Genomic DNA, 72,089 nt, shown 5'->3' on the forward strand with positions numbered 1-72,089 from the left:
GCAACAGGCCTGGTTCAACATTTGCAAATCAATCAATGTGATACATCACATTAATAAAAGAAAAGAACATATGATCCTGTCAATCGATGCAGAAAAAGCATTTGACAAAATTCAGCATCCTTTTTAAAATAAAAGCCCTCAAAAAAGTCGGGATAGAAGGAACATACTTAAACATCATAAAAGCCATTTATGAAAAGCCCACAGCTAACATCATCCTCAATGGGGAAAAACTGAGAGCTTTTTCCCTGAGATCAGGAACACGACAGGTCACTGCTGTTGTTTAACATAGTGTTGGAAGTGCTAACAACAGCAGACAACAAAAGGAAATCAAAGGCATCAAAATTGGCAAAGATGAAGTCAAGCTTTCACTTTTTTCATATAATGTGATATTATACATGGAAAACCCGACAGACTCCACCAAAAGTCTGCTAGAACTGATACATGAATTCAGCAAAGTCGCAGTATACAAAATTAATGTATAGAAATCAGTTGCGTTCTTTTACACTAACAATGAAGCAAAAGAAAGACAAATAAAGAAACTGATCCCACTCAAAATTGCACCAAGAATCATGAAATACCTAGGAATAAACCTAACCAAAGATGTAAAAGACCTGTATGCTGAAAACTATAGCACTTATATTTGCTTGTGACTGTAGGGGCTGTTATCTAGTGTGTTTGCTATTGGGTGGAGCTAGAGTCATTTCAGAACCCCGCAGCCAGCCTGGTTATACAAAATGGATTCCAAGTCAGCAGTATCAAGAAATTATTCATCTACACTCTCAATAATCCTTCTTTGTCATCCTTCTTAATAACACCATAATGTCCCAGCAGTTACAAAAAGAAAGAAAAGATGTAATATATAAACTTTGGGAAAATTAAACTCAAATAATTTGTAGCTTAAGGCCACTGGGAAAAGAGATTATTAGTGATATCATCCCTTTGTTTTAACAAGTACAAGTGATCGTTGAATATTCTAAGAGTTCAGTGTATGCACCACCCATGCAGTTGAAAATCTGTACAAATTTGACTCCCCAATACTTCATTTTAATAGTCTACTGTTGACAAGAAAACTTATCAAATGTAGTCAATTAATATATATTTGATATATATAGGTGTTCGATATGTATTCTTACCAGAAAGGGCACTCAAGAATAGAAACTATTAAGAAAATCAAAAGGAAGAGAAAATACATTTAAAGTACTGTACTAAAAATAAATCTGACTAGAAGTTGGACCTACACCACAGTTCAAACCCATGTTATACAAGGGTCAAGTGTACTTTGGGTTACTGTCTGTTTACCTGCAACCTTGATGAAGATGGGGCAGGCTAAGGTTGGTGTAGGATAACACATCTTTCATTAAAAGTCAGTGTTAAGACATTAAAATCCATTCAGGGTTATTAATGAAAATATATGAATTTAAAATACACACTAAACAAACCACTGCAAAATCACTATATGATCTTTGATCAAAATACCCATCACAATCTTTCAAGAACCATTCTTGTTCCTCTGATATAAGGATCTGTGAGTTATGCTTTCCGTGCTACTCAAACTGAGACTAATTATTGAGTAAAAGTAGATTTCTAAATTTTTATATACTTTTACAGAACAGTTATCTATACTTTCCTCAAATGTCTTTGAAAATATCTTTATTTCAACAGTATAACTAATATTCTTGACTTGTAACAATTGCTATTATGAAGATATACTCAGATTTTTATGAACTGCCACCATATTCTTTCTATAGAGCAACTGCCAAAACTATTTAAATTCAGAATGTTTCTCTCTCTTACTTTAATGGAAAGAATAGTGGCCTAAACACTTACTTCTTGGTGACTGATATTACTCTCATATGTCAATTACAAATAACATCTCCATGTAGACTTTCTTCATACATTATACATGACAGTGTCCTTAATCTTCCATGGAAAAGTAGGGAAGCATGAATTCCCCATAATCTAATAGCCCGTTATGTCTGTGAAACAGCAACAATCAAATCATTCTGCATGCACAGAAGCTATAAAACCATAGCATGAGCTAATTTAAGAGTAAAATGAGTAATATATGTCATGCAAAAATAAAAAAAAAACTTGAATGTGGTCAAAAGAAAAAGAGAGACACACTGAGAATAATTATACCTCTCTAGACATCCATTATCCCCTTGATCTTTTCAGACATATTTAAAAAAGTTGACTATTTAATAACATGTGTCTAAACAGGACTGGTCACTTTATTTTTTTTTTAATTTTTTTTTCAACGTTTATTTATTTTTGGGACAGAGAGAGACAGAGCATGAACGGGGGAGGGGCAGAGAGAGAGGGAGACACAGAATCGGAAACAGGCTCCAGGCTCTGAGCCATCAGCCCAGAGCCCGACGTGGGGCTCGAACTCACAGACCGTGAGATCGTGACCTGGCTGAAGCCGGACGCTTAACCGACTGCGCCACCCAGGCGCCCCAGGACTGGTCACTTTATACACATTATTTTTTTATGAATATGATGTACTACTGGAAATGTGTTTTCATCATAGGTTAGTTAATGGTTTCTTTTTTCAAGCTTACTAAATTATAACAGTACTATGTATAACACAGACAACATACTAAGAATGGAATGATTGACTGTTAATGTTTTATGTAAGGCTTCAGGCCAAGAATAGGCTATGTCCACGGAAAAGTAGGTATGGTTTTAAATTCTGGGGACTCAAAAGATACACAGATTTTCAATTGTGGAGGGGTTAGTGCCCCAATGTTTATAGCAGGACTATCAACAATAGCCAAATTATGGAAAGAGCTCAAATGTCTATCAACCAGTGAATGGATTATATATAGATGTGGTATATATACACAATGTAACACTAACTACTAGGAGATGAAAAAGAATGAAATCTTGCCATTTACAACAACATGGTTGGAACTGGAGGGTATTATGCTAAGCAAAATAAGTTAGTCAGAGAAAGATATTACATGATTTCACTCATGTGTGGTATTTGAGAAACTTAACAGATGATCGTAGGGGGAGGATAAGAACAATAAGATAAAAACAGAGAGGGAGGCAAACTCTGAGAGACTCTTAAATAAAGAGAAGAAACTGAGGGTTGATGGGGATGGAGGTGATGGTGGTGGGGGGGAATGGGTGATGGGAATTAAGACGGGCATTTGTTCAATGAGCACTGGGTGTTATATGTAAGTGATGGATCACTGGATTTTACTCCTGAAACCAAGACTACACTGTATGTTAACTAAGTTGAGAAAAAAATAAAATAAATAAAATAAAATAAAATAATAAAATAAATAAAATATAAAATAAAATAACCAGCTAAAGAACTGAGAATGGGAGAAGAAAAAAGTTTTCCTCTCCTACACATCCATTCTGTTGCTGAAAATGAACCTCAGTGCTTCAGAGCAATACAAGGAGAAGACAGAGTTTGGGGATAAAGAACAGTAGGAGGGGAGGTTTCCTAAAAGAGAAAAAAGGTTACTTGGTTTAGTATCAAGCCTCACTGATGTTTTAATGTCACCCTTTTGATTTTTGTTCAACTTTGTGCTTTTAAGCAATTAAAAAAAATTTTACATTTATTTATTTTTAAGAGACAGAGTGAGACAGAGCACAAGTCAGGGAGGGGCAGAGGGAGAAGGAGACACAGAATCCGAAGCAGGCTCCAGGCTCTGAGCTGTCAGCACAGAGCCTGATGTGGGGCTCAAACCCACAAACCACGAGATCATGACCTGAGCCGAAGTCGGATGCTTAACTGACTGACTTACCCAGGCGCCCTGCTTTTAAGCAATTTTAATTTGAGTCGCCAGGAAAACTGTAGTAAGACCACTTCATATTTACAGTAATAAAACAGTATTTTCTGGAATAACTGAAATAAAAAAAGAGAAGAACACCAAATATTGATGAAAATGTTGAAGGATTAGAATTTTTAAACATTTATTTATTTTGGTGTGTATGTGTGGAGGAGAGGCAGAGAGAAAATCTCAAGCAGCCTATAATTAAGTCTTAATTTTTTTTGCTTTATTATTATTATTATTTAATTTTTAATTAAATTATAGCTCATTAACATACAGCGAAATGTTGGTTTCAGTAGAATTCAGTGACTGATCACTTATTTGCAACATCTAGTGCTCATCATAATAACTGCCCTTCTTAATAGCCATCACCCATCTAGCCTATGCCCCTCCCACATCCCTCCATCACCCGTAAGTTTATTCTCTATTGCTAAGAGTCTCTTATGGTTTGTTTCCCATCTCTTTCCCCTCCCCCATATGTTCATCTGTTATGTTTCTTAATTTCCACATATAAGTGAAATCATATGGTATCTGTCTTTCTCTGACTGACTTATTTAACTTAGCATTGTACACTCTAGCTCCATCCACATCATTGCAAATGACAAGATTTAGTTCTTATGGTGACTGAGTACTATTTCATTGTACACACACACACCCCACATCTTCCTTATCCATTCATCAGTCAGTGGACATTTGGGCTCTTTTCTAGTTTGGCTATTGTTGATAATGCTGCTATAAACATCATGGTGCATGTACCCCTTGAATCTGTAATTTTGTATCCTTTGGGTAAATACCTAGAAGTGCAATTGCTGGATAGTTGGGTAGTTCTATACTTAACTTTTTGAAGAACCTCCATACTGTTTTCCAGAGTGGCTGCACCAGTTTGCATTCCTAACAGCAGTATGAGGGTTCCTTTTTCTCCAGATCCTTATCAACGCATGTTGTTTCTTATGTTTTTTATTTTGATAGGTGTCACATGATATTTCAACATAGTTTTGATATGGATTTCTTCAGTGGTAAGTGATGTTGAGCATCTTTGTTGTTTTCGTTACTATTTCCTGTTACTATGGAGTTTGGGCATTAACCTTTAGATAATCTTTTTTTTTTTTCAAAGTCTATAGTTATTTATTGTGCCTATTTGTTCAGTTGTGATATCCTTTTCTTCAGGCTTTGTACTTCTGTATATATGCTAAGAATGAGGGCTTTGTCTCCTCTCTCACTCTACTTCTATTTCTATCTCTTCACACATATAGTTTTCTTAAACTATAAAAAATAAAACATTTTTTTAAAAAGACTAGTCTAGTCTAGTCTCAGACCATGAAGGCTATTCCACGTGAAGGCTTCTGGATGAAGCATTGATGGCCAAACAGAGGAGAGAATCCAAGAACAGTTGTTTTTCTGGAAGGGCATGTGAATTCCTGCTGTTGCTGTCAGTACCCAGGTTCAAATGTTGATTCTACCAGTAATTAGGTGATCACTAAACATTTTTTTAAACTAAATTGTTTTGGTCAGTTGTAAAGAAAAAAAAAACCCTATTTTTTCTATCCTATGAAGGAAAAAGGCCAGTTCTTCTCTACTGTGTTTCTCTCCTGTATGTCACTCTTACTATACACACAAAGCACTTACGACACTTCTAGTCACAAATATGAGGAATGTGCTTTCCATTCAACAACTAGCAAGTCTCCAACACCACCTGTATGTCTTGCAATTAAATTCAATTTGAACACTATTTACCCAGACATATTGTTAGGTCTCACACATAAGGGTTCAATCTCACAAGACTGCCCCCTCCCCAACAATACACATACTCTCAGACACTATTCACAAGGTCAGGCTATTACTCATACTTGTGAATGACTGGGTATGGATTTTAGGTTCCAATAATCTCCTATTTGGGTTCAATTAATTTGCTAGTGTGGCTCGCAAACCTCAGGGAGATATTTATGTTTACCAGCTTATCAAAGGATATGATAAAAGGTACAGATGAGCAGCCAGATGAAGAGATACATAGTGTGAGGTCTGGAAGGGTCCTACACACAGGATCTTTTGTCCCTATGGAGTTAGGACGTGCCACCCTCCCTGTGTGGATGTGTTCACCAGCCTGGAAGCTGTCCAACTCCATACTATTGAGCTCTTATAGACCCCTTTTCATGCAGGCATGACCAGTCATTAACTCCATTTCCAGCCCTTTTTTCTTTTCTAGAGTAAAGGGATTGGGGAGATGAAGCTGAATGTCCCAAGTTTCTGATCATGACTTGGTCTTTCTGGTGGTCAGCTCCCATCCAGAAGCCCACCCAGAGTCACTTCATTAGAACATGAAATGCTCCAAGTACTATCTATTATCACTTTGAAATTATTAGAGTTTTAGGAGACTTGTGCCAAAACCAGGAAGAGAGAAAAATATGTATGTATTTATTATTTGACATCAGTGGAAAAAAAAATTAGTCCAGAAGCATAAAGTCATCAATGTTAAAATGATTGGAAGATAGCATTAGTAACAGTGGGTCATATACTATGTAATTACTTTAAATGTTAATGAATAGTAACAGTGGGCCATATACTATATAATTACTTTAGATGTTAATGAATATTGTAGATTTCATTTTTCATGGAAAAGGTGGTCCACAAATTATGTTTCCATGCTGGTTTCTCTGTTTGTGAACATAAATTTTGAACCCTGAAAAATGGCAACTGAGAATCAGACACTGGGAATGAACTTTCTGTTCAGATTTTCCATGGAAACCTGCAGGATTTCTACCTTTTATGTCATTATTTTCCTTTACTGAAGTGGAACCAGCACAAATCTGACAAATTTTTCACAGTCATCTGAATGTAGCCAAGTGTTGCTCATTCCTTCTAGGGCATCCTAGATATCTTGGCAGCTTTTGGTTTGAAACGTTTTCTCCATGATTTTGGACACAGACTTATATTCTAGTTTCAGACAGTGTTCAGAGGTGAGTCCATTGGCAACTCTGGTCCTTGAGTGTTTTCCAGGCCATCACCATCAGTCCCAGGAATTCCAGGTGGGCAAAGCATTAAGTAATTAAGTAACAGCCCCAGACTCCATAGGCCCCTCCAATGTCATCTGCAGGATCCTATCTGAACTGGTAAATATCACAGTTGCTATGGATGTGTGTGCCAAGAACAACAAATGCATCACAAACACTGTAAGTATTGGAAACTGCTCTGCTATACTTTGTGGCAATCACGTAGACTTACTCAATGCAGCGTTCAGATGTACCCCCAGATACTGTGTGTTTAGGACTCATTATGGTTTTCATTCTGTGCATGCACAAGCAGAGGAGCCAATATATTCACAGGAACAAGCACACCTGGATCCTCCCATGAGATAACGGCTACACCAAGCATTCTTGTCCCGAGGAGCACTTTTGTAACTTTTCATACCATCTCTTCCACCATTGTAATTTTTTCTTCTTTTTCATTAGACTATGTGGAGGGAAGTGAACACCCAGGCCTTTATCAATGCATGTTTCTCAACTGCCAGTCCCTTTATTCTCTTGAGTGATGACCTCCCAGACAAACAAAAACTAAAGAAGTTTGTGACCACTAAACCAGTCCTGCAAAAAATTTTAAGGGGGATTCTTTGAGTAGAGAAAAGACAAAACAAAACAAAAAAGGCCAACAACGACTAGAAAGGACCAGAGAATATCACCAGAAACACCAACTCTTTAGGCAACACAATGACACTAAATTCATAGCTTTCAGTACTCACTCTAAATGTCAATGGACTAAGTGCTCCAATCAAAAGTCATAGGGTATCAGAATGGATGAGAAAACAAGACCATATATTCTGCCTAAAAGAGACTCATTTTAGACCTAAAGACACCTGCAGATTGAAAGTAAGGGGGTGGAGAACCATCTATAATGCTAATGGTCATCAAAAGAAAGCTGGAGTAGCCAAACTTATATCAGACCAATTAGATGTTAAAATAAAGACTGTAACAAGAGATGAAGAAGGGCATTATATCATAATTATGGGGTCTATCCACCAAGAAGATCTAACAATTATAAATATTTACACCCCCAAATGTGAAACACCCAAATATAGAAATCAATTAATCACAAGTAATACCATAATAGTAGGGGACTTCAACACCCCACTTACATCAGTGGGCAGATCATCTAAGCAGAAAATCAGCAAGGTAACAATGGCTTTGAATGACACACTGGACTGGATGTGCTTAACAGATATATTTAGAACATTTCATTCTAAAGCAGCAGAATACACATTCTTCTTGAGTGCACATGGAACATTCTCCAGAAGAGATCACATACTGGGTCACAAATCAACCCTCAACAAGTACAAAAATATCAAGATCATACCATGCATATTTTCAGACCACAACCCTATGAAACTCAAAATCAACACAAGAAAAAAATGTGGAAGAACCATGAATACTTGGAGATTAAAGAACATCCTACTAAAGAATGAATGGGTTAACCAAGAAATTAAAGAGGAAATTTAAAAGTACATAGAAGCCAATGAAAATGAAAACACAACAGTCCATTCCCAAAACTCTGGGATTCAGCACAGGTGGTCATAAGAGGGAAGTACATAGCAATCCAGGACTTACTAAAGAAGGAAGAAAGGTTTCAAGTACACAATATAACTTTACACCTGAAGGAGCTAAAAAAAAAAAAAAAAAAAAAAAGCATATAAAGCCCAAAAACAGCAGAAGAAGTGAAATACTAAAGATTAGAGAACAAATCAATGATATCAAAATTAAAAAATAGTAAAATGGATCAATGAAACCGGGAGCTGGTTCTTTGAACAAATTAACAAAATCGATAACCCCTAGCCAGATTGATCAGTAAGAAAAAGGAAAGGATCCACATAAATAAAATAACGAATGAAAGAGGAGAGATCACAACCAACACCACAGAGATACAAATAATAATAAGAGAATATTATACTCAATTATATGCCAACAAATTGGGCAATCTGCAAGAAACAGACAAATTCCTAGAAACATATAAACTACCAAAACTGAAACAGGAAGAAATAGAAAATTTGAACAGACCCATAACCAGTAGAAAAAATTGAATCAGTGATCAAAACTTTCCCAATAAACAAGAGTCCTGGACCAGATGGATTTCCAGAGGATATACCAAACATTTAAAGAAGAGTTAACACCTATTATTTTGAAGTTGTTAAAAAAAAAAAAAAAAGGATGGAAGGGAGGAAGGAAAGCTTCCAAACTCATTGTACAAGGCCAGCATTACCTTGATTCCAAAACCGGACTAAAATCTCACTAAAAAGGAGAACCACAGACCAATTTCTCTTGAATGATGACCACTGTGTGTATCTAGGTTCTTCTCTATATACTGGGGGAATTATAAAACTTCCTCATCTTATGAAAAAACTTATGTCAGTTTTTCTCCATGTCAGTCATTTATATATTCATGTCTCAGAGTGTATGTAGAATTATAAGGCATTCACATTGAAGGTAAAATTGTGACCAACATAGAGAATCTATTCTAGTAATAACTAATGAATTATAGCCATACAATGAATTATTTTATAATTATTCATAAAATTATGTTGTATTAATTTCCCAGTAGATAAGGTCAAAGTTCAATCAGGAATGAAATAGTTTTTCCTGAAAAAATGCAGGGATATTCAAATTATCTTTGAATGTGTATCTTTCACTATAAGATATTATATTTGATTAAAATTTACCTGGGTGTGAGGTTTTGAAGACAGTTCCACAAAGATGGTTACCATGTTTGATGGTCATTCAAGTAACTGGCACTCCTAACGGTCACTACAGAATCTCTAAGTGGCATCAAGCATAGGCATTAAAACCTGTCACAAGGTCCAACCTTAATGCAACCTGAGAAGGAGAGATCTTTAACACTGCAAGGTTAAGACGACAAAATATCTAGAATTATGACCACAACTACAGCTATCTGTAACCTGTGTTAACTGAAGTAGAAGCTTCTTACTCCAGAGAGTCCTTTTCAGGGACAGGAAACATCACACCTGCATCAGGGATACTGCTCCATCAGGACAGGTCTCTGTCTACCTGATGGCCCAGACTCAGCCTAAGGTTCTGGACCTGGATCCCTAAGGGGTCATCAGGTTAGTCTCACTAGGGACACTATCTTCAGGACCAGGGACTCTTTGGAATATTTGGGAATGTCCTACATAGACTGCAGTTAGACTGACAACAGAATATGAATCCGCTTTCATCTCAGAGAAAAAGGAGTCATCCACGGTCTTCTTTCTCCATAGGAGGAATCTCCTTTGTGGTACCCATGTGGGACTCATTCCAATTCCTTTTGCTATGTTAAAGGACACTGAGCAAGTATAGAGATGCAAATAGATAGAAAGTGATCGTTTCCATGGATTCTGGCCATTAGACAAACAGATGAAGAGTCATGATCCCTACCACACAGGAATTTTTAGACTACAGCAAATGCATAAATTGTTGAATTCGGGATTGTGGAGAGAATGAGAGGAAGAGGTTACATACAGAGGACTCCAAACAGCATTTGGAGAAATAATTTTCTATATCCTTCTGTAATGTCATCTCTTCTCTACTTACCATAGTGCTGGATTTGAAATAAAAGATTCTCCAGCAAGAGTCTCTTTCTTTTGCTTATAAACAGGTCTTGCTGTCTCTAGACTTGATCTGGTCACCTTCTGTGGGGAAGTTAAGAGCCCTGGCACATGAAAAGAAAGAAGACAGTACCACACACCCAGGTAGGTGGGAATGAATGAAGCAGGTGGCACAGGTGAGGGCCAAAAGTCAAAGGAGAAAACCCAACCTTAAAATGTACTTTGGGAAGCTCTGCTTGAATGGACTGATATTGGAAGCCTAGGTTTATTTCTCTGGTGGTCACAGAAGGACATCTCTCTGTCTCACTCTTCCCATGCTCCTACATCCTATGTTCTGTTCCAGTGGCTTCCCTGGCATCCACAGTAAAATTCAAAAGCCACCCCATGGCCAGTGAGGGTGTGTGATCTGTTTGCTATGGGGACATGTGAAAAACTTGACATATAGGGAGTTTCTAAGTGGGGGTACCAATATGATTTAGTCCTCTCCCATTTTGGGGTGCACTTATCTTTGGGAGACACACACAAGTTCTAGTACCATATCAGGGATGTGGGGTAGACTGACCCTCCCCTATCAAATGTAACACAGAGAAGGCCTCTCCATGGAGCCTTCCCCATTGACCAGACCTTGTACTTCATCTTCAGAAGTGAACCTGGGACCCGCTGTGTTTACATTGGCCTCACAGTGGAATAAGTTGAGCCATTTCATTAAGACCTACTTGATGCAAGACTCTATCAACAAGTGACAGAATCTCTGGGGTTGAGACACTGGAGATGGTAGTTCTAAAAACTATACAGGGGATCCCAATATGAAGCCAAGGCTAAAAACAGCTTTTCTAAACGTTGCTTGTAAAGCTTTCATGTACACAGAAATCACTGTAGTTTCCTATTAAGAACGGATTCTAGGGCCCTCCTCTCAGATATCATGACTCCCTAGGTCTGGATGAAGCTCATTAATTTGTATTTTTAACAACCAGTAAGATTGCTCTCCCCAGACTTCATCTCCAGTAGCACAAAGCAAGAGAAAACAGAAGAGCACACTTGACTGTCTTATGCCCAACCATCATCCTATCTCAACACAAATACTGCTGTTGCCAGTGGAAATTACTAACAGCTTCTGGAAAGATGACATTCTCTGCTCATCTCCTGCAAGCTGAGAAGGGACTAGATAAGGCTGTGGTGTCTGAGCAAGGCTGTATGGACTAAATAATATGCACACATTTATGAAAGGAATGTTTATTGAGTATCTACTATAGGCTCCAAGTGTATGAGAATTCACTGTGTCCAGGATGCTGGGCTGGGATTGTCACATTATGCAATTTAATCTTTCTAAAACCCTGGGAATTAGATACCATATGTTTATTTTTTTCTAGGAGGATTAAAAATTTTTTTTTCAACATTTATTTATTTTTGGGACAGAGAGAGACAGAGCATGAACGGGGGAGGGGCAGAGAGAGAGGGAGACACAGAATCGGAAACAGGCTCCAGGCTCTGAGCCATCAGCCCAGAGCCTGACGCGGGGCTCGAACTCCCGGACCGCGAGATCGTGACCTGGCTGAAGTCGGACGCTTAACCGACTGAGCCACCCAGGCGCCCCTCTAGGAGGATTTAAATATTGGGTGAGCCTTGCTGGGAGCAAACATTCCTTCTCTTGTTTTTCATTATCAGTAATTTAAAAAATGATGTTGGATGTGGAAGCACAAATATAGAGAGCAGAATGGGAGACAGAAAGAAGGTGGATTAGAAGCTCTGAGGGAAATTTAATGAGTCAATCATCTGCACTTATGTATTTGGTTAATTTTAATGGGTGGAAAGTCAACGGACATCCCAGGAATGGAAGGTGGGATGCTATGTGTTACCTTGGAGGCACTGTTTGAACCAGAAAGGTGAAAGTGACTTCCCAAATTATAAGTCCTTTGCTCTCCTTTATCTGAGTCTGAGTGTCAGCGAAGTATGAATGCCAACTTGGGTCACCCAGGAGGTGAAGCTGCTAGGAACTCTGTTCTCTGAGCTGCTGAGAAGGGAGGATCAGGGACTGGCAGTGGAGCTGTGGAGGGCAATTTGTGGTCTAAGAGGTCATTTGCAACAAAATCTGAAGGGATAATTCTCTGTTAGGCTCTGCAGGCCCCATTTAGGCAAAGGGACTATTCCTGATGCAAATTCTGGGATAGCTGAGCTCTGTGCCCAGAATGTTAGCCCCGAAGTATGAAACAGGAACTGGGGTTGGGGGCAGGAGCATCAAAAGGTCTGCTGGAGGTGGGATTGATGGGTATCTTATGTGTTTATATTACACAGGGTGATCCTGAATGACTAGTTCCTGTTCCCTGTCTGCTCAGGGTCCCCTGCATTGTGGACGGTGTCAGACTCAGGTCCCTAGTTGGGGTGTAGGGCAGTGGGTTCACTTGCATTCTGCTTGTGTGCATGTCTGAAGTTTTGGTACTAGGAAAGGTAGAAATGGGAGAGAGCATTAAAAACTCTAGGTATGAATGAAAAGATGCTCAACGTCGCTCCTCATCAGGGAAATACAAATCAAAACCACACTCAGGTATCACCTCACACCAGAGTGACTAAAATGAACAAATCAGGAGACTATAAATGCTGGAGAGGATGTGGAGAAACGGGAACCCTCTTGCACTGTTGGTGGGAATGCAAACTGGTTCAGCTCTCTGGAAAACTGTGTAGTTTCCTCAAAAAATTAAAAATAGACCTACCCTATGACCCAGCAATAGCACTGCTAGGAATTTACCCAAGGGATACAGGAGTGCTGATGCATAGGGGCACTTGTACCCCAATGTTTATAGCAGCACTCTCAACAATAGCCAAATTACGGAAAGAGCTTAAATGTTCATCAACTGATGAATGGATAAATTGTGGTTTATATACTCAATGGAATACTACGTGGCAATGAGAAAGAATGAAATATGGCCTTTTGTAGCAATGTGGATGGAACTGGAGTGTTATGCTAAGTGAAATAAGTCATACAGAGAAAGACAGATACCATATGTTTTCACTCTTATGTGGATGCTGAGAAACTTAACAGAAGTCCATGGGGGAGGGGAAGAGAAAAAAAAAAAGAGGTTAGAGGGAAGAAGCCAAAACATAAGAAACTCTTAAAAACTGAGAACAGGGGCGCCTGGGTGGCGCAGTCGGTTAAGCGTCCGACTTCAGCCAGGTCACGATCTCGCGGTCCGGGAGTTCGAGCCCCGCGTCAGGCTCTGGGCTGATGGCTCAGAGCCTGGAGCCTGTTTCCGATTCTGTGTCTCCCTCTCTCTCTGCCCCTCCCCCGTTCATGCTCTGTCTCTCTCTGTCCCAAAAATAAATAAACGTTGAAAAAAAAATTAAAAAAAAAAAAACTGAGAACAAACTGAGGGTTAGGGGGGGTAGGAGGAAGGGGAGGGTGGGTGATGGGTATTGAGGAGGGCACATTTTGGGATGAGCACTGGATGTTGTATGGAAACCAATTTGACAATAAATTTCATATTAAAAAATAATAATAAAAAACAAAACAAAAAACTCTGGGTGTGATAACATTGGTCTGAGAGAGGCCTGGTTCCAACTTGCCTGAACTGTGAACTCAGGTGTGTGGGTGGTTGAGCTAAGATTCAGGGCTGGTACTCTGAAAATCTGGGCAGGTTAAGGTAGGAGCACATGACTGAAGGCTTTGGCCCTGAGATGTGTGGTGTCCTCTGTGGGCATGTGCAGCACTTGAGGAGAAAACTCTTATCTGCGCATGTGCTCGGGGGAGCCACTACTAACCATGAAGTCTTATGCCCACAATGCAAGTGGGCAAGATATTCATACCATGTGAGAAAAGTGATCAAAATAAAAGGTGATACTGTGTGGTGTTAAACGATGAACTGATGTACATTCAAATTTTCAAGAATTCATTGGACCAGTAAATTTGTCCATTCAAATGGTTAGGCATGTTCCTTCTGTAGGAGACAGTGATAAGGTTTGCCTAGAGATAATGTGGAAGCAAAGGAAGGACATTGATTGGATAAACCTTCAGTAGGTATCTTATTTTTAGAATGCAATTTTACACAAGGAAAAACTGCCCCAAAATTAATATAATAAATCTTAGGACTTTGGGGGTATTATGGCAACATGCCTGAAAGGACAAGTAACTTATGGAGATTAGAATACCAGATAAACTGTAAATTAAATAACATGAGTGAAAAAAATACAGTGTATAATAAAAAGAGGTTAGAAAACAGAGTACTGTAGAAAAGATTTATTAGCCTGTACAAGTTGGTTTTGATAAACTCTTGGCTACTTGTTACAGTAAATTAAAACTTTTATTCAACAGTATTTCCCACACACATCAAATTCTGGAAACATTATTTTCATTGTTTTTTGGCTGTTTTAGAATTCTCTGCCCTTTCTTATTCATTTGCTCTTTACATTTGTGATTTGATGATTTCTATCGTGGTGTACATCCATCCTTTTATCTTTTGTGTATCTACTACAGGTTTTCATTTTATGGTTACCATGAGGCTTAAAGAAAACATAATAGTCTACTTTCAGTTGTTAACAGCTTAATTTTGCATACTAAACCTCTTCCAAACCTGAAGTTATTCTTTAAAAATGTGAATGTACAATCCTATGCCACTTTAGGGAAGAGTTAGCTATCCTCTTTGTGATATCTGTGAAGATTTCATTCCAACCACATTGACTCATATTCTCTATTTCTATTGTTTTATGACATTTCATCAGTACTTTACTAGACTGCCACCTCTTTTTCCTTAGAGACCAATTAGTAAAATATTTTATTTCTAACACTGAGAACCATGGTTAGTTTTAATAAATGGAGAAGGATGATGCTTTGAACACCTCTTTCACAAAATTCCTTCAATGTTATAACCACAAATAGCATCTCCATTTAGATTTTCTACACATATTGCACATCATATTGTCCTTCATCTTCCATGGAAAATTAGATATGCGTGAGTCCCACCTAAGGAAGGGCATCTCATATCTTTGATGCAGCAACAATCAGCCACATACTTTTACACCTCCCTAAGAATAAATGAATTTTCTAGAGTGATATGAAACTAGAAATACACTAATATTTGCTAGTCACAAATCTTAAAGAAGGTCAATGTAAAACAAAAACATATTGAAATTATACCTATGCAAAAATCTATCTCTTCTATCTTTTGAAACAAAATAGCATATACATTTTCTAAGTGTTGAACTTTGCATTATTCCTTATGAATCTTTTGATGTAATGTCTGAATAGAGTGACTGATGTGCTGCTTTCTGTGAATTTGTGACATTTGATATTCAATTAAATATATTTCTAAATATTTATATCTTCCAAGTTACTTTATTTTTTTTTGATGTTTTCTAAAGTTTATATTTAAAATGAAGGTCTTTGCTAATTCACTACATTTGTAGGGATTGAATCAAGCGTTCATTTTGGGGTACTCATGAATAACGATCGAATGGCAATTAAAGGCTAGGCTACTCTCTTTACATTTTACAGTTTTTTCTTGTATCATAACTATGATGTTAAGTACATTGTGAGTTTCAGCTAGAGGTTTGCCACATTCTTTGCATTTTGTGATGCTTCTCCTCAGAATGAACTCTGTGATGCTAAGTAAGACTGAAGCAGTCCGAAAAATGTTACCACATTTTTCCCATTTATAGAGTTCCCCTCTAGTATGAATTCTCTGGTGTCAATTGAGACTTAAACATGGACTAAAGGGTGTGCCAAATATTTTATATTGTAAAATCATCTCTAGGACACATTCTGTGGTCAGGAATCAGGGTTTATACAGCTTAAGCATCTTATAATAGTCTTTACATGTGTATCATTAATCTCTAATATTAATTCTCTGATGTGGAGTAAGTGTTGAACATCCTTACAAATTCTCACAGTTTTAAAATCTGTAAGGTTTGCTCCAGTATGAATTCTGATAATGACTAAAGGTGGAACAGTGATTAAAGGCCTTCCCACATTTTTTTACATTGGTAAAGATTTTCCCCACTTTGAATTCTGCGATAGTTGAGTAAGGCTTGAGTCCTGGGTAAAGGCCTTGCCAGGTTCTTTCATTTTAAAGGTCTCTATATAGTGTGAATTCTCTGATGTCGAATAAGGTTTGAGTGCTGGTTAAAAGCCTTGCCACATTCTTTACAGTCGTAGGGTTTCTCTCCAGTATGGATTCTGTGATGTTGAGTAAGGTTTGATTGGTGTTTAAAGGCCTTGCCACATTTTTTACAGTCATAAGGTTTCTCTCCAGTATGGATTCTGTGATGTATAGTAAGTTGTGAATAACCATTAAAGACTTTGCCACATTCTTTACATTTGTAAGGTTTCTCTCCAGTATGGATTCTGTGATGTTGAATAAGATTTGAGTGCCTCTTAAAAGCCTTGCCACATTCTATACATTTGTAAGGTTTCTCTCCAGTATGAATTCTGTGATGTTGAGTAAGGTGTGAGTGCTGGTTAAAGGCCTTGCCACATTCTTTACATTGGTAAGGTTTCTCTCCAGTATGAATTCTGTGATGTTGAGTAAGGTTTGAATGCAGGTTAAAGGCCTTGCCACATTTTTTACATTTGTAAGGTTTTTCTCCAGTGTGAATTCTGTGATGTTGAATAACTTTTGAGTACTGGTTAAAGGCCTTACCACATTCTTTACATCTATATGGTTTCTCTCCAGTATGAATTCTGTGATGTTGAGTAAGGCTTGAGCGATGGGTAAAGGCCTTGCCACATTCTTTACATTTGTAATGTTTCTCTCCAGTATGGATTCGCCTATGTCCATTTAGTGATGAGCCGTCCTTAAAGGCTTTACCACATTCTTCACATTTGTAAGGTTTCTCCCCAGTATGTATTTGCTGATGTTGAGTTGGTTTTGAGTGTGAGTCAAAGGTTTTGCCACATTCCTTACAAATGTACCTATTCTCTCCAGTTTCAATTGTCTTATGTATAGTTAGTCTTGATGACTGACTAAACATGTTCCCAGGTTTATGACATCTGTATGTGTTTTTCCCCACATGAGTCCTCTGATGATCACCAACATTGGAGAACTGGTTAAGAGCTTTCTCATATTCATTATATTTATGAGGATTCTCTCTTATATACTTATTTTTATTATGTATAAGTTTTGAGCTTTGATAAAAATTTTCCCCACATTTATTATATTCAAAATGCTTCTCTAGAAAATGACTCCTCAGATGTTTGTTAACATTTGAGGTGTGGTTAAATTTTTTCTCATATTGACTGCATTGAACAATTGTGTCTTCATTATAAGTGCTCTGGTAAGTTTGTGGGGTCAACTGCTCGGTAAAGGACCTCCCAAATTTATGCCACTTAGCACTTTTTTCTTCATCTTGAAATCTCTGACTTTCAGAAATATTGGACTGAAAGGTCAATATAATTCTATTTTCAAAATAGTTCAAATAATTATTTTCAGCATTCACTAGGTAGGTTTCCACATTTTCCAAATTTTCATTCCATAAATATGTATGTTTCAATACTTGATTTGAGCTTTTGCTTACAGAAACACATGGCGCTGCTGAAGTGCTGGACTTAAAAAGGTTTTTCCAAAATGCTTTATATTCTTCACCATTTTGGGCACTGAGATTCTTATTATGGGCACTTGTCTCAGTTTGGATATGTCCTTCATGATATCCTTGATGCCCTTCACTTTCACCATCATTGTCCCAGTCTATCATTAAGTGTAAATTCTCAAGGGTGCTGTGTTTGTATCTCCCCATTGACTTGTTTTGAAAAGAAGCTTCTATGCAAGACTTTGGCAGGAAGCTCAGGGTGCCATGTGAAGATACAGCTGAAAGAGATTAAATAACAGAAAAGTAAAATCTTTCCACTTCCTACTTGCAGATGAATGGGCTGATGACTTCTATTATACAACCTTATTATCAGTCAGAGAAGGTCAGCAAGATGGCTGAGAAGTAATCATAAGGACTTCATTCCTCTGTGGACACATAAATTTGCACACAATGTACTGAGCACATGGCCTGATAGATAATTCTGTAGTATTGTCACGGTGTAGCACAAATTACTTTCCTATGCCTCATATGAGGCCAAAATTATCAGAAGGAAGACATTTAAATACAAAACACAAATGAACAGACTAGAATATAACAAACATAGGAGAAAATCAATAGTAGGAATATTTGTTTTTCAGAACAAATCAACAAAATTGACAGACTTTTAACTAAATCAAGAAGGAATGAAAGAGAGAAGACCAACTACAATCAGAAGTGAAGAAGTGAAGGCAGACACAGTATAACTAATAGCATGGAAATAAAAATAATTTTAAGAGGTGACAATGGATAATTATATGAGATTTTAAAAATCTCAACTGATCTACAACTACAATAAATTGAAAAAGTTATTAAAACAAAAAACAAAACAAAAACTCTAAATAAAGACAAGTCCTGTACCAGATGAATTCTCTAAATAATTCATACAAACATTTAATGAGAAAGTACTTCATTCTCCTCAAACATTTCCAAGGAGTAAAGACAAGGGAGATTATGGAAAAACTCTCTGTAACATGAGCATTAAGAGGTTATCAACGCGGGGCGCCTGGGTGGCGCAGTCGGTTAAGCATCCGACTTCAGCCAGGTCACGATCTCGTGGTCCGTGAGTTCGAGCTCTGCGTCAGGCTCTGGGCTGATGGCTCAGAGCCTGGAGCCTGTTTCCGATTCTGTGTCTCCCTCTCTCTCTGCCCCTCCCCCGTTCATGCTCTGTCTCTCTCTGTCCCAAAAATAAATAAACGTTGAAAAAAAAATTAAAAAAAAAAAAAGAGGTTATCAACGCTAAAGGAAGATGCTACAAGTGAAGAAGACTACAAACTACTACCTGTGGGGAATAGTCATGCAAAGCCCACCAAAAAATAAAGCAAACTGGATCAAAAGTTCATTTTACCATTTTATAGCATAGTCAACTGTGAATTCTTTCTGGAATTCAAGGGTGTTTCAACATATGAAAAACTATCAGTTTAAGACTTCAAATTAACAGAATGAAGATCAAAAATGCTATGATCATATTAGTTACAGAACAGGAAGTGAGCATATTGAACACCATTTCATGATTAAAAACACTTAGTAAAGCAGGAATACAATGCAACAGTTGCAACCTACTAAAGGCCATGTATGAAAAGCTGATATCTCACATATTATTCAGTAGTATAAGACTGGGAGCTTCTCCTATATGATCAGAAACAAGGTAATTAAGTGACTTCACCACTTCCATTCAAAATAGTACTGTATGTTTTAGTCAGAACAATTAGGAAAGAAAAAATAAAGAACTCTAAATTAGATGAGAAAAAATAAAATTATCTCTGTTCACAGATGATAATCTACAGAAATCCTAGAGAATCCTTATTTTTATATTTTAGTTGTGTTATTCTTTTGGTCATCACTTGCATTGTTTATTTCTAATAATTTTATCTACTGAACACTCCAATTTCAAATTTTGTATGCTATAAATGTTTAAATTGTTTGTTTCGACTTCAATAAATAAATTATTTCAATAAATAAATAAATGTTTATTTATTCTTGAGAGACAGAACCCAAAGCAGGCTATGCACTGTCAGAGTGGAACCTGACATGTGGCTTGAACTCATGAACTCTGAGATGATGACCTGAGTCAAAAATCAACAGTAGGACACTTAACCAACTGAGTCACCCAGGTGTCCCTCAACTTTATTTTCTTAACCTTACACCACAAGGAACTAGAAAAAAAGAACAAATATAGGTGAAATTTAGTAGAGGAAGAAAATAACAAGGAAAAATCAGAAATAAATAAAATAGGGGCGCCTGGGTGGCTCAGTCAGTTAAGCCTCCGACTTCAGCTCAGGTCATGATCTCGCGGTCCGTGAGTTCGAGCCCCGCGTCGGGCTCTGTGCTGACCGCTCAGAGCCTGGAGCCTGTTTCGGATTCTGTGTCTCCCTCTCTCTCTGACCCTCCCCCATTCATGCTCTGTCTCTCTCTGTCTCAAAAATAAATAAACTTTAAAAAAAATTTAAAAAAAGAAATAAAATAGAGAACAGAATAAACAATATAACATTGAAAGTGATACCCAGTATTTCCAAAAAATAAACATAATTGGCAATTTCTAACTACATTAACCAAGGAAAAAAGGAGAGAAGACTCAAAAACCAAATGAGAAGTTGAAGAGAAAATAACACAACAAAGAATCCAATTAGTATATAGTATGATAACAGATTACAATAAATAATTATATATTAAAAAATCAGATAACTTAGGGGGAAAACACAGATAATTCCTAAAAATGCACACAAGTTAGCAAGATTAAAATATGAATCTTAATCCCAAGGAATATGAAATCTTCTGAGATGAATAACGATTAAAACTGAATTTGAAATTAAAAAAAAACCAACAAAACCTCCCAGCACAGGAAAGTCCAAGACCACATACCTTCATTGGTTAATTCTAACAAACATTAAAAAACAACAACAACAACATTAATGACAATCTTCTTCCAAATCTTACAAATTATGGAATAGAGGGAACCTGTTCAAAGTCATTCTATGAGGCCAGGATTACACTGGTCCTAGGAAGGATAAATCAATACTAGAACAAAAATGTTTGGTTTATCATTCATAAGTATTGCTACTCTGACTTTCTTTTGACATCCATTTGCATGACAAATGTTTCTACACCCCTTCACTTTTAATCTGCAGATGTCTTCAGTACTCGATTGAGTCTCTCGTAGGCAGCATATAGATGGGTCTGGGTTCTTTTTTGTTTGTCTTTTGTTTGTTTGTTTGTTAATCTATTCAGACACCGTAAGTGTTCTGATGGGAGTGTATAAGTATCTTTTCATTCAAAGTAATTATTGATAGATATGTATTTATTGTTGCCTTATTACTTGTTTTATCATTGTTTCTGGACATTTTCTCTGATCCTTTCTTGTCTTTTCATATTTGGTGTCTTCTGTGACCTCAAAGATTCCTTTTTAACATTTCTTTCAGGACTGGTTCAGTGGTCCCAAGTTCCTTTACTTTTCACTTATCTGGGAAACTCTATCTCTCCTTCTATTCTGAATGATAGCCTTGGTGGATAGAGTATTCTTGGTTACAGACATTTCCAATTCAGCACATTAAATACATCATGCCACTCCCTTCTGACTTTCCAAGTTCCTATTGAGAAATCTCCAGCTAGCATTATGGGTTTTCCCCTGCAAGTGAAGGACTGCTTTTGTCTTTAAGACAAATTTAAGATTTTTTTCTTTATCACCATATTTGAAATTTTAAATCCAATGTCTTGGTGTGGGTCCGCTTTTGGTTATTTTATGCAAGTACTCTGTGCCTCCTGAATGTGGATGTCTGTTTCCAGATTAGGGAAGTTTTCTGCTATTTCTTGAAGAAATTTTTCTACCCTTATTCTGGAGCTCCTATATTAAGAATATCATTCCTTTTTTTTTTTTTGGTAACATTTATTTATTTTTGAGAGACAGAGAGAGGCAGATCATGAGCAGGGGAGGGGGAGAGAGAGACGCACACACACACAGAATCTGAAGCAGACTCCAGCCCCTGAGCTGTCAGCACAGAACCTGAGGCAGGGCTCGAACTCATGAACTGCGAGACCACAACCTGAGCTGAAGTCCAATGCTCAACTGACTGAGCCTCTTAGGCTCCCCAAGAATGTCATTACTTTTGATGGAGACACTGAATGCCCTAAATCTATTCTGATACTGGATCATTCTTTTCTCTTTCTTTTGTTCAACTTGATTAATTTCCATTATCTTGTCTTCTAGGTCACTAATTCATTCCTCTGTTTCATCCAGCCTGCTGCTCATTGCAACAAGCCAATTTCCAACCTCATTTATTTACATTCTTTATCTTTGTTTGATTCTTCTTTAACTCTTTTTCCTCTGTGGTAAAGTTCTCAAAGGGCATCTGGGTGGCTCAGTCGATTAAGTGCCCAACTTCGGCTCAGGTCATGATCTGACCCCATCAGTCTGTGGGTTCGAGCCCTGCCTGAGGCTCTGTGCTGACAGCTCACAGTCTGAGCCTGCTTTGGATTCTGTCTCTCTCTCTCTCTGCCCCTCCCCTGCTCAAGCTCTCTTTCTCTCTCAAAAATAAAGGTTCATGTGATTCTTTCCTCAACCCAGTGAATGTCCTTATGATTAATGTCTTATATTCTCCATTTGGTTTGTTACTGATAAATGTTTTGCTTAGATCTCTGGCTGAAGCCACATCTTGTTCTTTCATTTGGGAAACATTCTTCCATCTTGGCACTTTGTCTAAATCTCTGCCTTCCTCTGGAAGTTAGAAAAGGCAGTTCTATCTTCTGTTATATCCTCCAGGCCAGTGATCCGCAGATGCTCTCCTTGCCTGCTGTGAACAGTATTTGGTCCCTCGCCTGAACATGGCGACTGTTCACTAGGTGTGGTCTGGTCTCTTTGTGAAATCAGACCTGATACCAACTCCACCAGAACTGAGGCCCTGCAGAACTATCTGGTCAGGAAATGTGGTGTGGGCAGCAGCTTGTGTATGTCTCCTGGAGAGGAGCTGACCTTTTTGAGCCTGAGGCAAGCTTGAATCAGGATGGTACTCCCACCACAGCATGGGGGTGGGGGTGGGGGTGGGGGGAGGTTGGTGTAACCAACTTAGACAACCAGTGTCCCCACTAAGCTGCTTCACTCAAGTGACTCTATGTTTATTCTGAGGAGTGGGGAGGGAAATGGTGTCACCCATCTCCTTTGCTCTCAAGCAGGCATCTCAGTGAATGTTGCCTCTGAGGGTAATGCTCCTAGAATAGTGAATAATCTCACCCCTGTGTGCTCCTAGTGTTCTTCAGATCATTGTTTCCAAGCTGTCTGCCCCCGGGTAGTGTACCTGCCTTCTCTCCAGGTACAATGCAGTGGCTATTTGTCTCCACCTGACTGTTAAAACTCTAGGCTTTAAGCCATAAAAGTTTTAAGAACTTATGAAGTATAGCCCCTCTCATTTGCCAAGCCATTGGCTTTGGAGAAGCATTCTCCTGAATTCCCCTGTGTGGTCTTCTTTCTCTCACCCTTCTCCACAGCCACAGCTCCCTGCCCTCCACAGCACTGCGATCCATTTCCCTTAACTCTCCTGATGGAAACAAATGAGTGACCTGTATGTTCACAACTTCTTTGCAGCTGTGTAAGGGACTTTTTTCTGTCATGGATTACATGGAAAATAGAGGGAATGACAGCATCCTCTGGACACAGTGTGGTGGCCACTCAGATAAAAGGTCAGCATTTGTTCAAACAACAGAAACTACAGAGCTGAAGACAAAGAGAGGAATAATTGTAACTACAACTTCTTAAACTGGGAAATAACAAAAACTCAGACATTACAAATGCCCAGATCATGTGTGAGAGGCACCAGAAATACCATTATTTGTGTTATTTTCTACAAAGCAAGTCCATAAGCCTGTGCCCAGAGGGTTTTTTTTTAATTCCCAAATCTCATGAAAAGATCACAAAATATACCAAGAAATGGAAAAATGCATTTAAATCAGAACAAAATAAACCTACAAAACTGGCCCTAAATTAATAAAGAACTAATAATTGCCCAACAAAGATTTTAAAAAATGATCATAAATGGGGCACCTGGCTGGCTCAGTTGGTGGAGCGTGTGACTCTTGATCTTGGGGTTGTGAGTTCTTGCCTCACATGGGTGCAGAGATCACTTAAATATAAAATCTTAAAAAAAAAAAGGAAAAAAAAAAACATCATAAAGGTGCTCATGGAGGAAGAATGGAAAACAACTAGATAACTAAATGACATCAGAAAACTATGCATGATATTTTCAGACCACAATGCTATAAAATTCAAAATCAACCACAAGAAAAAATTTGGAATGACCATGGATACTTGGAGATTAAAGACTATCCTACTAAAGAATTAATGTGTTAACCAAGAAATTAGAGAGGAAATTAAAAAGTACACGGAAGCCAATGAAAATGAAAATAGTCCATCCAAAAACCTCTGGGATGCAGTAAAGGCAGTAATAGGAAGTATATAGGGAACATAATACAGAACATAACCTTACACCCAAAGGAGCAGGGAAAAGAACAGCAAATAAAGCCCCAAACCAGAAAAAAGATTAGAGCAGAAATCAATGATATTGGGGAAAAAAACAACAAACAAAAAAAAGCAGTAGAACAGATCAATAGCAAACAAACCATGAGCTGGTTCTTTGAAAGAATTAACAAAATTGATAAATACCTAGCCAGATTGATCACAAAGAAAGAGCAAAGGACCCAAATAAATAAAATCACAAATCAAAGAGGAGAAATCACAACCAACACAGCAGAAACACAAACAATGAGAGAATATTATGAGCAATTACATGCCAACATATTGGGTAATCTGGAAGAAATACACAAAGTCTTAGAAACATGTAAACTACCAAAACTAAAACAGGAAGAAATAGAAAATTTGAGCAGACCAGTAAAGAAACTGAATTGGTAATCAAAAATCCCCCAACAAACAAGACTCCAGGGCCAGATGGCTCCCTAGGGGAACTCTACCAAAAATTCAAAGATTTAACACCTATTCTTTTGAAGCTGTTCCAAAAAATCGTAATGGAAGGGAAACTTCCAAACTAATTCTAGAAGGCCAGCATTACCTTGATTCCCAAATCAGACAAAAACCCCACTAAAATGGAGAACTACAAACCAATTTCCCTGATGAACATGGATACAAAATTTCTCAACAAGATACTAGCCAACCAGATCCAACAATACATTAGAAGAATTATTCACCAAAATCAAGTGAGGTTTATTCCTGGGACGCAGGGCTGGTTCAATATCCCTAATCAATCACCATAGTACATCACATTAATAAAAGAAAAGATAAGAACCATATGATCCTCTCAATAGATGCATAAAAAGCATTTGACAAAGTACAGCATCCTTTCTTGATGAAAAACCTCAAGAAAGTAGGGATAGAAGGAACATACCTCAACATCATAAAGGCCATATATGAAAAATCCACAGCTAATATCATCCTCAATGGGGAAAACTGAGAGCTTTCCTCCTAAGGTCAGGAACATGACAAGGATGTCCACTGTCACCACTGTTATTCAACATAGTGTTGAAAAGTCCTACCCTCATCAATCAGACAACAAAACGAAATAAAAGGCATCCAAACTGGCAAGGAGGAAGTCAAACTCTCACTCTTCACTGACAACATGAAAAACCCAAAAGACTCCACAAAAAAAAAAAAAAAACTGTTAGAAGTGAATCCATGAATTCAGCAAAGTCGCAAGATAGAAAATCAATGTACAGAAATCAGTTGCATTTCTATACACCAATAATGAAGCAGCAGAAAAATAAATCAAGGAATCAATCCCATTTACAATTGCAACAAAAACCATAAAATATCTAGGGATAAACCTAACCAAAGAGGTGAAAAATCTATACACTGAAAATTATAGAAAGCTTATGAAAGGAATTGAAGAAGACACAAAGAAATGGAAAAACGTTCCATGCTCATGGATTGGAAGAACAAATATTGTTAAAATGTTGATACTACCCAAAGCAATCTACATATTCAGTGTAATCCCTATCAAAGTAACACCAGCATTCTTCATAGAGCTAGAACAAACAATTCTAAAATTTGTGTGGAACCACAAAAGACCCAGAATAGCCAAAGTAATGTTGAAAAAGAAAACCAAAGCTGGAGGCATCACAATTCCAGACTTCAAGCTGCGTTAACAAAGCTTTAATCATCAAGACAGTATGGTACTGGCACAAAGACAGACACATGCATCACTTGAACAGAATAGAGAACCCAGAATTGGGTTCCCACGAATGTACAGCCAACTAATCTTTGACAAAGCAGGAAAGAATATCCAATGGAATAAAGACAGTCTCTTCAGCAAATTGTGTTGGGAAAACTGGACAGCGACATGCAGAAGAATTAACCTGGACGATTCTCTTACACCATACACAATAATAAAATAGATCAAAGACCTAACTGTAAGACAGGGGCCACCAAAATCCTAGAGGAGAAAACAGGCAACAACCTCTTTGAACTCAGCCGCATGAAATTCTTACTTGTCATGTCTCCAGAGGCAAGAGAAACAAAACCAAAAATGGGACTTCATCCAGATAAAAATCTTCTGCACAGGGAAGGAAACAAACAGCAAAACTAAAAAACAAACAGCAAAACAGACAGAATGGGAGAAGATATTTGCAAATTACATATCAGATAAAGGGTTAGTATCCAAAATCTAGTAAGAACTTATTAACCTCAACACCCAAAAAAAGCCAAATAATCCAGTGAAGAAATGGGCAAAAGACACAAATAGAAACTTTTCCAAAGAAGACATCCAGATGGCTAATAGACACATGAAAAAATGTTCAACATCATTCATCATCAGGAAAATACAAATCAAAACCACAATGAGATACCACCTCACACCAGTCGGAATTGCTAAAATTAACAACTCAGACAATGACAGATGCTGGCAAGGATGCATAGAAAGAGAAACTCTTTTGCACTGCTGGTGGGAATGCAAACTGGTGCAGCCCCTCTGGAAAACAGTATGGAGTTTCCTCAAAAAAATAAAAAGAGAACTACCCTATAACCCAGCCATTGCACTTATACAAAGGATACAGGAATGCTGATTGAAAGGGGCACATGCACCCCAATGTTTATAGCAGCACTATTGACAATAGCTTAAATATGGAAGGAGTCCAAATGTCCATCGACTAATGAATGGATAAAGAAGGTGTGGTATATATATAACAATGGAATATTACTCAGCAATCAAAAAGAATGAAATCTTGCCATTTGGAACAATATGGATGAAACTGAAGTGTATTATGCTAAGTGAAATAAGTCAGCCAGAGAAAGAAAAATATATGACTTCACTCATATTTAGACTTTAAGAAACAAAACAGATAATCACAGGGGGAGGGAAGCAAATGCAAGATAAAAACAGAAAGGGAGAAAACCCTAAGAGACTCTTAAATACAGAGAACAAACTGAGGGTTGTTGGTGGGGTGTTGGGTGGGGGATAGACTTGATCAAGCAGAAAAGAATCAGACAAGTTAAAGACACCTTGTTTTAAATTATCTAGTGGGACGAGACTAGAAAAATATGTAAAAGGATGGAGCCTACATGACTCAAGTGACACACAAAAAAGAGGTCCAAATGTAAATTAAGGGGATCCCATAAGGAGAGGAGAATGAAAGAGGGCAGAGAGCCTACATAAAAAACTAAAGGTTTGTACTTCTTATATATGTGGAAAAAAGAGACAATTTCAACAAGCTCAGTAAATTCACAACAGGATAAATGTCAAGATATGAACACAGTGAAGCATGATTTAAAAAAAAAAAAAACATGAACACAGTGACACATAAAACTAACCTCGAAAATTACAGAGAAAAGGATCATTTTAAAACGCCATGACAAAAGCAGCTACCTAATGTTGTGGAAGGTCCCGACAAAAGGAAGCATATTACTATGGGACTGCAAAGCCAGAATAACAAAATTTAAACCAAAAGTACTACAAAAAACAGATGAATTTTTAATAGGAAACTTGCTATATAACTATAATTTTAAACTGTGACTGTGTACTCATGAAAAGTAATCATTTTGACTTATCGTAATGTCTCATTGACAATAAATAGTAAAGAATTTTCATTAAAATCAATCATAAACATGGGGCGCCTGGGTGGCTCAGTTGGTTAAGCATCAGACTCTTGGTTTCGGCTCAGGTCACGATCTCGCGGTTTATGACTTTGAGTTCCACGTTGGTCTCCACTCTGGGAGCACAGAGCCTGCTTGGGATTCTCTCTCTCCCTCTCTCTCTGTGTCTCTCTTATAATAAATAAATAAATTTAAAAAACCAACCATAAAGAGCTCTCATGAAAAATTTCATGAGTAAACACTGAAAATACATTTAAAATGTTTTATGTTATTAATATATTCTTTCTCTTACTATGAATGCGAAGCTATAATCCATTCTTTAGTAAGTAAAGAGTACTTTCATGAGTAAACACTGAAAATACATTTAAAATGTTTTATGTTATTAATATATTCTTTCTCTTACTATGAATGCGAAGCTATAATCCATTCTTTAGTACCAAGCAGATGAACAAAACCCTTCATTTCTAAATAAACACCATCAAAGTTGTAAAATATAAGGGAAATCACTTTAGAAAAAATAAATATTTGGAATTAAGTTCAGAAAAACAGATACTTGGGATTAAGTTGAGAAAAAACCTAATGATTAACTCTTCCTAAATTTTAAAGAAAACTACTTTTTTAATATGAAAATTTTATGAATTATCCACCTCACTTCTTTTTTGAAATTTTTTTATTATTAAAAAATTTTTTTTAATCTTTATTTTTAAGAGAGAGACAGAGTGTGAGCAGGGGAAGGGCAAAAAGAGAGAGGGAGACACAGAATCTGAAGCAGTGTCCAGACGCTGAGCTGTTGCAAAGAGCCCGACATGGGACTCAAACCCATGAACTGTGAGATCATGACCTGAGCTGAAGTCGGACACTTAACCGACTGAGCCACCCAGGTGACCCTACACCTCACTTCTTATAAAGCACATGCCCATATCATAATGTTTGAGCTAAAAAATCAGAGATGAATCTCATATATAACCAGAAAGTGAAAACACATATAAAAAGGTAACAAGAACTTCATATAAGTCAAAACTATAAAATGATACAATTATTAATGAATGTTACAATTGAAACTTTTTTACATGCTGCAAATTCTACATTCTAAATGTTCTAGGTCCCCTGTGATATTAATTTAAGCAAGAATTCTAGGATACGAATAGGTACATTAAATTATTTTATCACGGGCACCTGGATGGCTCAGTCGGTTAAGCGTCCGACTTCAGTTCAGGTCATGATCACAGCTCGTGAGTTTGAGCCCGGCATCAGGCTCTGTGCTGACAGCTCAGAGCCCGGAGCCTGCTTCAGATTCTGTCTCCCTCTCTCTCTGTCCCTTCTCTGCTCATGCTCTATCTCCTTCTCTCTCTCTCTTTTAAAAATTAATAAACGTTAAAAACAAGTTAAAAAAATTATTTCATCACTGAGGAATGATCACATAGAATGGAGATTTCAGCTTCAGTTAATACAAAGAAAAATGAATTTTTGAAGTGAACTAACGGATTAGACTTTCTCCTATTAGGGAGGTGCTTTGTTACCTGATAAAATTACTGACTCCCAATTTTTTAGGATTAAGACTAAAGCCTCCATACTATTGGAAAGCATAAACCAGAAAATGTGTGATCACAGTCTCCAGTGTTCCAGGGATTTCTACACCAAAACCCAATATGGCCACCACTACTCTTAACACACTTGTAACAGGAGGCAAAACAGAATTTAGAAATGGCTTAGCATACAGTTCCTCAGAAATACCGAGATTTCTCTGGAGCCCTCAAAGCAAAGGAGATCTCAGATTATGGAGGCCCTCACACTCCAAGGGGAATCTTCTGGCCCTCACAGTGGACATGATGGACCATCACTGGAGCTAAAGAAGAATCCTTAGGGAGTATAAAAGCATGATAATGTTGGGTAGCAGATGTCCCTCTGTAAGAGGGAGAGAAATAAAACTAGGCTTCTCGACTAACTTCCATTCAAGGAGAGTCATGTGAACTACATTTTAAGGTCTATCTTCCTCCCTCACATTTGGACCTCTCCTCTGTCATTTGCTTCATTCAGGTGCACCTACCTGGATGTGTGGCTACTGTCCCCTTTCCATTCACATCCCAAGCCTCCTTCTTTTGCTCCAAGAAGTTGACCAGGTCTGGTTTTGACACAAGACCTGTAAATTGGAAAAAAAAGGAATAGGAGTATTACTGGAGATTCTACCTTTCAATCCACTACTATGCTTAGTAGATGAAAGAGGACATTGTAGAATTCTAGAAAATGATTTCCGAAATGCTGTTGCCCAACAGCCCCTTTGAGAACACACAGAAGGGATTTCCAATGTTCACATCTTGACCTCCCACTTCCATGTACTAGACACAATAATAAGGAGTGAAAACTGGAGTTTAAGATGTGGGCAATACCTTGTTATGTCATTCAATGTTTAGAATGGCCACTAATCAACATAAATGATGATGGTACCTTAAGAAAGAGAAAGCTGAAGCTGAAAAGGAAATATTGGGAAGATATTTCTCTATCTTCAAATCCCTACTTCTTTCCCTTACTGCAGGGATCTGAATTCCAGTCATGTGAAGAGGAAGCTTCCAAGAGACAGTCTTCAAAGGAAGGAACAAAACCCCGAGTGTGGTTTGGGAAGTCTGGAAGGAGTTATCCTCACCCAAGAGGAGGAGGTGTCCATAGTTCTCTAACATCACATCTCTATAGAGCTCCCGCTGACTGTGGTTCAGGAAACCCCACTCTTCCTGAGAGAATTCTATGGCCACATCCTTGAAGGTCAGCAGTTCCTGCAATAAATACCACAGTTACCAAGTGGCCCAAGGTGGGGTTCATAATCGTACCTAAGATGAAAGAGGGAGTTACACCAGCTAGACCCAAGACCTGAACTTTACTGCTTACCTGCTTGTACTCACCGAACTTAGTCCTACATTTTACTTAACCTCTTCTTTCCATTTTATCTTTTACTTCAGGCAAAACACCCCATGGGCACAGTCTCCTGTGATGGAAACAGAAAGTACCCAACAAAAGGCAATGACTGCCCTGAGGAAGAGCTTGGATTGGCCTAGTTTGAGCTGAACCCCTGACTCACACCTCTGCAGATGGACCAAGGAGTAACCCAGTCTCCTCGTGACTCATTACCATTACTCATTATAATACTAAAATCTCCATCCAAGTAGGAACACAAACCTCATTTATATAAGATACAAAGTATGTAAAGAACTGTTGTCTTAAGGAACATGTGTGATCTTATGCCCACATCTATATGACAAAGCCTCTCTTTCTAAATATCCACCCTAACCCTAAATAAAAGGAAACCATTCCCCTTCCCTCTGTGTGTCTCTGCTTTGGAAGTTATTGCCTGTGATCTCCTTACTGGTGAAAAATCAAGTTTCCTTTCTGTGGTGACTCCACCTGGTGTAGTTTCTATCTATGACTGTTATATTTCAGGATTTTAAGATACTTAAACATGTCAGTCATATGAGTCTTGTTTTCATTTTATGAAAATACAAAGAAGTAAATAGAATGGTATTTCTGTGTCCTGATGTGGAATGAATTACAAACATAGAGGATGGGGGACACCTGGGTAGCTCAGTTGGTTGAGCATCTGACTTCAGCTCAGGTCATGATGTCAGGGTTTGTGAGTTCAAGTCCCATGTCGGATTCTGTACTGACAGCTCAGAGGCCTGGAGACTGCTTCAGATTCTGTGTCTTCCTCTTCCTCTCTATCTGCCCCTTCCCCCTCACACTCTCTCAAAAATAAATAAACATTAAAAGAAAAAAAACATAGAGGGTGGAAGTCTGATTTAGAATCTCCACTCCCACAAGTCAATATCCTTACAACAGAAAGGTGAGCCCTTCATTGTCCAGTGAAAACTGATGTGATGTGGGACTGGAATTCAGGGTCAAGAAAGTATCTTTGAGGTGATTTTGGTGTAAAAAGTTGTTTTTAATAAAGCATGGGTAATGACCCATGGACAGAGCAACCTACACTGTCATTTGGAGAAGCCATTGATTTTATACTTTTAAGTTGGGGGGTAGAGATAAGAAAGTTTCTAAAGAGATTTTCAATGTTAAAGAAGACCAATAGAGTCCTGCAAGTCTGGCTCTGGTCAAGCTAAAGTCCTTTTTTGCATCTAACAAAGCATTAAATTAAGGTTGTTGGGCATTCCTTGAACAATGTCATACTCTACCTATCCCGGGTATTTACAAATGCACTGCAAGTTCAAGGAAATTTAATTTTATCTACACTTCCTTTGTCTTTGTTTTCCTCATCAAAAACTGCAAGCAAGGGAAGCTCAGAAAAAAGTTTCCAGTTTAATTGTGATGGTTTCTGAACATCATTCCATAAACCCACCTAAGATCCTTATGAATGATGAGAGGACAAATATGAACTTTGTAAGGGAGAAATCCGGCAAAGACACCAAACCAAATAATAGAAGGTAGCATCAGCTTTAATGAGAAAAATGATATCAGTGCCTAAGGCATGCCAAAGGACCTATTATTAGTGGTGTGTTCTTGTGGCCACAAGAGTGAATCAGAATTAAAATCCAATTATGAAAATACAGTGCATTTATACAAAGTTCAATCACATATACTTTCCACGTTCTGTAATATCCAGTATATTTTAAACAGTATCTTCTTCACATTCTAAGGAGGAAGCCTCCCATTTTTTTCAAGAACTTTCCGAGTTATTTGGGCCTCATATCCATCCTGTGCATTTGTGCATTGTATTAATCCTGGTCTACACAGAGCTGATAACGCATCCAGATGGAACCTATGTAAGAAATTGATTGAAATCCCAAGAACAGAGCCGATCAGCAATAGGAATCTTGGACTCAACACCTTCTCCTGTGAATCTGTCACAAAGGGAATATTTTCAATACATGCAGGACTTTACATCAAAGCGACAATTGTTGGTTCCCTATTGGAAGCCAGGTTGGAGAATAAGGAATAGTCTCTGGGAAATAGGGGAGGAGTGTTCGGTGGGAAGTTAAGTTTAAGAAGTCTGTTGGTGGGGCGCCTGGGTGGTTCAGTCGGTTAAGTGTCCGACTTCAGCTCAGGTCATGATCTCACAGTTCGTGAGTTCAAGCCCCGCGTAGGGCTCTGTGCTGACAGCTCAGAGCCTGGAGCCTGCTTCAGATTCTGTGTCTCCCTCTCTCTCTGCCCCTCCCCTGCTCATGCTCTGTCTCTCTCTGTCTCAAAAATAAATAAACATTAATAAAAAATTAAAAAAAAAAAAAGAAGTCTGTTGGGTTGCACCAATGGGTTAACAAGGCTTAGGGCATAAAGCCACCACAGGGTGAAAGCGCCCAAGGCGAGTCATTAAGTAAGACAAAGCATATAGGCAGAAAGCTGCCAAAGAGCGAAAGCACCCAAGGTTAGCTAGTGAAAAGGCTGCCTTGTTAGCCTTAAGGCAGCATGCTCCAGAAATCTTAAACTTTGGAGATAACAGCTACTTGGCTGCACAGCCCACAAATGCTGTATTGTCCATCTGTTGTCTGGTGCCAATATATATCATTGTGCTTTAATCTCAACTTCTAATGCCACTTGCTCCCCACACCTTTTGCTTCTTACACCCACAAGTTAAAGGTCACTATCTTATTGTTTTCTTCTGCGCATTCACGACATATGTAAATTCTTGAGAACTCAATAAATACGGAGACAAAACCCGTGTTCAGGGTTCTTGTCCCCTCCTGGACATTAGCCTCTCATATTCAATTCTGCATCTGTTCTCTTGCTGGACAAGAGAACTCCAGACTCAAAGTCTGCAACAGTGTTCTAAAGATATAACCTTGAATATCATTTCTGAAAAGGTTTTAAAATTAGGTGAAAAAATGAGGCAGAAACATCAGAAGTAGAGGAATCAACATTTCCAATTTCTAAATGCATGGTATTTCAAGAGAAAAAGACAATACAGACTCTGACCTGAGATACCAGGCTTACCTGAGGACTGGCCATTTCTTCTTTCACCTCGTTCTCTAGATTTCTTTCTCAGAAGATATCTGTGGAGAAATCACTGCTGCATCAGGGGAAAAGGCCTTTATACCCACTGGAAGAGCCTCTTCAAAAGTAAACTGCTCACCTGCAGGCAGGACATTGTAATGCAAAAAAGGCGAAACTTCCTAGTCTTTTGCATCCTGATATTTGGAAACTATGAGCTCCTACTTGCAGACCAATCAGGGACTGACTCTCCCTTCTCTTCTTTCAGGGGCTTCTCCTTCTACCCATTCTGCTACAGGAGAGGAACAATGTGCTGCATGGGCCTGACCCACACAGACTCCTGTAGGGGAGATCTAGTTACCTCTCCTTGAGCCAAACCCTGCACTCCACTCTCTTAAATTAATGGGAAGCCTTCGTGCTTAACCCTGGCCTCACTTAGAATCACCTGGAGCACTTAAAACAACACTGTTGTTCCCACTCACACCAACTGATGGAATCTGAGGGGGAAGGCATCAGATATGACTGTTGTTTGAAACTCCAAGTGTGATCTATGGTGAAGCATTTGGGGAGGTGACCAAGCCAAAAAAAAAAAAAAAAAAAAAAAAATTAACCAAGGCTATGATTGTTATCCACATTTAAATCCATTCCTTCTTCACTGATCAGAGTTTCTGGAGAATTACACATTCTCTCTCCTTTGGCTTCATGGAGGGAGACACCCTTACAAATGGGACTTTCCCTGATATACGCACATGTATCAGACATGCAAATGTCTCTTACAAAGGAAACTTGTCCTGGGTTTAAAGGTTTTCCTTTGTTGTTTCTTTACAATAACAACCTATAATAATTCTTAGGACAAAGATACATTTTGGGGTGAGAAAATGCCCCTCTTCAGTAGGAAAATGTTTATTTTCATAAGTAACTGCCACACACAGTTTTGTGAAGTGAATGTATTTTTTACACTTCCATCAGCAATATATGAGAATTGTAATTCCTCAACATTTAAATGGAAATTTGGTGTTATACTTTTTCTTTATTTTAGCCATTCTAGAAAATATTGAGTGGTTTTTCACTGTAAAATATGAAGTGGTCTTGCGACAGTTGTCCTGATGACTCAAACTGAAACCACTTAAAAACATAAAGTTGAACAAAAATCAAAATGGCTACATCAAAACATCAATGAGGGTTGACATTAAGCTAACTTTTTTTTTTCTCCTTTGGGAAACTTTGTCTTTCCTTGTTAGCTTTTTTTTTTTTTTTTTTTGCCTTTACAGAACTGGTACTGCACTGAAAATATGATGAACAAGGCTGGCAGCAAAGATAATTCCTGTCTAACCCAGATAGGTCCCACATTTCCCTACAAAACCCTGCAGCCCTTTCCTCTGGGTGGGCTTACGGTTCTGAAGGCCCTAACCTGCTGCAGCCACCTTTGCCTGGCAAAACAATAAAGCTATTTTTCCTCTTTTTCCCAGTCTCTGTCTTCTGGTTATATTGGCTCTGGAGTACTGAGGTCAGTTTTCAATAACAGAATGAATATGTAGGAGAGGAAAACTTTCTTCTTCTTCCATTCTCAATTCTTTGGTTGTTATAATAGTTAAACTGACATAAGACAAAAATCACAAGAGGAAAAAAAAAAAACTTAATTATGAGAACCTTAAGGGTCCAAGGCCTCAAAGTCCTCCTGACATACTGGATGATAGTTGCTCATTATTCTATGGGGACAACAGGACCCCATGGACATATGATTATTTGAACAGTTGGAAAATGGGATGGATTCCCCAACAATTTCATAACTCAACTATCACCTTGATCAATTCTTTGTGGCTAGAATGACAAAATTGCTCTTTAAAAGCCAGAGTGTACCCCAGTCCAGGGTTAACTATGGACTTGTGGACATAATGCATGACCCCACTTTCCTTACGGTTAGATTGGATAATGCACTTAGGAATGCCCTTATCTCCTGAGACAAGTCTTCTCCCACTTGCCAGTGATTCCTCATAATTAGGATATTAGTAAGGCTAGACCTCAAACAAAGAGAGTTTCTTGATGGTTTTATTCCTTAGTCCTATTTGTCCCAGGAACCACCTCTATTGATGTACAATTCCAAATAGAGGCTTTATACAAGCACACAACAGCCCTCCTGGTAAAGAAACCTCAAAACTTGCTATGGGGTAGTCTCTGACAGAAATGACTCCACATCAGGTCCAGAGTGTCTTAGAGACCAAAGGCCCAGTGGGTGATGGGAGGCTGACTTATTAAATACCAGGTTATGCTCTTAAATATACCTTAAATACTTAACACCTGTCCAATTTTAAATCCAGCTACCCCTATGTCTGGGCCTGACTATCGTACATCTGTGTTACAACATGACTGCTCAGAGATTATTGATCTCATTTAGTCTAGCCAGTCAGATTTAAGACTCCCCTTATTGAAAATGCTGATGACAGTTGGCTTATTGATAGCAGTAGTTTCATGGAAAGGGGGATAAGAAAAGCTCAGTAGGCTACAGTCAGTCTGACTCAGACTGCTGAGGCCAAAGCCCTCCCAGCAAATACATCTGCCTAAGAAGCAGAGTCACTCATGCTTTACAACTGGCAAAGGGTCTCAAAATTAAGATGTATACTGACTCTAAATATGAGTTCCTAATTCTACACCCCACGGAACAATTTGGAAGGAAAGGGGATTACAATCAAGCCCATAATAACTCCCCAATCAAATATGGGCCCTAAATGATTACTCTTCTTGAGGCTGTACACCTACCCAAGGAAGTAGCTGTAATTCACTTCAAAGGACAGTAAAAAGATATGACCTTAGGATCTAAAGGAAACAATTTAGCAGGCTGTGCAGCCAAGCAGGCAGCACAAAATAAACAAATATGAAGTCTCACACTAGTCTAACTCTGACAAAGTCTATAACTCCAGTCTATTTAGGCCAAGAAATTCACATAGCCCAGTAACAAGGATATTCAAAATATGCACAGGACTGGCTTGTTAATAATGAAAGGAAAATATTTATTATCCCCCCCTCACCCCAAATAATCAATGGAAGGTAATATAGGGTTTGCGCAAGGCTACTTGAGTAAAAAGGCTACTGAGGTGACAAAATCCTTGCTAAAAGAAATTATCCCTAGATTTGGACTGCCTTCATCCCCACAAAGTGACAACGGGCTGTCTTTTATTGCACAAATAATTCAGGAAATAGCTTGGGCCTTAAATAAATTAATTACTATTTACATTTAGTCTGGTATCCACAGTGCTCTGGAAAGGTAACCCTCCAAAACCAAATGGCCCTTGATATCCTGACTGAAGTTCAAGGAGGCCCGGAATTAGATGACGGCTCCTGAGGGAACTGGATGGCTATGTGGGTCTAACTTGTGTCCATGGCTTAGCCCAGGCTGGATAGGCCACTGTACTTTGGGTTTTGCCTGGATACATGGATGCATTATTAAAACCATTACCAACCCAGCCAAACTTCCAAATTTAAAGCAATGATGGACAGGTTCTGCCTCTTGTCGGTATGACCACCTAGCTTCCATCTTTGTTCCCTCCTGGGACTGGAGGATGTTGCTTGGCACATGGAAGCTCTATAAATACACAGTCAAAGCCCTAAATGACACTCGAAGTAGCATTTCGCTATTAAACACTGAAGGAATACAAATGCTAAAGCAATTTTAAAAATAAAATGGCACTAGACATTTTACCTGCTGCACAAGGTGTAACATGTGCTATCATTAAGTACAGAATGCCGTGTATACGTTCCAGGTCACCATAAAAATGTTTCTGGGTTTCTAACTGATATAAATACTCACATTGCTGCTCTAAAAGATCCCTCCCTTTCCTTTAATGATTGGTCAAACTCCTGGACTGGAAGAGGATTTTCGTCAACTACCAAAGGACTCTTATTTGAGCCTCATTTTCGTTTTGTTATTCTAATCGTGTGTTGTTGTTTTCTCCCATGTCTCTCTACTTGGTGCCTAGACTCCTTCACCGCCATAACTTCAAGCTGACAGATGATCCTTTGCACTCAGGAAGATCCATACATGAGATCTCCCTTGGGCTCAGCTGTCCTATATATATAAGTCCCCAACTGATCAATGTTGACCCATAGGTAGGGACATCTCTATGCCCCTCATTCAGTAGGAAGAAGTTACAGAAGATGAGACCTTCCACCCTCAGCAGCCATAAAGATTTAAGGGTCAAAATTATTCAGGGGGAAATGATGTGGGAAACAAAGGCACAAGAAAATAAATTTCCATACTGCCTATAGCCCATTCACAAGTCCTTGAAACACAGAGAGTGACATTTCCTCTAGGAATTTAGCTGCCTGGATGATGACTCTTCACTAAGGACAAAAGGCAATCTTAACCCAACCCTCCAGGATCCTGTAAGTCTATTTTAACATATAAAAATTCCTGTGGAAACTTCTTTTATCTCTACCCCTCCCCACCCATCCCAAGATATATGTTGGCAATCATCTTCCAAGCATCTGGCCCACTGATATACATCTGAAGGGTCTTGTGACTGAGTTTTTACCAGACAGTAATAAATGACCTTTTCTTAACAATAGATAGTCCCCTCAGGATCCTGGAAACCTTGCTTCCAAAATTCCTTAGACTTACACTATCCCTAACCGCCTCCCAACTTGAAGGTACATAATTAGTCACCTGTCATAACCCCAGTGCAGCCCTCTCTGCCTATGGTCCCTGTGCTTTAATAAAACCACCTTTTTGCACCAAAGACATCTCAACAATTCTTTCTTGGCCATGGGCTCCAAACCCCAAATTTTCCACATCTCTGAGGTGGGGATTATTATTTTAGGTACCTGGAGGCCAGAAATACAAGGAAACAACGTCCCCATCCTTGAAATGCCTTCCAGGCACTAGCTGAACATTTCAACCTCTTCACTACGTAAATGTGGTTTTCATGGTTGCTCGCATTTACAAATGTCAGAGGGGGAAAAAAAATCTGACTCATACTTCCCCCAAACAGGCTTGCCTCTATTCAAAACAGTTCGCCCAACTCACAGATTTATTTATTTATTTATTTATTTATTTATTTATTTATTTATTTCACAGGTATAAGCACATAGCAAGCTTTCTGGGCTTCTAGACAAGGGTGGGAAGTAAATGTTAAACTACAGAGTTTCCTTTGGGCACTGGGCAGAGGAAGCTGCCCTGAAGCAACTGACTGTCATTGTTAGTCAGGGCTCACCGTCAATCAGAACCTTCCAGCTCTTTCTTTCCCTGCTGATAGTGCTCTCTCACAACCACGGTGAACCTTCCTAAAACCCACCAGACTTTCTGCAAGAAGTGTGGCAAGCACCAATCCTGCAAAGTGACACAGCACAAGAAAGGCAAAGATTCTCTTTATGCCCAGAGAAAGTGGTGTTATGACAGGAAGCAGAGTGGCTATGGTGGGCAAACGAAACTGACTTTCTGGAAAAAGGCTAAAACTACAAAGAAAATTGGTCTGAGGCTTGAATGTGTTGGCACCAACTGCAGATAAGAGAATGCTGGCTATTATGAGATGCAAGCATTTTGAACTGGGAGGAGATAAGAAAAGAAAGGGCCAAGTGATCCAGTTCTAAGCTTCATATTTTATTACATTATGAAGATAATAAGATCTTGAGGTTATGTTCCAAACAAGAAAAGGCGGGGGGGGGGGGGGGGGGGCGCCTGGGTGGCTCAGTAGGTTAAGCATCTGACTCTTGATTTCAGCTCAGGTCATGATCTCATGGTTTGTGGGATTCTCTTTCTGCCCCTCCCCTCTTACACGCATGGGTGCCCTCTCTCTTAAAAATAAGTTAAAAAAACAAAAAACAAAAACAAAAACTCAGACCCTTCCAGGAACTGATTCTTGGGGCCAAGAATAGGTGTAAGCTCTTCACAGGGTGGTGTGTGTTGACCCATGGACAGGTACCCTGCTTCATAGCTCTGTGGGACAGAGGGAGTCAGCACCCTGACTGGCTGCAGGAACAGGGCTGGGAAGCTAGCATCTGGGTCCCACGACTGGATCTGTGCTGTGCATGACTCTGGGCAAGTGGTTTCTTTTCCCAGGTTCAGTTTTCTCCCGCGTGAAGTGGGCGGGTTGGGAAGCTGGTCTTTGCCAGTTCTGCCATCCAACAGGTGCTGAGCGTTGCTGGAAATCCAGGGCGAGGCTCAGGAGCAAGATCTCAGAGGGGGATTCCATGGCAGGCTCTCTCCTACTCGGGATCAAAGCCATAAATTGGCTCTTCCATAGCAGACACATTTCTTCAGCATCCCCTCCACTCAGACTTTCTCCTTCTAGGTGGCCTTCCACAGACTTCCGTGCAGGATAGGAGCCTTCCTCCACACCTCCCTCTTTCCCGACCTCCTTTGCAAGCTCCCAGCAGGCCTGCGGCTCCTCCTCTTCCTCCCCGGAAGCAACGTGCCCTGCGTGCGCCCACCTTCCGGCCCAGCGGGAGCTCCAGCGGGCGCCCCTCCCCCCACCGTACGGACCCACACCTTCCCATACCTTAGTTACCTGGGCAGATGCCTGCAAGCGTAGTCAGGAATCCTGCCCCTGACGTCGGCCTCCAGCTCTCAGCGGAGGGCGTGGCGACGGCGGGGAGGCAGGACGGGGAAAGGCACCAGCCAGCAGCCGTGCCAGCACTGCTCAAGTTTCACTTTTACTTTGTGGGTCTGCTCCCCCGCCCGGCGCGAGCTTTCCCGGGATAAGTAGCGTTAGCGGGAAGGGAAGAGCTCGGCGCTGCACGGTAAGAGCAGGCTGCACGGTAAGGGCAGGCTGCACGGCCCTGGGCGCGGGGCGGGGCCTGTCCGGGGCCGGGGCCCTCCTTCGCCTCTGCCTCCGCCTCCAGCTGCCGCCGCCTCCGCCTCGGCCGCCTCCTCCCCGAGGTGTTGTTGCAAATCCTTCTTCCTTCCCCACCACCTTCCGCTGGGGGGCGCCCGGGGAACCCCCGGCCCTTCTCCGGCGAGAGGGCTTCCGGGGAGGCAGGAGCGCGGAGCTTGGAGCGCGCGCATAGCCCCGGCCCACGGTGCGCAAGTGCCGGCCGCGGCGCAAGCACTGGATGCACGCACGGCGGAGGGGACCCCGAGCTTTCCGGAAGTCTGGGTCTGGGCGGGGTTGGAGCCCTTCCCTGAGTGCCCCAGCACACCCCGCCTTGGGTTTCCTGTGCGTCCTGGGGGCGGGCCACACACAGCCACTTGGAACTCTCCTGGTACAAAGAGCCTGGGAAGCTAGCCGTTCGAGCCCCGGAGAGGAGGAGGGCCTCCCCAGAGTCACTCACTAGAGGCCGAGCCATAATTGACATAGATGGTTTCCAAGTGCTGTTTCCATTTCTCCAAGCATTTCTCTAGTACCCACTGTGTGCCGAGCGCTGTGCTGGGTGTGGGGTCAGAGAGGCCGGTGGGGCCCAGTCCCAGCCCTTAAGGACCGCTCAGTCAACTGAGGTGCTTAACCTGATCCAAGATAAATCGGGGGGAACGAATTGAATAAAGGTGTTTTGGCTTTGTTTTGGTTTGGTTTTTTGTTTATTATTTTTGAGAGAGAGGGGTGATCTCAAGCGGGGCTCTGCGCTGACAGTAGCAAGCCCAATGTGGGGCTTGAACTCACCTGAGCCGAACTCCCATGCTCAACTGACTGAGCCATTCAGGTGCCCCTTTTCCTTCCCTCTTAAAGCCCCCCATCTCACAGAAGTCATTAGTATTGCATTGCCTTCATAGCACTTTTTTATGTGGTAGATGAATTTTACAATTGTTTTTATTACTTAGCTCCCAGTTGCTGTGGGAGAGATGGGTCACAAGAATTAGTCTTGTTTTGCAGAGTGTGGGAAGAGTTCAGGGGTGAAGAGCTTTCCCATGGGGTGCTCGGCTTTAACTGACAGAATGAGAATCAGATTCCCATCTCCAAAGCTCCTCTCGTGCTCCTTGACTCATGCAGGTTAAGCATGAGAAATTGACGGGAAAGTCCTTAGCAGGTCCTATACACTGGCAAGAAACTTAGTATTATTTCACTGTGTAGGTAGTGCAAGAAATGAGCGTAAGTCTAGGCCCATGGTAGTGACTCAACAAACACCCACCGTTTTTGTTAGAGGAGATGCTATGTGCTCAAGAAATTTTGGTTCAATGAACTCCTTTTTTTTTTTTTTTTTTTTTTTTTTGAGAGACCGCAAGCAGGGGAGTGATAGAGTCCCAAGCAGGCCTCCCACCCAGAGCCTGGGTGTCTCAGTCGGTTAAGAGTCTGACTCTTGGTTTCTTCTCAGGTCATGATCTCACAGTTCGTGAATTCGAGCCCTGAGTAGGGATCTGCACCGACAATGTGGAGCTTTCTTTGGATTCTCTCTCTCTCTCTCCTCTCTCAGTGCCCCTCCCCCACTCATGAGCGTGTGCGCGTGTGCTTGCGCGCTCTCTCTCTCAAAAATAAACTTGAAAAAAAGGGAAGAAGGTTCTGCCATGAGAGTGGTACAGTACAGCACTAAGTTGTGTATGCACTGGAACTCATACGGGAGTTTGTTGGAAGGGCCAGGTCTTAGGTTAGACATTGAAGTTAAGTCTAAATTAGACACAGACAGGTCCTGTTGACTCCCTTCAGTCTGCAAACACCATTTCCCCCCCTCCCATCCCTAAGGACCTTTGGTTTTCCCATGGCTTTCATTTTCTGATTTGTCATCTTCATTTTCTTCTGGCTGACACCTGACTTGGGCAATGGAGAGGGGAAGGACATAGGTAGTCATGGTGTTATGAGAACTTTTGGCTTCGGGCTTAGCTGAGGAGCATCTGTGCTATTCTGTTCTATTTTGTTCCATTCTGCAAGAGTTACTGACCACCTTTTTTTTTTTTTTTAAGTTTATTTATTTTGAGAGAGAGAAAACATGAGCAGGGGAGGGCCAGAGAGAGACTGGGGGACAGGAGATCTGAAGCAGGCTCTGTGCTGACAGCCGAGAGCCTGATACTGGGCTTGAGTTCACAAACTGTGAGATCATGACCTGAGTCGAAGTCAGGTGCTCAACTGACTGAGCCACCAAGGTGCCCCACTGAGCACCTTCTTTGTCTAAGACATCCTTTTAAACACTTAGGAAGATCTGGAGAAAGTTGTGTTGACATATTTGGCTTTATTTTCTCATCATGGAAATGAGATGATTGGGTTTAGTGCATTCATTTACCACATATTTATTGGCCTGCAGTTTATAAAGCACTTTGCTGTGTCTCAGGGGTGCCATGATGATTTGGAAAGGGTCCTTGCTATTTATTTGTCTGTTTGTTTGTTTAAAGAGTGTGGGGGGGGGGGGCAGAGACAGAGGGAGAGAGAATCCCAAGCAGGTATTTGATATCAGGGATTCACCCTGAGATCACAGCCTGAGTCAAAATCAAGAGTCTGACACTCAACTGACTGAGCCACCCAGGTGCCCCAAGGTCCTTGCCCTTTTTTTTTTTTTTTTTTTTTAATGTTTACTCATTTTTGACAAAGACAGAGTGCAAGCAGGGGTGGGGCAGAGAGACAGGGAGACACAGAATCCAAAGCAGGCTCCAGGCTCTGAGCTGTTAGCACAGAGCCCGATGCAGCACTTGAACTCACGAACCATGAATTCATGACCTGGGCCAAAGTAGGACACTTAACTGACTGAGCCACCCAGGCTCTTTGCTTTTAAACAAGACACACAGTCCGGTAAGAGAGGTGCAATAGAATATATATTGGGCAAGATGTGATGTCCCTTAGAATGCTGTGATTATTTGGGGTCCTGTTCCCCAGAGTATTATGACTATTCTGTTAGAAAAAGGTCCTGTAGCCAACTAAGTGTGGTAAAGTCCAAGCGCAACAAAATTAAATGGGTATTTTTATCATGGGACTCTCTGAGCCTTTAGTAACCTAATGCACACTGTGACCTCCCAAGAGCTTTGTTTCTCAAAGTTATTTGATCAGAGAGTCCCCACCTTCCTCCTCCTCCTTTTTTTTTTTTTTTTTTCTTAATCCCCCTAAGACATTTCTTAGGCTTAGAGTTCCAATGTGCTTTGGGAAAAGCTGCTGTGAGCCATGGATCCAGTCTGTAGCATCTGAGCATAGGAGGGGTACTCAGACATGCACTGTAATCACAGAAACAGGGTTGAAAGTTCTACAAATGAAAGGTGTGCTCACACACGAGGTGATTTCAGACACAAGGACATGTGACTAGGGTTGAGGGTGTGAAATCAGAACAGGAGGGCTGAGCTTGTGAAGGAGTTGTGTAAGCAGAGGGGCTGGAAGATTGTCAAGAGTCATCAGGAACAGGGGTTGAGTGTCCGACTCTTGATTTCAGATCAGGTCATGATCTCACAGGTGGTGAATTCAAGCCCTAAGTCAGCACGGAGTCTGCTTAAGATTCTCTCTCTGTCCCTTCCCTGCTCATGTGCCTTTCTCTCTCTCTCTCTCTCTCTCTCTCTCTCTCTCTCTCTCTCTCTCTCTCTGAGAGAGAGAGAGAGAGAGCCACTGGGAAGCAGAGATGCAGATTCCCTCCTCTGAGCCAACCCCTCGCCACCTGCACTGTGGTTTTTCCAGCATTTCATCTCTCCGTCCTCTTCTGCTAATTCTATCTGGAGTCATTTTAGACCAGATATGTTCCAGACTGGATTTACTGGTTCACTTTACTGATCAAACGCTTGTCAGGACCTTCTGGTCACAAGTAAGCTTACAAATTAAATTGAGCATTCAACCCTCCTTCCCCCTCTACAGTGTTCTCCTGAAAGTCTGGTTTTATTCTGGGTTTTTATGCCTGGTGTCAGTTCTGTGAATAACTAGTGCAAAACTACATTCCCAGAGGGGATTCCTGGCCCAAGGGAGTCAGGGAATTGGGGCCAAGAGTGAGGATAGTTTTAGGGCTCATCTGCCATTAGAAGAACTGTGCTCTAGATTCTTGGTGACCTCTTCAGGTACATCTTCCCCACATAACACCCCCTCCTTCTTCTGAACTAACAGACTGACTTCATAAATGTCATTGCATTCTAGAAGGCCCATTCCTCAGGTCAATGTAAAGCCTTTCAACCCAGTCACTTCCTTGTTTGGGCTGGAGATGCCATATTCCTGTAACAGGATATCCTGTGGGGCAGTTAAGGCTCCACTTCTTTTGGGGTTAATTGTCTACTCTGAGTAAGGAATTCTGTCCTATGTGGGTCCATGTTCTTCAAGTACCAGAGGAGAGAACAGACTTCTCCATATATGGAAATTCTTACCCACCACACTCATCTATTGGAAGAGTAGGAGGTGATTCAGGGTTTAGGAGAAGCAGGATTTGAATTCCTGTTTCCAGGAACAAAGTCATCCCCCTCCCCCCTCTTGTCCTGCCCCCTCCATTCCTTTGCCCCCATTCTGGAAACAGAGGAGAGAATGTCTCAGTGCTATTTCCCTTGGGTCTTAGGACCACCTCCTTGCAGTGGGGCTCCGGGTGTGTGAGAGGAGGGCCAGCTGCCTGTGGGGCCTGACTCTGGTGAGAACATCATTATTGATGGAGCAAATGCATTTCTGCTCACAGACCTGGGGCTTGCAGCCATGGGGAGTTGCACAGTGACAGGATATGTTGCTGGAAGTGCTGGCCACTTTGATTTGGCATGTGGACAGCTCCTTTTCCAGGGGAGCTCTTCTCACAGTGGGATTTAGAGATAGACTCTGCCTGATGGAAAATTCCATTAAAAAAATTAAGTTTATTTATTTTTTAAAGCAAGAGAAACAGAGCATGAGTAGAGAAGGGGCAGAGAGACAGGGAGACACAGAATCCAAAGTGGGCTCCAGGCTCTGAGCTGTCAGCACAGAGCCTGATGTGGAGCTCAAACTCACAGACTATGAGATCATGACCCGAGCTAAAGTTGGCGGCTTAACCAACTGAACCACCAGGCGCCCCCAGGAAAATTATATTTTTATATAAAAACAGAGAGAGAGACAGACAGACAGGTTTTCTCCCACTCGAGGCATAGTCAGAATTGGGTACAAAGGCAATTGAGGAGTGTTGTCTGATTGCTAGGGTTAGAGCAATGAGCCACAGGGACTTTTCTACACGCTTGAGTAAGAATCGTTTTAGCTAAAAAACAAAATTATGGTAGGCTTTAAGCAGATAAAATGTTGCCATATATGCAGCATTTGCATGGCATCCATAGTGTGGGATCAATACCCAGCATTGCAGGATGGCATGTGGTTGATGGACTATCAGCATTGGAAGGAGTCTTAGAGATTATTCATTTGGTCCACCTCATTTTGCCACAGGATGGTAGGCGGTAGAAGCCTGGGGAGCCCAGCTAACTCACCCTGCCATCGGGTACTGGGCTGATTGGGTGGGATTAGAACCCAGATCTTTTGGCTCTCAGATCGTTCCTCCTTCCAGTACACTGTGCAGGCAGAGGTGGAGAAGGACATGCCCATGTTGCAGGTAAGGAAATTGGGACTCTGGGTACCAGAGTTGCCCACACTTACTGATCCGATTGGTAACACTGAGAACTAGTACCCAGTTATTTCAGACCTCTTTGTACCATGTTACATGGGCTCAAATGCCTGAATTTGTTGTTTTTAGATTTTTTTTTTCCTCTCTTCCTTTTTTGGTGTCTACTTTGCTTTTCGTCATTTGAATGTTACTTGAATGTGAGCTGCTGCCTTCTGATTCTGCTCTGCTGTCTGTATCTTTTTCTTTCCTGAAAGGGATACTGGCTTGTCCACAATGCAGAACTGAATAGTGGAGACTTTTATTTCCATTTCTCCCAGGGTGGAAATTACGGATGGGCCTTGGAAAAGAATGAGCATGGCTTCCCATCTTAGCTCCTACCACTATCCTGGAAGCTGCCAGAATTCTGGAGTGTATTTCCCATCGAAAGGTGAGCCTCTGAATGGATTTTATACACACACACACCAATACACACATTCATAGACACACAGACACACAGATACGCATACATGCCAGCTCACAGACATACATACAGACACACGCATACTCATAGACACATACACTCGGACATGCACACAGATACTTACATAGGGAGACACATATACACAGCACACACATAGACACAAAGACACAGACACACAGACATATACTCTTAGACACATGCACAGACATACACACAGACACAGATACACACATACACAGGCACACACACACACACACAGATACGCATACACTTATACATGTACACAAACATACATATAGTAGACACACACAGACACACACTTCTTTGCTTTCTTTGATATCAGGACAGCTTTCGAGAGAGACTTAGAAGGCACCACCCTCTCTCACGGCCGCCAGATGTTACATGGCCATGGGTAGTTTTTTGTACTCAGTACGATTTTGCCAGTGTTTTCCATGATATTCACAGTGAATTCCAAAAGCCTCTCCATGTACAGTGAGGGTGTATGTGACCTGAGTACTATTCCATTGCTTTCGGGGGGATGTGAAATTTTGTACACACAGAGAACTTTTAACTGGAGGCCCCAATGTGATTCAGTCCTCTCCAATTTTGGGGTACACTTGTCTCCTGGAGACACACACAGACTCTGGTACAACATCAGAAATGTGGGGCAGGCTGATGCTCCCCTATCAAATCTTATACAGAGCAGCCCTCCCCATTAACAAAACCTGGTACTCTTTCCTCAGAAATGTACTGGGAGCCTCACTGCTTACATTGGACTCACAGTGGAATAATTGGGCCACTTCATTAAGACCTAATTGATGCTAGGCCTCATCAGGGACTAAGGACTATAGGGTTGAGACACAGGAGATTGTAGTTTTAGAACTACACAGTGGATCCCAGTGAAACCAATGCTGAGGACGACTTTTCTAAACATGCGTTGTCAAACTTTCATGTATATACGAATCACTTGAGGTTCCCTTTAAAAGCAGATTCTGGGTCCCCATACTCAGACATCATTACTCTTTAGATCTGGATGAAGCCGATTAATTTGTGTTTTTAACAAGCATTGAAGTTATTGTCCCCAAGCTTCATCTCCAGTAGCACTAAGCTAGAGAAAGCAGAAGACCACACCTGAGTCCCTTACACCCAACTGTCCTATCTCAACACAAACACTGCTGTTCCCAGTGTGAAAACTACTAACAGCTTCTGGGAAGATGTCATTCTCTGCAAATCCCCTGCAAATTGGAAAGGGACTAAATAAGGCAGTGGTGTCTGAGCGAGGCTGTTTGGGGTAAATAATATGTACTCATTCATCAAAGGGATGTTTATTGAGTATCTACTATATGCCCCAGGTGTATGAGGACACACTGTGTCCAGAACACTGTGCTGGGAATCTTACATACAAGCTGTGAGTTAATCTTTCTAAAGTCGGGGGAATCAGGTGGTATGTGTTCATTTTTCCAGGAGGATTGGTTTCTGTGTATGCCTTCCTGGGAGTAGAGAGTCCTTCTCTTCTTTCTCATTATCAGTAAGTTTAAAAATAATGTTGGATGTGAGGGCACAAATATAGAAAGCAGACTGGGGGACAGAATGGAAGGGTAGATTAGGGGCTCTGAGGGAAACCTGATGTATTTATGTATTTGCATTTATGTATTTGGTTTATTTTAATGTGTGAAAAATCAATGGACACCCCAGGAATAGAAGATGGTTTGCAGACGTGTTACCTTGGAGGTACTGTTTGAACCAGAAAGGTGAAAGTGACTTCCAAAATTGTAAATCCTTTGCTCTCCTTTATCTGAGTCTGAGTGTCAGCAAAGTATGAATGCCAACTTGGGTCATCCAGGAGGTGGAGCTGCCAGGAACTCTGTTCTCTGAGCTGTTCTCAGAAGGGAGGATCAGGGACTGGCAGTGGAGCTGTGGAGGGCAATTTGTGGTCTAAGAGGTCATTTGCAACAAAATCTGAACAGATAATTCTCTGTTAGGCTCTGCAGGCCCCATTTAGGCAAAGGGACTATTCCTGATGCAAATTCTGGGATAGCTGAGCTCTGTGCCCAGAATGTCAGCTCCGAAGTATGAAACAAGAACCGGGGCTGGGGGCAGGAGCCTCAGAAGGTCTGCTGGAGGTGGGATTGATGGGTGTCTTATGTGTTCATATTACACAGGGTGATCCTGGATGGCCAGTCCCTGCTCGCGGTCTGCTCCGTGGTCCCCTACATTGTGGGAAGTGCCGGATTTAGTTCCTTGGGTGGCGGTGGCGATGGAGGGATGGGTCACCTGTGTTCTGTTTGTGCACATGTGTGATGTTTTGGCAGAAAGAAAAGGAGAAACATGAGAGGGCATCAAAACCTCTGGGTGTAATAACAACATGGGTCAGAGGGAGGACTGATCTGTCCATGGACTGTGCCCTCAGCTTGCCTGAACTATGAACTCAGGTGTGTGGGCTTGGTTGAGCTGGAATTTAATGCTGACGCTCTGGAGACCTGGGCTGATGAAGGGAGGAGCACACTACTGCAGGTTTTGGCCCCAAGAAGCGTCTTGTGTGCCGGAAGTCCTCTGTGCGCATGTGCAGCACTTCTCTGGAAACTGAATCTGCACATGCACTATGCGGAGCTATTACCAAGAGTGAAGTCTGGTATTTCATTGGTGTCTTAAGCTCGCATGTGCAAAAGTGGGCCAAGAGGGGCAGGAAAAGATGTCACAGTGACTCTTAAGCCCACGATATGAGCAAGGTATTCAGGGCATGTAAAAAAAGTGGTCAAAATGGAAGGTGATGCTGTGTGGTGTTCAATGACGATCTGATGTATGTTCAGATTTTCAAGAGTTCATTGGACCAGTTGTCTATTCAGACGGTTGGGCATTCTCCACCTGTAGAAGGTAGTGGTAAGGTTTTTAAAGAGGATGTGGAAGCAAAGCAAGGAAATTGATTGGGTATATCTTAAACAGTTGCCTTATTTTTGAAGACCTAGTTGACTGTAATTTTTTTCAGCTCATTTTCTTCTGTCCAGTACAGTGACCGTGAATTACGTTGTGGTTTCTTTACAGAGACTATCAAGGTATTAGAGCCACCTGAGTTCTTTAACAGTGAAACCATAGTTGGTAATATATTACAGGTTTGTTTGTTTTTTTTTAATCCACTAACATGGTAATTTAGAAATTGTCCACTCATTGTAAGAACGCACAGTCATGATGGTGCAACAATCTCTTGTCTCAGAACCACCCAGTTAAGTCATATGTGTACAAATCAAAGATGCACATTTCATGATGTGTGTGATAGCAGGAGACAGATACATTCAATTACGTAAATGTATAAATAAGAGTGTTCCAATGAGGAGGTTTAATTAACAGTTATCTTGGGATATGAAGCAGATCCATTTCTACTGGTGTGAAAATATCACCTTCATATATTATTGGTTAAGGAAAGTAATTTGATTGGCAGTAAGTTTGATATGACAATATTTATGTAAACATTGAACCAAGGAGAAAATATTTTACTGCTGGTGTATGTTACATAATTTCAAATGCAATTGCACATACACTCTGAGTTTGCACAAGAGGGAGGATCCACCTCAACTTGACAAACTGTTATGTCTGAAGATCAAACTTTTCTCGAATGGTGGTAACGTTTTTTTTCTCTTTTTACTTTATTAAGTATTTTACTTAAAGTATATTTTGCTTTATTTTATAAGTTTACACTATATAATTTTCATTTTACAATTAATGATATGCCTACATTTAGTTGGTAAAGTCAAGTTTCATGAGGCAATGAATTTTCTCGGGAACCTCTAGATCAGGTCACTTTCACGACCATACAAATTGTGGGCATAACCCATTTTCTTCTCGTGGTTTCCACGTGGTCTCCTCCATGGTCACACTTTGTGCATGGTATCCCCACAGTAGAGAGAAAATAATGAGTCTCACTGTTCACTCAAAATTCCACCCGTTTTCCTTTACCGTCTATATCATTGAAAGGATTACTGGGTATTTTATAGAAGTAAGGTTATTACCTCATGGACTGAAATTCGAAACTGTTGGCAATTGTGAATAAAGTCCAAATGAAAATATTAATGAGTAGGAGAATGAATTAAGGACCTCCAAATGTACACATGACATTTTCATTACCCCAACCTTCATTTTCCTCCTCACCCCTCGCTATCACCATTGTTACCTCCATCTCTGCACCCCTAGGGCCTTTAGATTTCCATGAAACCTAACTCTTTCCCCACAAATGACCCTCCTAGTTCTCTTCATTGCTCACCTAAGTTCATCAGGTGCATTTTAGACCACTATACCAATAAACTCTGTTTTATCTGATCCCAGAACCCTCAGCCCAATCTTCTTTCTCTGCCATGGCCCTCAACTCCTCCATCCTCCATTTTTTCCCCCTCCTCCTCCTCCTCCTCCTCCTCCTCCATTGCCATTTATATTGCCTCTCCGGCCCTCTCCATGGGCCTCCATGGGCCTCCATGAAGTCATTTCAATGACTTTAGCCCATCTGTGCTGTCTTTTATGTCTACCACCCTCAATGTCCCAGCTATCACTTATCATGAGTCCTTAGTTTCCTCGTGATCTTGCACCCATGACCCCTAACCCTACACTTCCTGATTTTTTTTCTCATGGGCCTTTAGATTTCTGGTACCCACTTTTCTCCCAGCTCTGATGATCTGCCTCCACCCACATTAACTCACTGTACCCATTATGTTCCTCAGGCATCTTCTTTTCTTCCTACCCTTTATTTCTGGTTAGAGCACTGAATACTCTCTAAGGACTCCATTCGCCAGTAACTATCTCCCTTCCATCCCTATGTTCTATAACCCTTCATAAGCAGTAAGGTTTGTATGCGTTTTACTCATCCTTGCCTCCTAACTCCCTTTTGCCAATCATTTCCTCATCCATTATCCCCTTCCTTCCCATGATTTCCTTTACCCTCTTACTTCCTCAATACACATATCCCTCATCTCTTTAATGTCCTTGCATACACTCCACCCCCAACCTCAAAACCTGTAGTGTACTTTAACCTCTCAGTGACACTTAGCTACCTAGTGCCTGTTGTGGCTTACATAGTGTGCCTCAAATAAATATGCTCAAGTCCTAACCCTGTAATTGTAACCTTACTGGGCAGTAAGATCTTTGCAGATGTAATCCAGTTAAAATAAGGTCATCCTGGATTTGGGTCAATTCTAACTCATTGACTGATATCCTTATAAGAGGAAAATTTAGACACACACAGAACGGTGTGTGATGATGAAGGCAGAGACTCAGTGATGCATCCACAAGCCAGGCCAGGCTAAGGATAGCTGACAGTCCTCAGAAGTTAGAAAGAGGAAAGACTCAATTCTTGAAGTAAAGTGTGGCTCTGCCAACAGCTCAACTTCAGACTTCTAAGAACCTCTGGAACTTTGAGACAGTAATTTCTCAGTGTGTTTAGACACTCAGGTGTGGGATGTGTGACAGCAGCCCTAGGAAACTAACACAGATCCCGTCCTGTCTTCCCCTGTGGCTCTGTGACCTCAAGCATCCAGGCTCTCTGCAGCTCCATTTGTCCCTGTGCCCTCTTTCTTACTCAACTATATCACTCCACGTCTTCATGCCACACATCTTGCCCTAAAGTGGCAATGCCCCTTACTCTTGAGTTGCACACGTTGTATCATTCTTGATTATACTATTAAATGTGTCCATCCTACCATAATTCTGACTTTGTATCTTTTGTGGAAGAGATGGTATATATTCTCATACAGTTAGTCACAATATTTATAAGATTATGTTTAACTGTTTTTTAAAAGTCATTTGCATTATTCCAACTTAAATCCGTTTATATAAAAGTTTTACCCAAATAAACCCATATGACTCATTAGACACTCGATTCTAGGGAATATAGTAATTACCTGTATTTTCCAGAGGTTCTTTTTCCCACTCACCTATGTGTGTCTCCACCCTGCCTTCTGATTCTCAAGCTTCAATATCAGCTCTTCCCTGGGTCTCCAGCCTGCTCGCCTTCTTTATAGACTTAACACTTGCCAGGACTCACAATAGTGTTAGCCAATTCATTAAAGAAATATTCCTGTCTATCTACAGAAAGAGAGGGAAAGAGAGGGAGGGAGAGAGAGCGAGCGATATCTATTTCTATATATAATAAACCTATATCTATTTCTAGATCTTTAGATATAAAAAAAACACAAAAATAGATGTATAGATATCCATTCCATTGATTCTCTTTGGAGACACCTCATACAGATTTTACTGTCTGTACATTTTCTTCATTCATCATCAAACTGTTGAACTTCTTTCACACTGATAATTATGTCTTATTTGACAAAACTTATGTGCTTCTTTTCAAGATTGTTTTTTGTATTATCACACAAAATAAAATGGAGGAGAAAGTTAAACCCTAACTTCCATTGGAAGCTTACCTGTGTGTATGTGTGAATTTAATTAAAACTTGAATTTATGCAGTCTTTGATACTTGTTATTAATACTAGGCCTTCTTATGTAGGAATTTCTTGTTTTTTTTTAACTTTTAAAATGTTTTTATTTATTTTTGAGACAGAGAGAGACAGAGCATGAGCAGGGGAGGGGCAGAGAGAAAGGGAGACACAGAATCTGAAGCAGACTCCAGACTCTGAGCTGTCAGCACAGAGCCCAATGTGGGGCTCAAACTCATGGACTGTGAGATCATGACCTGAGCTGAAGTCAGACACTTAACCAACTGAGCCACCCAGGTGCCCCTTGCGTTCTTTTCAAACAACTTTTTTGGATATAATATACATGCTGCATATTTATTTCACCCATTTAATGCATAAAATTGATAGGTTTTTAACCAATTCATATGTAGGTAGAAGCAAACCATTATCCATCATAGAATATTTCATCACCTCATAAAGAAACGTCCATACTCTTTATCTATCCCTACCCTCATCCTCTTATCCTCATGCCTAAGATTCTACTAATCTGCTTATTTAACTTGTTTCCAGTTTTACAGAGATACTGGCATATAACATTATAGTAGTTGAAGGTGTACATCTTAATGATTTGATATATGTATATGTTGCAAAACATTTACCACAGTAAGTTTAGTTACACCCACCACCTCACAGTTACCAAGGTTTCATGTGTGACAAGAAATTTTAAGAGCTGCTCTCTTGGGGGCGCCTGGGTGGCTCAGTCAGTTAAGCGTCCGACTTTGACTCAGGTCATGATTACTTCTCCTCCATCACCTGGGTTATGAGAGATTCGCTGACATGCTGTTTTAATATGACCAATGATTCTCACAGAGTCTTAGAACTGATAGATGGCATTCAGGCATAATTGAACAAAGTCAGGGTCTCTCCTGGATTGTTTGATTGGTTTGGGAACTGGGGACATTATCTTAAGATGCCATCTTGTTGGTCAGTATAATCTTTACTTTGTGTTTTTCTCTTTGTGTCTGCCAATGTTTATGCCACCTCATGCCTGCCAGCCTTCCTGTAGAACCATACTGTGGGCCACTCAACCGACCCTTGGGTAAACTCTAACTGCTGTACCCCCACACCGTCCCTTACCAGCTTGAAGAAGCCAGTAAGGTCATCATCCCTGTTCCCTAATGGCAGGTAGGGGCCCTATTCCAGGGGGAGGAATAAATAGGGAAAAGGTTAGCGTTAGGTAGGGAGAGATAAGGGACCTTCAGGAAGGCAGACTGCAGATGCAAATGGGAAGCTGAAGAAGCAGACAGATTTCTCCCCTTATGAAATCGTTATGGGCTCCTTTGCCCTCCCTGCTCCCCATTATCAAGGGCATAAGTGGGGATCTAAATGAGGTAGGAAATATAACCTTAAAGCAACAGATGCACATCTTTGGCTTTACCCTGACCACCTTACACCACTGGGTTAGGGAGCAATTACTTGTGAATTCTGGCCACAGATGCTCACCCCTTTAAACCAGGAGATGGGTTATGGGTGAAAGATTGGAATGTCCAAACCCTAAAACCCCTCTGGAGGCGCCTGTTCACTGTCATATTGTCCACTCCTCCTGCAGTAAAGGTGGCCGAGGTGGGTCCCTAGATTCACCACAGCAGAGTGAAGCCAGCATCTCAAAACTGGGAGTTCATTCCTGGTCTATCAAGGCTGTGCAAGCTGACTATACAGAAGAAGCAATCGTCAACTCCAGAGGCTCTGGGAGACTGCAGCCCTGCTTTAGTTACTCTGGAAGCTGACGAATCCACGCATGGCAAAAGCCTGAGGAGTCGATGGTCCAGTGGAACAAATAGACTGTCCGTATTTTCTGTATCTGTTTCCTTATTGTGATGCACTGTCACCCTGTGTCTCTCGCTGTTATTGTGATTCTTGCTCTACTTTTCACCATAGGATTGGCAGAGGCCACCCTGGCCAGCTGGGAGTGTGATGAGAGGTTTCTGATAGCACTCACCTTCCCTTTGTGGATAGGATGCTTCGTTGGTACCAACATGAAGAATCAATGGCCATGGGAGGCTAGAGAATTAGTTCCCTACAAACCTTACAGTGGAGCAGAATACCTCAGTCCTATTACTGGGGTTTGGCTCCACAAAAGCTCAATTATTGGGAAAAACTGTCTTGCCCAGTGGGGGAGAAAGTCTACCATCTCTGTTAGAAACTTAATATGCCTAAGAGCAAAGATTTTATAATTCAACCACCTGGGAAACCCAATGGTGGGGGTCCCCAGAGCATCTTGAGCCAGATCCCCACCCCCTGCCTAACTTCTCTCATCTCCAAGAGGCCTGGGACAATGTCCACACAGCTATCAAATGGCAGGGCACAGGTGGACTATACTGTACATGTGGAAAGACAGCCTGTCCAGTACTTCCTTCAGGCTGGTCAGGGTCATGTGTGCTGGGAACTATTCATCCATCTTTCTTCCTGCTCTCACTTGCCAGAGGGGAACATTTGGGAGTCTAAGTGTATGGGGACAGGGAGATTGAAAGGAAATGACAGGCCCTATAGCAGTGCTAGTAATTTACCCAAGGGATACAAGAGTGCTGATGCATAGAGGCACATGTACCCCAATGTTTATGGCAGCACTTTCAACAACAGCCAAATTATGGAAAGAGCCTAAATGTCCATCAACTGACGAATGGATAAAGAAGATGTGGTTTATATATACAATGGAATACTACTTCGCAATGAGAAAGAATGAAATCTGGCCATTTGCAGCAACGTGGATGGAACTGGAAGGTATTATACTAAGTGAAATAAGTCAGTCAGAGAAAGACAGATATCCTATGTTTTCACTCATGGGTGAATCTTGAGAAACTTAGCAGAAGACCATTGGGGAGGAGAAGAGGGAAAAAAAAAGTTACAGAGAGGGAGGGAGGCAAACCATAAAAGACTCTTGGATACTGAGAACAAACTGAGGGTTGATGGGGGGTGGGGGAGAGGGGAAAGTGGGTGATGGGCATTAAAGAGGGCACTTGTTGGGATGAGCACTGGGTATTGTATAGAAACCAATTTGTCAATAAATTGTATTTAAAAAAAGAGAAAAACAAGAAAAAAGTAACAAAAGCACAATGATAAGTGTACTTGGAAGAGGCACAGGAGCCAAGTGAAAGAGCCCCCCAATGGCCCAAACTAGAACAATTTGAATAAAATATTAAATAATATAGTATATTGTATTATAACTGAAAGTATAAAATATATACCATGAACTGATACTGATATAAATAACTGAATAAATTTTAAAATGGGAGAGAATAGAAAAATCTCTTGTGCAGAATTCCAAATAATTTACATAGACACACCCCTCTCAAGAAGGTGGAGAATAACTCTTCAGTTTGTAACTATGGACTAAATATACTGACTTCCTTAAAAAGAGTACAGTATGGAAATGGGGAAAAGAGTAACTTTGCAGTAGAGAAAGCTGAAAAACACCTACAGCCAGATGATCAAGGTTAAAACCAACAGTGGAAAGTCATGTTCATAGCATATACCTTTCATGTGATGTGATGAAAATGACACTTTAACTCTGTGGTTTTTCCTAAACCTCAAGCCCACAACTCCAGTTTAATCATGAGAAAAATATCAGCCAATCCAAAGTAAGACACATTCCACAAAGTACGTGACCAAAAAATATATGACTAAAAAAGTGCTCTTCAAAACTGTCGAGGTCATTAAAAGCAAGAAAAGCCTAAGAAACCTTCACAGCCAAAAGAAAGCTAAGAGACAAGATGACTATATTAACATGGTATCCTGGATACAATCCTGAATAGAAAAGGGACATTAAGTAAAAAATGTTAAAAATCTAAATAATGTAATGACTAGTGAATAAGTTATCCATCATATTGGGTTTCTTAGTTGTGACAAATGTACCATACTAACACAAGATGTCAACAATAGGGGAGACTGCTTATGGTGTATATGGTAACTCTCTGTGCTGTCTCTAACTTTTTTTTATAAAATTAAAATCATTCTAAAATAAAAAGTTTGTTAAAGAAGTAAAAAGAGAAAAAGGAAAAAAAAGTCATAGAAGAGATCATAGATTGAATGAGAAAGGTTGTTCATGTCCCAGTCCAGAGCTGGAAATGTTGGAACCCCAGGAAGTTATTCGGAGGATGGTTTTCAAGTCTCAGGAGATTCAAAACCCTCATGTGAATTATCATCTTGATTTTTGGGACCTTGCTTAATCCTACCTTACCTAGCTCCTCTGCTTATATGGTCTGTCTCCAGCCTCATTGAGGCAATGGTTGAAAGAAAAACGGCCATGCATGTGATGATGTTATGGAAATATAAACCTCTAATCCAAGATGATGCTCTTTGGTCCAAGATGGGGGGGGGGGGTCCAAGAATCAAAGGGGGCAGTGTGGTAGAGTCCCCTCCCTAAGGAATGTGGTGAGAAAAGACCTCAACATAAGGGAAAGCAACCTGGCTATGTGCGTAGGTGACATCCCTCAAGACCCTGTAACATGAGACCACCCAACCAGACTGTATGTCTCTCTGTTGCCCATATATGGAATACAAAGAAGTAGAAAATGCATGAAAGGCTACACCACAAGGCGTTCAGGGCTCAGTTTGTCAGGTATGAACCCAACTGAGCCCGTGTCGGCACAAATAAAATTGCTTCCTAGAAAGAAAAGCCCCAGTGTCATGACTCTCTGTGCAAGAATCTTGCTACATACCTATGGGGAATCCATGTACACATGGCCATTCCAAAGTCAGGCAGGCAAAATGAGGTATATATTTCATCCTGAACCAAGGAGAAAGGAGTAGGAGTCTGGGATTTCAAAATAAAGGAGTGCTATTGACAGAGTGACTAGGAAGGAGCAGGTGTTTGATGAAGAGGTTCAGGACGGCCACCCCCTACCCAGAATGTGCCACTTTGGCATGTGGATTATTCTGAGCTGAAAACACTTGAAAGTCACTATGGTCTCAGGGGAAAGGTTTGTTCCTCCCTTCACCACACAGAAGAATCTAAATTGAAGGCCTTTTCCAGAATAAAGGTTATTAACAAATAAATTTTCTCTGAGTGACTCATCTCTGTGGTATGGAAAGTGTCTGACTTCTGCTCTTCCTATGACCCTGTGAATTATTACCCTTCCCTCTGAAATCCGGGACCTCTACCCTCTTTGCCTCAGTTCACAATCACATATATGCCTCATTTTGCCTTTCTTTAAAATTTCCATATCTCTGTGGATTCCTTGTACATATGCTATTACACTTTATTTTCTCCTATTAATCTGTCTTTTGTCAATTTGATTCTTATTCCAGCTAGAAAGACCCTTGAAGGAACATGAATTCTTGCTCCCTGGCATTGGTAATTAGATGTTTGCTCTGCCATATACATGGATTAGTCAGATAAAATTTATGTCTGTAATAACTCTTATTATGGAAAGGGCCCCCAATTTAGATTCTTCTGTCTAGTTAAAGAAGGAACCAAAGTTTCTCTTGAGCCCATAGTGTCTTCATTGCCTTCAGCTACAAATAATCCACATGCCAAAGTGGGACTTTCTGGCAGGGCCTGTCCCAACCCCTTTCAAGGCACAGAATTTAATGAGAAAGAAATTAAGTCACCAAAACCTACAGACTTTGCTTCCATATTGGATTTTCAGCAAAATGTTAGCACCTATCATTGAGAAGTGGGAGGAGTAGCAAACCAAACCTCAGAGATCAGGTTTGGTTCGCTCTTCAGTGAAGGGAGAGTCCAGGAGGGGGCCAGACCTAGAAGAGCTTTACAAGCGAGGGTTCTGGATGAAGCTGGGGAGGCAAAGAGATGTTTCTTTATCTCCCTGCCTATGGGATATTCCCAGTTTTGTCTTTCGAATTTATGTAGCAAAAACTTTGTACAATTCTACCTAAGCCAATTCTGTGTCTATTTTGTAAGAGAATAAAAAGCAATTTAACATAAACACTCAGATTTCTGGGACAATATTACTAGTAACTAAAGTTGACCCTTGAAAGATATAGGTTTGAATGCATGGGTCTATCTGCACACACATTTTTTTTTGATAAATACATTAGAGTACTGTAAATATAATTTCCTTATGTTTTTTAATACTTCTCTAGCTTACTTATATTGTGAGACCATCATATCTATATATGATGACCATGATATATATATGATACAAACTGTGTAATTGATTATGTTATTGGTAAGGTTTCCAGTTAATGGTTGTCTATTAACAGTTAAATTTGGGGGTGTCAGAAGTGATACATGAATTATCAACTTCATCATGGGATCCATGGCCCCAAGTCTCATGTTGTTTAGAGGTCAACTATCTCCTATTCTTAACAAGGTAAACAAAAACAGTACTACTACCAAGAATAAAATTCTTTTCTTGGGGCACCTGGGTTGCTCAATCAGTTGAGCCTCTGACTCTTGATTTTGGCTCAGGTCATAATCCCAGGGATGGTTTTGGAATTGAGACCTATTTTAGTCTCTGTGCTAACAGTGTTTCAGATTATCTCTCACTCTCTGCCTCTCTCCCCTGCTCATACTCTCTGTCTCTAAATAAAGCAACATTTTTTTAAAAAAATTGAGACTGCCAAAGACTATTTTTGTAACGTATTTCTTTTCAAAAGAGTGAATTGGCATCAAAGCTTAACACAGACTAAGTGAACTACAGCACATCACCTAATACATTAAATTGATCTCAGACAGGAAGTCTATTCATTATTTGCTACCTACCAGCATTCTCTTTATATATCAGCTGACACATCTGCCTGCATTTTCTTCTGTACCAGCAGTTCAATATTACAATTATAACTGAAAGCACTTAAACATGCTAATGGATTTCCTTGAGTATTGTCATCTATCAAGACTTCAACATTTCTCCTAGGATACAAGGCACAATGTTCATCACTTGGTCTCTAATGCCTGCATTCTCTAAAACCTAACTTTCCCTACAACTTCATCTCTGCTCAGTTGCATTACAATTCAAAGACAATTTCCCTCACCCCCATTTCTTGAGGGACCCTCTAGCTTGTTAACTATCTTTGTGCAACTGTCTTCACACCCCATACTCAGATAAGTGTTGGGCAAATATAATCTCTCATATTGAAAGAGATTATAATCACAAAGAGCATTTCAAGTATTTCTGCATTATTACAGGACAACTGGTTGTATTACTGATAAGACTCTGGCTTTATTGCTGGGACCATTAACAATATAACTGTACAGCCATTTATACAATAAATATAAGAGGTTTCATTCTATAGGTATAATTTATTGTTTGTTACTAGAATAGATTACCTTATTGATAATTATACCTACAATGACACTGACTTGTAATTCTGCATAATACTCTATAAGGCATGAATATATAAATGACTGACATGAAAAACACCAGACTACATTTTTCTCATGAGATGAGGAAGTTTTGTAACTCTTCCAGGATACAGAGAAGAACCTGTATACACAGTGATAGTCACTCAAGACAATATGGGCTGGCAGTTGGGAAAAGTGCATTCATTAAGCCCAGGTGTTCACTTGCTGCCAGGTGGTCTGGTGAAAAAGAGAAAAATTGCAATGATGGAAGAGGGGGCATAAAAAGTTACTAAGATTCTCCCTAGGAAAGGATGCACGGGGTAGCTGTTATCTCAAGAGACAATCTACTTGAGATAGTTTTCCTATTAATGTGTTGATCCCTTGGCTTGTGTGTGCACAGAATGAGAACCACAACGAGTCCTAAAAACAAAATTTCTGAGATACATCGAGATAGATGACATGCCAGTCTACAAAACAAGTCTTAAGAAATTTAGGAAGATTAAAATAATACAAGTATCTTTATTGGTCATGATGGATTGAAACTAAGTTGTTCTTGTTTTCAAGTTTTTTTAAACATTTATTTATTTTTGAGACAGAGAGAGACAGAACATGAACGGCGGAGGGTCAGAGAGAGGGAGACACAGAATCTGAAGCAGATTCCAGGCTCTGAGCTGTCAGCACAGAGCCTGATGTGGGGCTCAAACTCACAGACTGCGAGATCATGTCCTGAGCTGAAGGTGGACGCTTAAACAACTAAGCCACCCAGGTGACCTAGTTGTTCTTGTTTTAAAATGTTTATTTATTTGGGAGGGGGGGGGGACAGGCAGCAAGCAAGGGAGACAGAGAATCTCAAGCAGGCCTCATGCTTGGTGTGGAGCCCCATGTGGGGCTCAATTCCATAATCATGAGATCACAACCTGAGCCAAAATCAAGAGTCAGATTTAACCAACTAAGGCACCCAGTTGCCCATAATTGTATTTTTAGTTTTTTTGAGGACCTCATATTGCTTTCCAGAGTGGCTGCACCACTTTGCATTCCCACCAGCAGTGGAAGAGGGTTCCCCTTCTCTTCATCCTCACCATAACCTGTTGATTCTTCTGTTAATTTTACCCATTCTGACAGGTGTGAGGTGGTATGTCATTATTGCTTTGATTTGTATTTACGTGAAGATGAGTGATGTTGAGCATATTTTTCATGTGTCTGTTAGCCATCTGGCTGTCTTCTTTCAAAAACTGTCTATTCATGTCTTCTGTCCATTTCTTAACTGGGTTGTTTGGTTTTTTGGGTGTTGAGTTTGATAAGTTCTTTATGGATTTAGAGTCTTCATTAAAGTCTCAAACACTATGCCATCCCACTCTTTTTAAATAATAGAGTGAAGTTTGTCCTTTTTTAGTAAAGCTTATACACTTTGAGCTATAAAAGAGAAGTTTGGACTCCAAATTTGGTAAGATCCAAACAGTCCAAGAAAGCCTCAGAACTGGTACATAGGTTTTTGATTTTCAGGATGTCTTGAATTCTAGTCTTTGTTCAGACAGCAGGTGCCTTAAATGTCTAAGCTGGCTTAGAACAAGCTGCAATTTTTCTTCAGGCAATTTATGTCTCTTTAAAGCCACAAGTTTTCACAGGTGTATGCTAGTGTCATGCAAAGAACCTTGAGAAGGGGAGCAGAGAACAAAATTATGTACATACCACAACAAAGGAGAGACTGCAGAAAACTTATTATCATGCAATATAGCCTTTAAGGTTGTCACATACAGGATGGATTCTCTGTGGAACCCTGAGGATTACTGACCAGGTGTATTCCCTTTCCTCCCAAGTGAAGGTGAAAGGATACAGGCTATCCTTATCAACTGGACTATTTTAAAAAGGATTGCATGGGTCAATTCCAGGGGAAAATTGGTTTTCAGGGGGAATGGATGTCACTAGTGCATGAATGTTGAGAACAACAGGATACAGATAGATAACAATGTTATTTTTGGCTCAGGGGTCCTAATCAAACTTCCATCCTCAGCCTTTGGGTTTTCTCACAGGTACAATAGGGGTGTTACAGGGACCGGAACAACTCCCCTCCTGATATAAACTTCCCTTGCCAGGACTCTCCTTCCCAGGAACCTCTTGCCTCCAGGACCTCATCCACCCCTGCTCTCTGATCCCCGTCCCCCTCTGCCAGGCTGCCATGGTCCGAAGTCCTGGCCTTTGCAGCAACTGAGGCTCAAGATGGCTTCGACATGACCATTGATCTAGGGCCTGAGCCTTGTAATCCACTATAATGTGCTTGATACCCTGTTCTGTTTCTTTATTTATAGGGTAATAATTCCAGGCATAGATTTTGAGGGATCTATTTGAAACTCAGTGAGTGATGCCCTGTGGACTGTGCCAATATCCACTGAACATTTTCCTCACAAGAAGGTTGGTAGCTCATCCAATAGGACTAAATGATCAGTTCCACTAACTTCACCTCAAGTGCCATCAGAGACAGAGCATAGAAAACACATTGAAATGTCATTTATCTCCCTTTGTTTCCAAATGTGTTACTACTGTCAAATTCTAGATTTCCCCCCTTTTTGGGAAAAAGAAATTCTGGCATGACATTTTCCAAAGAAATCTCAGTCCAGTAAATGAATTGGGGCAAGTGAACTAAGGAGAAATGGGTGTGTAATGCTCAAAAGGCCTAGATACAAAGGAATAAGTTCATAGACTGGGGCCCATTGCTATTTAAGGAGACCCTGGTTTTTTAAAACTGATTTAGTTCTCTGAGGCAAGGGCTGCTGGTAGCACAGGGTGTGAGCACTAAGAGTGTAGCTCAGGTGTCAATAAGGACAAAGAGAGGTTTATTCCCAGGGCACAGAGTAGTTTCTCCAAGCCAATTGAAAGGGAGGACTAGAAAGACACCTGTGGTTCCTTGGAGCCTTGTCATTGGGAATTAGGAAAACATGGAAAAGTTTAGCTAAAGAGCTAAAAGTGTGTTTGGCTCTTAAATTTGTAACCCTTTTTTCCAATGTCCAGGAAACTCTGATCAGAGAAGAAGAAATGGGTTTGAATCTGAATGATAACCATAGCCTTCATTTCTTCCCCAAATGGTTCCCAATGGGATCCTGTGTGCAGTTTCAAAACTGACCCTTGCTGGTGCCCCCTTCCTCAGATTCTGTGAATTGTTGTGGTGTGAAACAACAGTGTTGACTTAACTAAGTGCTCCAGGTGATTCTACTTGAGGCCAGAGTCAGTTGGCAAGGCTTCCCATTAATTTATGGGATTTCAGTGTAGGCTTTTGCTCAAGGAGAGGTAACAGGGTCTCCTCTACAAAGTGTGGGAGGATTAGGTCCACCCAGCACACTGTTCCTATGCTGTAGCAGAATTTGTGGGTGTCTGTGGGAGTGGAAGCCACTGAAAGTATACAAGGAAAACTCAGAGATTGGGCTCCAAGTACGTAGTCTCCATTTCTGAAAAGCTCCTGACACAAAAAACTAGGAAGTTTTGTCCTTCTGCATTTCACAGTCCCGCCTGCCAGTGAGTACTTTTCTGCTGAAGACATTCTGTTGGTGCCTTTAAGGGCATTTTCTCCTGATGCAGATGTGATTTGTCCACAAATACCTTCTGAGAAAGAAATCTAGAGGACAAGCGGAAAGAAGAAGAAATGGCCAGATCTCAGGTAAACTTGGTGTTCCAGGTCAAAGGCCGTGTCATCTTTTCCCCCTAAAATTCCATGCATTTAGAAATTGCAAATGTTGATTTCTCTGTGTTTGGTGTTTCTGCCTTATGTTTTCACCAAAGCTTTAAAACCTTCTCAGGAACAATACTCAAGATTGGGTCTTTAGAACTCACTCCCCTATAAGCAGGAGTCCTCTCTACATTATCCAACCAGGCTTTCACTAGGACGTCAACACTTGTTACTTCTAATTAAAGTCCTACGAGTATTCCAAATATTCCCGTTAGGACCTATCCAAAGGGAAAGGTGTTGAGTCCAAGATTCCAGTTGCTGATGGGGTCTGGTGGTGGGATTTCAGTCAAGGAGAACCGTTCCCCTTTAGTTCCCCATTTAGTAACTGTCTGTAGCGCAGGATGAAGAAAATGAAAAATACAAGGCTCCCAGTATCTTAGGAGTCCTCTTAAGCATATGGGAATCCTTCTGGAGACCTCCCTTTTGCCTTTCCCTCCCCTGGCTGCATAGTCACTCTTCACAACCCCACTGTGGATCTTGGTGCCCACAGGTCCTCTCTTTGTGTTATAATAAAACAAACCTTTTTGCACCAAATAATAAATGCAAAAAAAACAGAGAATGGATACGAGGCCTAAATAACTTGGAAAGTTAAAAAAGCAAGGGGAGAGCAGTCTTGCTTTGTAAAATGTGAAAAAGATACTCTTTAAAATATACTAGACATTACAGGACAGGGAAACAGCCATCTAAAAGTGGTATTTCTCCCATTCAGATGGGGCTCCCAAATATGGGCCGATGATCCTGTGGAAGTCAACAGCATGAGTGGTGAAAAGAATGAGGCTGGAGCACTATTAAAGGGCTTCCCAGATTCTTTGTGTAAAATCATCTGTATAACACATTCTCTGACAAGAAATCAGGGATCAGCATTGGCTAAAGTCTTGCCATATTGTTTATTTGGGTATTGTTAATCCTCAATGTGGATTCTGTGATGTGGAGTAGCGTTGAGCCCTCCTTAAAAGTTCTCTCACAGTGTTGGGGTGCCTGGGTGGCTCAGTCAATGAAGCATCCAACTTCACCTCATGTCGTGATATAGCAGTTTATGGGTCCGAGCCCTGCATCAGGCTCTGAGATGTCTGTGCAGAGACCTCGGAGCCTGGAACCTGCTTTTCATTCTGTGTGTGTGTCTGCCTCTGCACCCTCCCACTCATTCTATCGAAGAAAAACTTTTTAAAAAGTGGGGAAAAAAATTCCCTCACAATCTTAAACTCTGTAACATTTGCTCCAAGATGATTTCTATAATCTTGAATAAAGGATGATTGGTGGTTAAAGCCTTTTGCACACGTTACATTGGTAAGGTTGGCTCAAGTATGAATTCTGTGATGCTGATGAAGTTCTGAGCATTTGGTAAAGCCCTTGCCACATGTCTTACATTGGTAAGGTTTCTCTCCAGTATGAATTTTGTGATAGCCATTAAGGTTTGACTTAATCCTAAAGGCTCTGCCACAGTGTTGACATTGGAAAGGTTTCTCTCCAGTATGAATTCTGTGATGGTCATTGAAGTTTGACTTCAACCTAAAGGCCTTCCCACATTGTTGACATTTGTGAGGTTTATCTCCACTATGAATTCTCTGATGCTGACTAAGGGATGCTTGCTGGCTAAAGTCCTTGCCACATACTTGACATTTGTAAGGTTTCTCTCCAGTATGAATTACATGATGCTGAGTAAGTGTTGTTTGCTGGCTAAAGACCTTTCCACATTCTTGACATTTGTAAGGTTTCTTTCCTGTATGCATTCTGTGATGCCGAGTAAGGGATGATTGCCGCATAAAGGCTCTACCACATTCTTGACATTGGTAAGGTTTCTCTCCAGTATGGATTCTGTGATGCTGAGTAAGCCTTGAGGGTAAATTAAAGGATTTGCTGCATTTGTTACATTGGTAAGGTTTCTGTCCGGTATGAATTCTGTGATGTTGAAAAAGGGTTGAGTATCTGCTAAAGGCCTTACCACATTCTTTACATTTGTAAGGTTTCTCTCCGGTATGAATTAGGTGATGTTGAGTAAGCTGTGAGTATGCTTTAAAGGCCTTGCCACATTCTTTACATTTGTGGGGTTTCTCTCCAGTATGAATTCTGTGATGTTCAGTAAGTCGTGAGGAAGAGTTAAAGGCTTTTCCACATTCTTGACATTGGTAAGGTTTCTCACCAGTATGGATTCTGTGATGCTGAGTAAGGGATGATTGGTAGCTAAAGGCCTTGCCACATTCTTGACAGTTGTGAGGTTTCTCTCCAGTATGAATTCTGTGATGTCGACTAAGGGATGATTGCTGGGCAAAGACCTTGCCACATTCTTGACATTTGTAAGGTTTCTCTCCAGTATGCCTTCTGTGATGCTTAGTAAGGGATGATGGGTGGCTAAAGGCCTTGCCACATTCTTGACATTTGTAAGGTTTCTCTCCAGTATGCATTCTGTGATGCTGATTAAGGGATGATTGCTGGTTAAAGGCCTTGCCACATTCTTGACATTGTAAGGTTTCTCTCCAGTATGTATTCTGTGATGTTTAATAAGGTATGAGTGCCATTTAAAGGCCTTGCCACATACTTGACATTCGTGAGGTTTCTCTCCAGTGTGGATTCTATAATGCTGAGTAAGAAATGATTGCTGGCTAAAGGCCTTGCCACATTGTTGACATTTGTAAGGTTTCTGTGCAGTACGGATTCGCCTGTCTGAATGGAGTGATGACCCATCATTAAAGGTTTGACCACCTTCTTCACATTTGTCAATTTTCTTTGCAGTATGCATTTGCTGATGTTGAGATAGTGTCGAGTGCCTGTCAAAGGTTTTGCCACATTCCTTGCCAATGTACCTTTTCCCTCCAGTATCACTTGTCTTATACATATTTAGGCTTAATGATTGATTAAACATGTTCCCAGATTCATTATATGTGTATGGGTTTCCACCCCCATGAAGCCTCTGATGATCAGCAATACTGGAGGACTGCTTCAGAGCTTTCCCACATTCATCATGTTTAGAAGTAATTTCTCCCCTCTGTGTACTCTTACTATTGGTATATTTGGAGTTTGGATAAAACACTTCCTCACCTTTATTAGATTCAAAATGGTTTTCTTGCAGAGTCCTCAGACGTTTGCTAACATGAGAGCCCTGGTTAGACTGTGTCTCAGATTCACTGTATTGAGCCAGTGTAGCTCCATTGAAAATGCTCTGGAAATGTTGCAGGGTCACCTCCTCTGTGAAGCACCTCCCAAATTGAGACGTCCTAGGCCTTTTATCTTCATTTTTGAATCTCTGAGTTTTAGAACTATTTGACTGAAAGGTCAATCCAATCCCACTTTCACAATGGTTCACAGCATTGTTTTCAGTGTGGATGAGGTAACTTTCCAAATGTTCCAAATTTTCTTTGCACAAATATGTATGTTTGCATGTTTGATTGGAACTTCTGCTTACAGATGCACACTGCTTTGCACAAATAGTGGATGTAAAAAGGGGGGTTTTCCAAGATGTTTTATGTCCTTCACCACTTGGGGCCATGAGGTTCTTACTATGGGCAGTCTCATTTGGACTACGTCCTTCATGAAACTTCTGATGTGCTTCATTCTTTCTACCACTGTCCCATTTTATCATTAAGTGTAAATTCTCAAGGGCATGATGTTTCCATGTACCCAGTGACACATTTTGGGAAGAGGCTTCTATGCATGGCTTTGGCAGGAAGCTCTGGCTGCCATGTGAAGATATAGCTGAAAGATAGCAAATAACAAAAAAAGGGAACATCATTCCAATTACTACCCTCACATGAAAGTACTGACAACTTCTAATACACAACCTTCAAATCAGTCTGAGAATGTCAGGAAGTTGGTTGAGAAGGATTCATCGGGATTTCATTCTTCCTGGACACAGAAACTTACACACAACGTGAAGACATAGCCTAATAGATCATTCTGTAATTCTGTAATGGTGTAGCACAAATCATATTCCTGTGTCACAAAGAATCAGGAAATTACCCTATGAGCCAAAATTTAGAAGGAAGCACAGTTAATTTAAAATTATGAAAATACGATACAGCAAAAGTAGGAATAAAACAACAGGACGAGTTTGTATTCAGAAGTAAACCAAAAATTTTACACACCTATAACACCATCAAGGAAGGATGAAAAATTGAAGTTCACCTAAATTCAGAAGTGAAGAAGTAACACAAGACACAGTACATGTGATATCATAGAAATAAAAGTAATCATAATTGGGAAAAAGGATAATTACATGCTAACAAATAGGTATCCAAAAAAAGAAAAGTACCTATTTCAAATAAGGTATAACCTACTTGACATCATCATGGAGAAAAGATTATAATGAAAGAGGAACCTGGGTGGCTTAGTCGGTTGAGCATCCAACACTTGATTTTGGCTCAGGTCATGATCTTAGGGTCATGTGATGGACACCCGTATCAGGCTCTACCCTAAGCATGAAGTCTGTTTAAGATTCTCTCTCTCTCTCCCTCTGCTTTCTCTCCGACTCACTGACTCCCACACTCAAAAAAAAAAAAAAAAAAGAAAAAAGAAAAAGAAAAAAGTCAACAGATCTACAACTACTAAGTACATTAACACTGTAATAAATAAAGTCCCAATGGGACGCCTGGGTGGCTCAGTTGGGTAAGCATCAGACTTCAGCTCAGGCCATGATCTCACAGTGCTTGAGTTCGAGCCCCTCATGGGCTCTGTGCTGACAGGTCAGAGCCTTGAGCCTGCTTCGGATTCTGTGCCTCCCTCTCTCTCCTCCCCTCCCCTGCTCATGCTCTGTCTCTTTCTGTCTCTCCCTGTCTCAAAAATAAATAAAAACATTAAAAATGTTTTCTAATTAAAAAAAAAAAACCAAACTCCCAGCAAGGAAAACTCTTATGCCAGATGAATTCACAGAATAATTCATAGACACACATAAGAAAGTACTTGAAATCTCCCCAGACATTTCTAGGGAGTGAAGAGAAGGGAGATTATGAAAACCCTTGATCATACCAGCCTTAACAGGTTATCAAAGCTGAAGGAAGATGCTACAAGTATAGAAGACTACGAATTACCATCTGTGGGGAATATTCATGCAACGTCCACCATAAAACTAAGCAAATAGGGGAGCCTGGGAGCCTAAGTTGGTGAAGCACCTGACCCTTGACTTCAGCTCAGGTCATGACTTCAGTCGTGAGATCAGGCCCCATGTCCAGCTCATTACAAACTGAAAAACCTGCTTGGGATCCTCTTTCCTCCTCACTCTCTGCCCCTCCCATTGTCCTCTTCCTTCCTCTCCCTCTCAATACAAATAAACAAATGAAAAACAAACTGAATCAAAAGCACATTTTACCATTTTATGACATAATCAACTGGGATTTTTTCCTGAAATTCAAGAATGTTTCACCATATGGAAAACTATCGAGTTGGGACTGCACATTACAGACTAAAGATCACAAAGAGAGGATTATCTTAATTGATACAGGACAGGAAGTGAGCATATTGGACACCATTTCATGATTAAAGATACTCAATAAGGAAGAATCCAAGGAAATTACTTCATCCTAATAAAGATCATGTATGTGTGAAAAGCTGAAATCCAACATAATCGATGAGAAGGCCAAAAGCTCCTCCTATAGGATCACAAATAGGATACTGAAGCAACTTTCCCATGTCCATTTCACACAGTACTGGCACTATTCAGAACAATTAGGAAAAAAATACATAAAAGGAAACCAAATTGGGGGCACTTGGTTGGCTCACTTAATTGTCTGACTCTTGGTTTTCAACCTGGCACTATGTGAGTTTGAGCCCCACATCAGGCTCCATGCTGACAGCACAGAGCCTGTTGGGGTTCACTCTGTCTCTCTCTCTCTCCCTTTCTCTCTGCTTCTCCCAACTCCCACTCTCTCAAAATAAATAAACTTAAAACAATTCTAAAATGGAAACAAATTGGAAGAGAAAAAGCAAAATTATTGCTGTTAGAGGATGACATTATCTATACAAAATCCAAGGAAACTTTTTTTTTTGGTAATCATTATTATTCATTTTTTCCTAATTTTTCTACTAGACCCTCCACTTTCAATTTTTATGCTATAAATGATTAATTATTGTATTTCACCTTTTTCTTTTATTACACCTCAATCAACACAAGAATGAAGAAATTTAGCTAAAATTCTGTAAAAGGAAATGCTAAAGAAAAATAAGAAAGAAGTAAAATGAAGACCCAAATAAACATAACATTGAAAGTAATTCCGTTTCTCCAATACAACAAACTTGACAATACTTTAAATATATTTACAGTGAAAAAAAAACCTCACCAACGAAAAAGACAAATGGAAAAGAAAACGAGGCAACAGTTACACACAGAAACATATAGTGTGATAAACGATTCCTAAAGCAAACATACACTAACATATTAGACAATTTGGAAAAGACCAAGACCACATGCCTTCACTGGTCAATGGACCAAACTTTTAAACAAGTAATTCCTTGGATGCCCCGGTGTCTCAGTTGGTTTAGCATCCAACTGTAGGTTTTGGCTCTGGTCATAATCTCACTTTGTGAGTTCCAGCCCCACACTGGGCTCTGCACTGACAGTGGGCATCCTTCTTGGGATGCTCTCTATCTCTATCTCTCCTTACCTCTTCCTTCTTATCTCTCCTCTCAAAATAAATAGTTATTAAAAAGGTAATGGAGAACATTATATTTTTTAAAAAAGCAATTGCTGATAAAATTCATCAAAATTCTACAAATAATAGAATACAGGGAACCCATTGAAAATCATTCTAGGTGGCTGGCATTACCCTGATACCCAAGAGGAGATAACCACAATACAAGAACAAAAAAAGGCGAGTTTGTCGAATATAAATATTGCTACACTGGCCTTCTTTTGACATCCATTTGCATGATAACGTTTCTCTAGCCCCTCACTTTCAACTGGCAGACAACTTCAGGTCTAAATTGAGTCTTTTGTAGGTTTGGGTTAATTAATCCAAATCGGTTTGGGGTTTTTTTTAATCCACTCAGACACCCTATGTGTTTTGATTGGAGTGCATATACATTTCCCTTCAAAGGAATCATTGACTAGATACCTATTTGCTGCCATTTTATTATTACTTTTGGCATTGGTTCTGGAGATTTTTTTTCTGATACTTTCTTGTCTTTCTCACTTTTGGTCTCTCCTCTGAAGTCAAAGACTATCCTTAAACATGTCTTGGAGGGCTGTTCCAGTGGTCACAAACTCCTTTAGTTTCTGTTTGACTGGAAATCTCTCTCTCTCCTCTAGTCTGAATGATAGTCTTCCTGGATAGACTGTTCTTGGCTGCCTATTTTCCCCATTCAGCATTTTGATTTTTTTTTCAACGTTTATTTATTTTTTTGGGGACAGAGAGAGACAGAGCATGAACGGGGGAGGGGCAGAGAGAGAGGGAGACACAGAATCGGAAACAGGCTCCAGGCTCCGAGCCATCAGCCCAGAGCCTGACTCGGGGCTCGAACTCACGGACCGCGAGATCGTGACCTGGCTGAAGTCAGACGCTTAACCGACTGCGCCACCCAGGCGCCCCTCAGCATTTTGAATCTATCATGTCCCTCCCTCAGGGTTGCCATGTTTCTGTTGAGAAATCTTGAGCTGGCCTTATGCTTTTCAGGATGGGTGAAATACTTCCTCTGTGTTGCTGCTTTTAAGATTTTGTCATTATCACCATAGTTTGCTAATTGGATTCCAAGATGTCTTGGTGTAGGCCTCCTTTTTGTGATTTCAATGGAGTTCTGTGCCTCCTGAATCCGCAGGTCTGTGCCTCCCTAATCCTGATTAGGAATGCTTTCTTCTATTATTCCCTGAAGTAACTTTTCTGACCCACTTTCTCATCTTGTTCTGTGACCCCTGTAATATAAATCTTACCACTTTTGAGGGAGTCCCTGATTTCCTAAGGCTATTTCATGTTGCATAGTTCTAC

At 40.4% G+C, this 72,089-nt stretch overlaps 2 protein-coding genes and 1 pseudogene across 2 annotated transcripts; 1 reads left to right on the top strand and 2 right to left on the bottom strand.

The window, feature by feature from the left end:
* Positions 1 to 14,584: 14,584 nt before the first annotated feature.
* On the bottom strand, positions 14,585 to 40,981 carry LOC122493762 (zinc finger protein 260-like). Its single transcript, XM_043598353.1, has 5 exons — positions 40,417 to 40,981; positions 33,929 to 34,067; positions 30,645 to 30,771; positions 30,057 to 30,143; positions 14,585 to 18,170 (listed from the first exon to the last, which is right to left on the bottom strand). The coding sequence occupies exons 2-5, from the start codon at positions 33,941 to 33,943 to the stop codon at positions 16,435 to 16,437; spliced, it is 1,965 nt and encodes a 654-aa protein (XP_043454288.1). The 5' UTR covers positions 33,944 to 34,067; positions 40,417 to 40,981; the 3' UTR covers positions 14,585 to 16,434.
* Positions 37,413 to 39,559, top strand: LOC122495233 (annotated as a pseudogene).
* Positions 40,982 to 65,015: 24,034 nt separating the features above from the next.
* LOC122493764 (zinc finger protein 420-like) lies at positions 65,016 to 66,967 on the bottom strand. The gene is made up of 2 exons (XM_043598356.1): positions 66,707 to 66,967; positions 65,016 to 66,623 (listed from the first exon to the last, which is right to left on the bottom strand). Exons 1-2 carry the CDS (start codon positions 66,917 to 66,919, stop codon positions 65,481 to 65,483), a joined length of 1,356 nt encoding a protein of 451 aa, XP_043454291.1. The 5' UTR covers positions 66,920 to 66,967; the 3' UTR covers positions 65,016 to 65,480.
* Between the last annotated feature and the right edge of the window lie 5,122 nt (positions 66,968 to 72,089).

This window comes from Prionailurus bengalensis, chromosome E2, assembly GCF_016509475.1.
Source record: "Prionailurus bengalensis isolate Pbe53 chromosome E2, Fcat_Pben_1.1_paternal_pri, whole genome shotgun sequence".
Lineage (NCBI taxonomy): Eukaryota > Metazoa > Chordata > Mammalia > Carnivora > Felidae > Prionailurus > Prionailurus bengalensis.

Coding starts and splice junctions, on each gene's coding strand:
- LOC122493762 (XM_043598353.1), bottom strand. Junction 30,144..30,644: donor TGGACACCTCCTCCTCTTGG/GTGAGGATAACT, acceptor TCCAATTTACAG/GTCTTGTGTCAAAACCAGAC. Junction 18,171..30,056: donor AAAGGGGACAGTAGCCACAC/ATCCAGGTAGGT, acceptor CTGTTATTTAAT/CTCTTTCAGCTGTATCTTCA.
- LOC122493764 (XM_043598356.1), bottom strand. CDS start 66,919: ATGCATACTGCAAAGAAAATTGACAAATGTGAAGAAGGTGGTCAAACC. Junction 66,624..66,706: donor AATGTCAAGTATGTGGCAAG/GCCTTTAAATGG, acceptor GAATGTGGCAAG/GCCTTTAACCAGCAATCATC.